This window comes from the organism of the source record quoted next, unplaced genomic scaffold (assembly GCF_019419815.1).
Source record: "Pyrus x bretschneideri cultivar Hongxiangsu unplaced genomic scaffold, Pyrus_bretschneideri_v1 Contig8, whole genome shotgun sequence".
NCBI classification, from domain to species: domain Eukaryota; kingdom Viridiplantae; phylum Streptophyta; class Magnoliopsida; order Rosales; family Rosaceae; genus Pyrus; species Pyrus x bretschneideri.
Window position 1 is genome coordinate 662,296 of NW_025999820.1, and position 72,089 is coordinate 734,384.

Below are 72,089 nucleotides of genomic sequence, written 5' to 3' on the forward strand. Positions count from 1 at the left end.
TTGCAAACGAACACATTAATAGATATCTAAAACAACATTTATATCAAATTAGCATAATTTGCACATGAAAATCCACAAAAAATAAATCTATGAAGGATGAATCAGCTAAAACCAAATTGAAAGGTCGAAAATTGGATAAACAGATTGAAACAAAATAATAATAATAAAATAAAATAAATAATAATAATAATAATAATAATAATAATAATAATAATAATAATAATAATAATAATAATAATAATAATAATAATAATAATAATAATAATAATAATAATAATAATAATAAAAATAATAATAATAATAATAATAATATAATAATAATAATAAAATAATAATATAATAATATAATAATAATAAAATAATAATAATAATAATAATAATAAAATAATAATAATAATAATAATAATAATAATATAGATAATAATAATATAATAATAATAAAATATAATAATATAATAATAATATAATAATAATAATAATATAATAATAATAATAATAATATAATAATAATAATAAAATAATATAATAATAAAATAATAATAATAAATAATAATAATAATATAATAATAATAATGCAAGCCATAAAAAAAAAATTGATATTATGCAAATGTAATACTAAATACGAAGCCTTCAGCTTAAACAGTTGTTCAATCTATTATCTTAAAACTGACTACAGATATTAACAAAAAAACAAATTTAATTATAGTATATAAATTAAAAATAAATAAATAAATAAATTGATGCCACAATGAAAGCATTGTTTCTCAAAATGTTCCATTTCAGTAAGTACCTAAACTACACAGACAAAGCTGGATTGCAAGAAACTGAGGCAAAAATCTTTTAATAATAACCATGAACAATATGAACCAATGGAGAGAACTAGCAACGGAAAAATTGTAGAAATTACCTGAGATTTGGATTTGGATTTAGATTCGGATTGGAATTTGAGAGTTTGACCGGAGGAGAGTTGGCGCCATAGGAAAGATACAGCCTTTTTCTTTAAGAGATAGAGCAGCAGAGAAAATACGAGCGGGAATGAGGACAATAAACGTGTAGTTGAAAGATGAGTAACAATCGAAGAGTGTTGCTATATCACTCAATTGTTGTTTTAGTAAGATTTAGAGTTTTTGACAATGAGTTTTTGGAAAAATGAAGAAAATGTAGACTAACAATGGAGGAGAGTCCGTCGTTCTCGATATCATTCTATTCATCCACACTTCGATTCGAATAGAATGGAAACCATCACACATATAAAGTGATGCTGGCAAAGGACAAAACAATATCGTTGGGATTTCACACAGTTCACTCATGTGAGAGTGATCACGTGCACCGCACGGTTAAAACACAATTCACTTATACATGCATCTTTGTTTACACCGTTTAGATGTTCTAATATAGGTTGTCCATTGCGTTTGACTATAACCTTCAATCTTCAAACACTTTTCTTCTATTTCGAGCTGCACTAGGATGCAGTTCATTCCTTTGATCTTCATGAGTAACATCCTTATGCTGCAACATTCCCTTCTAAGGTTGTTGCTGATTTGACTCCAAGCATTCCCATGAGGTAATTAAACCTTTCCTTAGGCAAAGCTTTAGTGAAAATTCTGTAATTTGTTCTTCAGATTTGCAGTACACTAAATCAATCACATTCTTTTGCAAAGCCTCCCTAATGAAATGATATATTTTGTTGATATGCTTGGATCTCTAATGAAACACATGATTCCTTGTCACGGCAATAGCAGAGGTATTGTCACATATAATGGTGTTGCCTCAATTTGCAACTCACCAAAATCTTTAAGAACAAACCTAAGCCATATTGCTTGAGTTGTGGCTTCTGATGCACTCACATGCTCAACTTCAGCAATGGAGAGGGCAACACTATGTTGCTTCACTGATGTCCAAGATAAAATGCCACTCCCAAAAGAGAAAGCATATATAGATGTGTTTTTCAAGTCATTCTCATCACCTCTCCAATCAATGTCACAGTAGCTAACTAGCATTCCTCTTTGCCCTTGACATGTTCAACTCCATAATCCAAGGTTCCCTGAATATACTTTAGTACTTTCTTAGTTGTAACAAAGTGTTTCTTTGTAAGATTGTGCATAAACCTTGAAATGAGACTTGCTGCAAACATTATATCAGGTCTAGTAGCTATTAAATACAGAAGACTATTAACTAGTTGCCTATAGAGAGCTTCATTTGCAAGCTCACTTTTATCTTTATTCTTTAGTTTCTTATTCACAGCAAGTAGGATACTAACTGGTTTGTAGTCTTTCAACCTAAACTTATTCAAAAGAGTAAGTGCATACTTCTTTTGGTTTATAAAGATTTCTTTTGGTTTATAAAGATACTGTGTTCACCTTGAACAATTCCTATTCCAAGAAAATGATAAAACAATCCTATATCAGTCATTTCATATTTCTTCATCATATCTTGCTTGAATTCCAATTAGCATAGCACAGCTTCCAATGTACACAATATCATCCACATAGATGGATACAATTAGTGGTTCTTCATTTCTCAACTTGATGTATAATGTGGCTTCACTAGGATTTCTTTGAAAACTACAGCTTAGTAGATTAAGTGTTTATCTCATCATACCAAGCTTTAGGTGCTTGTTTTAGCCTATAGAGAGCTTTCTTCAATCTATACACCTTGTCTTCATTCCCTGATTTCTTAAAACCACCAGGTTGATCAACATACACATCTATTTCTAGTACACCATTCAGAAATGCAGATTTCACATGTAGTTGATATAGCTTTTACTTTCTTTATGTTGCAAGGGCAATTAAAGTCCTTATAATGTCAGGCCTTGCAATTGGTGCAAACGTTTCATTAAAGTTAATACCAGGTTTCTATGAGTAACCTTTGGCAACTAATTTAGCTTTACGCTTCTAAATTGTACCATCAAGGTTTAATTTGGTTTGAAAACCCATTTTACACCAATCGCTAATTTCTTAACTCTGTCAACCAGCTCCCATGTTTGATTCTTTTCAGTCATTTCCAATTCAGCCTCTATGGCTTTGGACTAAGCTTTATCCCTATTTGCTTCTTTAAAAAATTATGGTTTAGCAATGCACATGTTGCATCTAGTGTAGACTTCATTCAGGCTTCTCATCTTCACTAGTGTTGAGCTATCAGAACTGGATTCACCAATTTCAGTGGCTGAATCCTGAAATTTTGGTGAATTAACAACTCTCCCTTCTAACTGCATATCACAGTGTGTCACTGAGTTCTGAAATGAAACTTCAATCTGTAGATTCACTGGGATAATGCTTGAACTCATTTCTTCACACTTCCAATCCCATTTTGAATTTTCATCAAAGATTACACTTCTAGACAATATAATCTTCTTGATTTACAGGTTGTAAATCCTACAACCTTTCTCAGCTTTACCATATCACACAAATATATACCTTTCACAAATGACTCTTGTAACTTGTGTCTCAAGTCACTAGGAATATGACTATAGCATACACAACCAAACACCTTCAAGTGCTTAATTCTTGGTTTTCTTCCACTGAATGCTTCAATTGGAGTTTTCTCTACAAGTGCTCTTATAGGACACCTATTCAGTATATAAACTATAGTGTTGATAGCTTCACCGCACAGAAAATAGGTAAGTTCTTTTCTTGCAACATGCATTTTGCCATTTCCACAATTGTCTTATTCTTCATCTTTGCAACTCTATTTTATTTTGAGGGGAATAGGCAACTGTTACCTATTTTTCAAGTCCATGATCTTCACAAAACTTCATAAATTCACCTAAGGTGCATTCTCCACTTCTGTCACTTCTCAACTTCTTAAGCTGATATCTAGATTACAGTTCAACCATTACTTTGAACTTCTTGAAAACATTGAATACTTCAAACTTGAGCTTGAGAAAGTAAATCCAACACATTATTTCAATCATCAATGAATGTGAGAAAATACTTGTTTCCTTCCATTGAAGTGACCTGCATAGGACCACATACATCACTGTGCACTAACTCAATAGGATATTAAGCCCTCAAATTCACTTCTTTACTGAAAGCTTCATTGTGTTGTTTTCTACTAGCACAACTTGCACATACACCATTGTGTTCTTTCAACTCAAGTAGTCCAACCACCATTTCCTCCTATTTTAATATTTCCAAAGTTTTGAAGTTTAAATGCCCCATTCTCCTGTGCTAGCACCATGCATCCTCCAACATTATGACTTTTCTTGCAGCAGGGGTAACATTCTCCATCATTAGAGGGAAGCATCTGCTGCCACTGATTTGAACAATTGCCACTAGACATTCTAGCTTTCTCTAGGGTTTCATCCGTACGAACTGCTATTACTCAGCAAACTATCTTGTTTAATTAGGTCAACACCCTTTCACCCACGTAAGGTGTCAAGGCAGATTGACTGGCATAGCTGATATGCCAACCCATGCTGCATAAAGAGCAGACGTCCCTACATCGGGAACCACCTCCTATAGTGTTCGGCATAACAGGCTTTGCTTGGCTTTGGTCTGTGCAGGTCAGGTTCCCTGCAGCTGTCCAAAAAACACTCTAACAGAAATGTTCATACAATGATATAAAAGCTAAAACATTAAATTATTCTTAGTGGTGAATTGTCTCTAAGTCCATGTTGAACTGCTTTAGTCTAGAAGTTGTCCGTCAACACAAATTATAACTCTAAAAATGACCACATAGCTAATGCCAATCATCTATCCTTTCCACATAATCTGGAGGTGGATGGATCAGAGGTTCATTATGAGATGCAAAAGTCTGATAGTAGTTGTGCATCTGGTGCATCCACTCCTTGAACCAAAAAAATCCACAACAGGGTTATGTAATCAGACATACCTATCGATCTCAAATTGGTCCTAAAATAGACAACAAACAAATTGTTAGTTTAAAAATACACTAAATAAGTAAAATTAATAAAATATTAAATTAAAAAACGCACTAACCAAGAGCATGCCATTATTGCCTCATTTACCTCGGAGGCGTGCTTTTGCCATCTCGAGGTTTTCATAGGGCACTTGGTGCGGGTGTTGTCTCTTATACGTGCACTCAACCGCATGTCGACATAGATGTCTGAATGCATACGTCGTGGATCATAAACAACCCTGATCCTGCCGTGCTTTATGTAGGAAATTCTAATAATTGTAATATGTCTCCAAAATTACAAATGTTTCAAACAAATTTCTAATATTTCCTACAAATTTTTAATATATCTAACATTTCTAAAAATTTCTAATATTTTGGAAAAAAAAAAATCTAATATTTCAATTTTTTTTATAATATTACTAAAATTCCTTAATTATTGTAAAATTTCTAATAACTCTAAAATTTTTAATATTTCCTCCCCATTCTCCTAGGTACAATCAACAGAATAAATCAGACAAGATGAGATTGATACTCAGAGAAAGTTTCTTTAACACAACCGAAGTAAATCTTGTACACTAAGAAAGAATGATTCTTTTCGTAATGATCAAGAAAGGCTGACACTTTCTTGAAATATTCTTATTCGACAAATTGATGAGCAAATTTTCCTACTATCTCATGAAATTCTTCTGTAAACAAAAAAATCCCCAAATTTCAAGAAACCTAACATCTTGAATCAAAGATTGTATAAAGATTGTAGTCCACACCGCAGACCAAGCTTGTAAGAAATATCGCAATCCCAAAATACTAGAATATAATCCAGGACACCAAGAACCCATGAAATAATCGCAAAATGAAGAAGTTGAGGGAGAGAATAATCATACAGATGGAAGCCAAAATTGCGAAAGAAACTCGACAGTGGAAGACTCAGGATTGGAATTGGCTTTCAGCCATGACCTGCGACGATACCATATTAACAGAGAAGGAAGAAGAAGATCAAATGATGAGCGGGAAAAAGAAGCTTTTGAGAGAAGCTTTGATTTGGATTATTACATCCTCTTCTAAATGATATGTACACTTTGTTTACATATAAACGTCTTAACTCACAATTACAACATTACCCCTTAACTAACTCAATCCTTATAACTACCTTAGGCCTAGCAATTCCAGACACGATCCGATAATCGGACACGACACGATACAAAATTAACAGGTGTTCGGGTCGACACGATAACGAATCAGATCATTATCGGGTAATCCGATAAGCACCTGTTAAGATAATGAGTTGGTTTAGGTATACACGTGGGTAAAACAATACACAATAAGCAAAATATTAATTTTATAATTTTAAAATCCTAAAAATATTATAATAATTATATATATTAATTTAACAATTTTATACCCCTAAAAACTATAATAATTATATATATATATATTAAATATTAAAAATTGGTGACCACTGGATCGGCTTAAATATATATACCATTCAATTTCTTAAGTGTTATACGTACAAAATAAATAAATTTAAATTTGCTTAATACACACACACACACACCCCATTGAACTTGATGGGATACAAATTCTATGAAACTAATTTTAACGATCCAACCGTCAAACTTATTTGCATATGCATCGAGATCGCATCAGTAAAAAATAAAAAAAAACAAACATTCAGAGATCAAGTAACGGGACAAAACTTTTCGACGGTTATCAAAGAAAAATCACAATTTAACGGTTATTATAACTCCGATTTTGATGATTTTTTATAGCTACACTCCTTGACTATATACAAATATAATGAATGAACTCGTTCTTCAATTTAAAATATTTACACTAGTGGATACCACAAAATCTTATGTTATACTGAATGAAAGTATGAATAAACTCTTAAGTGTTAGTGAATCTATTATTTTGATAGGATATGCATTCTACAAAACTAGTTTCAACGATCCAATCGTCAAACTTGTTTGTATATATTTCGAGATTGCATATGCCAAAAATTGCAAAAAACAAACATTTAGATATCAAGTAATGGGACAAAATTTTTCAACGGTTATCAACGAAAAATCACGATTTAATGGTTATTGTAACTCTGATTTTGATGATTTTGTACAGCTACACTCCTTGACCCTATGTGAATACAATGAATGAACTTGATCTTCAATTTAAAATATTTACACTAGTGGGTACTACAAAATCTTATGTTATACTTAATAAAAGTATGAATAAACTCTTAAGTGTTAGTGAATCTATCGTTTTGATGGGATATGCATTCTACGAAATTAATTTCAATGATCCAACCGTTAAACTTGTTTGTATATGCTTCGAGATCGCATAAGCTAAAAAGCGCAAAAAAACAAACATTCAGAGATCAAGTAAAGGGACAAAACTTTTAGACGATTATCAATGAAAAATCACGATTTAACGGTTATTTTAACTCTGATTTTGATGATTTTTTACAGCTACACTCCTTGATCCTATATGAATACAATGAATGAACTCGATCTTCAATTTAAAATATTTACACTAATGGATATCACAAAATCTTATGTTATACTTAATGAAAATATGAATAAACTCTGAAGTGTTAGTGAATCTATTGTTTTGATGGGATACGCATTCTATGAAACTAGTTTCAACGATCCAACCGTCAAACATGTTTGTATATACTTTGAGATCGCATACACCAAAAATTGAAAACAAAAACATTTAGAGATCAAGTAATGAGACAAAACATTTCGACAGTTATCAACGAAAAATCAATGATTTAACGGTTATTTTAACTTCGATTTTGATGATTTTTTTACAATTACACTCATTGAACCAATATGAATACAATGAATGAATTCTATCTTCAATTTAAAATATTTACCCAACCACAAAATCTTATGTCATACTTAATGAAAGTATAAATAAATTCTAAGTGTTAGTGAATCTATCGTTTTGATGGGATATGCATTTTACGAAAATAATTTCAATGATCCAACCGTCAAACTTGTTTGTATTTGCTTCAAGATCATATACGTCAAAAATCGCAAAAAACAAACATTCAGAGATCAAGTAACAGAACAAAACTTTTCAACGATTATCAACGAAAAATCACGATTGCACGGTTATTTTAACTATGATTTTGGTGATTTTTAACAGCTACACTCCTTGACCCTATATGAATACAATGAATGAATTTGATCTTCAATTTAAAATATTTACAGTAGTGGATACCATAAAATCTTATGTATGATGATCGATGAAAATTGAGGATTTTGTTAAATGAATAGCATGCAAGCTTTGAGTTCCATTGGCAATGTTTAAACTTTTGAGAAAGGCTTCACAACCTTGGAAAGAAAAACTCTTTCGTTTTGCATATCCTTGCACATTTAATATTTTGTAATAGACTAGTAGTGTATGGATATTTGTTTATTAGGCTCTTATTTTTAAGTGTAGATGTAATACTTAAACGACAAATGTGTTTTAATATTTTGAAGTAATATTTATGTGGCAATGTGTGGTATGTGCAAATTTAAGAAATTTTGTTTTTTTCTTAATAGGTCATAGCAGGTCATAACAGGTCGGGTCACTTTACCTGTTGGGTAAAGTGACTAGACCTGTTAAGGACCCGTTAAGATAACGGTTGTGACACGACACGACCCGTTAAGATAACAAGTATTACATAAAAACGACACGAACACGACAGACACGACCCGTTTGTCAGGCCTAAACTACCTCAACTAATACCAACATCACAAGTGTCACTATGGTTATTAAAATGCAGCTACACTTTGACAATTCATGTTGTATTCTAGAATATAGGCCTACATTACTGGTCGCGCTAAGTGACGTTTTTATAAACTTATCTCATATTGTCTTGTGTTTCAGTGTTCATGACCACACTTGATAGGCTTTTATGTCCAGTAATAAAATAAAAGAACCAGTGTGCATGCTCATCTATTGTAGGTCAAAGTATAATTTTAAGCATCTCACAAAAAAAGACGTAGAATTTTTTGCAGCTGCTTTAACCAAGAACACATACAGGTAGGCCCTTAAAGAGAAAATATGTACCCTTTCTTTATAAAGTGTCCACATAAGAAATGAAGAAGGACCACAAAGCAACAAATCCCTCACTCACTCTCTCAAGCTTAAACCATCACCACCAAACCACAAAAGAAAAACAATAGAAAAGGAAAGTGATACCAAATTGAAAAGAAAAAACCCAAGAAAATAATGGTCATGAACAACCTTCACTTACACTACTCTTCTCAAAAAACCATCTTAGCCCTGAGAATAATAATCTCCTCTATTTTCTTTATCTTTTCTTCACTAATCACTATCCATGGAAATTCAATTAAATCCCACGTCTTCATCTATGCAGGCTGCTCCCAAGACAAATACCAACCTAACTCACCCTTTGAAGCCAACCTCAACTCTTTCCTTTCATCGGTTGTCAGCTCATCCTCTCAAGTCTCTTACAACAATTTTGCTGTCGGAAATGGAAGCACAACACCAGAAGGCTCCATCTACGGCTTGTACCAGTGCCGGGGTGACTAAAAGATTTTCGACTGCTCAAAATGCATCGAAAGTGCAGTGAATCAAATCACTTTGGTATGCCCCTACTCTTATGGGGCTTCCCTGCAGTTAGAAGGATGCCTTGTAAGATATGAGCATGTCGACTTCTTGGGCAAGCTTGATACAAGCCTTAGGTATAGAAAATGCAGTAAAAGTGGTGTGAACGATGATGTCGAATTCTTTAGGCGAAGAGATGATGTGCTTGCTGACTTGCAAAGAGCAAATGGTTTTAGGGTTAGCAGCTCTGGTTTGGTTGAAGGGTTTGCTCAGTGTTTGGGGGATTTGATCCAAAATGACTGCTCTTCTTGTATTGCTGATGCTGTGGGAAAGTTGAAGAGTTTATGCGGATCGGCTGCAGCTGTTGATGTGTTCTTGGGTCAGTGTTATGCCCGCTATTGGGCTTCTGGCTACTATGAAGTCTCAGGTGCAATTCACGCTCATCTTCTCTGCACATAGTAGCAACATTGAATGCAAAACCATAACAAATTCAGATTAAATTCGTCCCTTGGACCATAAATTAAAAAATGATGTCATAGAGAAAAGAAATGATCTAATATGTCATTCAATATAGAATTTTTCCAAATTATACAACTTTTATATAACTGAATTAGTTAGATAAATTTTTGAAATTAAAATAGTTGTAATGTTAGGTCCACAATTTTATTTAATTCAAATAACATGTTGACCACTTTAGTTATTGAAAGCAAAACAGGAAAAACTCAACAAACCTCCATTAATTCCTTGAGAATTTGTACACTATCATTTTCTGATTTGCTTAACAATTTGCTAGCCACATAGTTGATTATATGCTTTGATGTACTGATCAAGATGTGTTGCTCTATTCTTTTAAGTAGTCAAGTAGGACATATTCCACACTCAATTACTTGAAGGTGAATAAATATATACTATTAGCTTCATGTTTTCTTCGAATCGAATATATAACTTAGAGAAGGGTTTCAAATTCTATTTAGACTCTCTCAAAAATAAGATGATGTGTAACTTGTTGACACTTGTAATATTTATTTTTAGTGTTACAATGCACTCAAGTTGGAACATAGTTATAAGGTAAATATTAGGTGTTACATGTCCTACTCGGATTTGCTTCTATGAGAGGTTGAGTAGCAATCCTTGAGTTAGAAATTGCATATTTATTTTGAAAAAAAAAAAAAAGATAAGAATATGGAAAAGTTGTAAGCACTCTTATATATGTGGTGGTGGCAGCTAATTTGCTTAGTCTCCAATAAAATGTTTATGTATTATGAACTAATAGTATTAATTCCTCTCACTTTTTCTTTTTGTGTTTGTATAGATTCCTCTAACGAAGACAATGCAGGAAAGACAGTGGCCATTATTGTTGGGGCAGTAGCAGGTTTAGCTGTTCTAATTGTTCTTCTCTCAGTTTGCAGGAAAACGATGGGTAAACAAAATACAAATATTCTCCCCTAACATAATATTGTGTGCGTTTACAATATATATATACATATATATATATATATATATATATATATATATATATATATCTGTATATATATTATTATATATCATCACCCAATTATTGCTTATTGGTAGTTAATCATGTTTACAGGTTAATTAAGGGGATGGAGAGATCTCTGGGACTTTCTTTTGAAGATATGGAAGATACATAATCATTAAAATGGAAGGCCACAAATTGGCGTTGGCTTTAATATTCTTGTGAAAGCTCTATGCCTTCAACCTTTTGTCTCTTTTAATACCAAATGGTATTCTCCAAAAGAAGGTGGTGTTATCCTATAGCATAAAGTAGCACTCTAATTTCCATCAACTTCAAAAGGGCTGCTGATCCTCTTTAGCTTCAACAAAAATCCCTCTCTTTTTTTCCAATTTATTTTAGGTATTTAAGCGACTTTCTTTTTGTAAACGGCAAACCCATCAGCGTTTTGCTTTTTCTTTTGGTGGCCAATTTCTTTAAAATGTGTCCCCCTTCGTGCTTCCTTTTCGTTTTCCTTTTAATTTTTGACTAACCTCACCGTCGGACTCATCATAGGAATTCAAGATTGAACTCGAAATTTAACTCCATGAAGGAAAATACTTGGCAGTTCAATGATAAAGCAGCATTTAGTGGAGGAAGGATGAAGGGAATGCGTATAGATTATAAACTATAAAAACATTACCTTTTCAAAGATGCTTTTCTTTTCAAAACTAATATTAAGGAGTGAGATGAAGGTTCGAAACTGTTACGTTAATTTAGGAGATGGGACTTTTGAACCCGGAAGTTTCAAAGTTGTGTTCACCTTCATGTTTTTGTTTTCATATAATCTCCATCTCTATCTCCTCCCTTCATCCTTCTCCACTCCTATTTTTCTTATTTACTTTGTCTCTAGCACAAAAAGTAAAAACTAGAACCTAAAATAGAAATAGTTATCAAACAAGTTCTTTTTTTTTAATTTTTTTTTAAGATCTAATTTAATTTTCTACAGAGAGAGTATATAATGAAATGATAAAGAAACTACAGACAACAGTTATGGTAGGTGGGAGGGATAAAGAAACAATTTCAAATTGTTTCCTATTTTTTTGTGTACACTACTAGCAAATATTATTGCCTTACAAAATGTGGCCCAATGAACTATATTTTGTAGGGTCAAGTTATTTTACTTGACGAAAATTTTAGTTAGTCAGGCAAGGCTGGTCAACATTTAGAGTTTTACCAAAGACTTAGCACGACGAAACGCTTTTGGAGGGAAAGATAAATGTGTTGGGCAAACATTTGGCTCCAAGAGAAAAAATGGCGCGTATTGTGCAAAATCTTGCCTAGTGAAGAATAAAGGTTCCGTCGCGCAAAGGCTATATTAGGGTTTAGGTTTTAGGGTTTTGTTTTGTCGTGTCAAGTGGATATATTCGTAAGACGAAGGGAGAGACATGGTTGGCATATTAAATTCCTTCGTTGATTTTTGCAATCTGTGGAACTAGCTTCATGCAATCCAATCTTTAAACTTGTTTATATATACTCTGGGATTTCATACGCTAAAAATCACCAAAAACAAACATTTGGAGATTAGGTACCGGGACAAAAATCCTTCGACGGTTACAAACGAAAAATCACGATTTAACAATCATTTTAGCTCCACTTTTGATAATTGTTTACAACTGCAATCATCGACCCTATAAGAATACAAGGAAAGAACTAGATCATCAATTTAAAATACACTAGTGGATATCACAAAAGCTTAAGTTTATTGTATGGCTAATTTACTGAATAATATAAAGGGCAAAGATGGGGTGCGGCGGCACAGAGTGAAAAGAAAGAGATGTGTAATTGTGAGACGTGTGTTATCTCACCCCATTATGTCTTTATTTATAGTAGTAAGGAAGGCAAATTCCTAACCCCAATAAGATTACAACTCTAGTAGAATAATATCTAATCTAAGAGATATGGTAGAACCCTATAAGGATATCCTATATATGATAGGATGGCAAGGGAAAAAATAAAGTAGACAAATCCCATTGTCAAAAGGCATTCCTAATCTAACAGGACTGCAACACTCCCCCTTGAGTATGTAAATACTCAAACAAAATATCGCATCAGGTCTTCAGCGTGTGAAGTAGATCAGTTGATGAAGCCGTTAGCATAACAGGTGAATGTGAGTCTCAAATTAACGAAAGTATAGATTGTAGTAAAACTTATAAAATCTTGTTATGGTAAAACCTAAAGTAGGTGAAAACTGTATAGACTAAGGAGAAACGTGAGAAGTATGCATTATGTCAAAAAACAAATGTCATATGGGATGAAAATAATAAGCCTCATAAGGGTATGATCAACTTATGATGGATGCCTCATCAAAACCTCGTTATGATAGCAAAAATCCAATGGAAAAATGCTCCTAATCATAGGAAAAAAGAGTACATTAAAATCAAATGGGTATACTTCTGGATACTCCCCTTGAGTTTGACAAAACTTCCAAATAAGAGAACTACAAGTTATTCAGGTCATAAATTTTATGTATACCGATTCCTTGGACAAGCTTCTAAAAAGTAGACTTGGGTAATAACTTCATGAAGAGATCGGCTAGGTTGTCTTGGGAACGGATTAGCTTGACTTCAATATCTTGATGATGTTGCTTATCAGAACAAAAGAACTTCGATGCTATGTATTTGGTGTTGTCTCCCTTGATGTATCTCTTCTTCAGTTGATTGATACATGCAGCGTTGTCTTCAAAGATTGTTGTAGGAAGGTTAACGATAGTAGAAAGACTGCTAGTACTTTGAATATGTTCCATGACAGCTTTCAGCCAAAAGCATTCACGCGAGGCTTCATGTAAGGTTAGAATCTTAGCACGGTTCGAAGAAATCCCAACTAACGATTGCTTGGTAGGCCTCTAAGAAATTATGGTATCTCTAATGGTAAAGACGTAACCCATTTGAGAACGTGTCTAGTGCGGGTCAGATAAATAACCTGCATCAGCATAACCAACAAGGCGAGAATCAACTTGAAGACCGAGGGGGGCAGTGGCTCATTTCGAGGAATCATGCGTATAGTACAAACCCAAATCCATCGTATCCTTGAGGTAGCGAAAAATGTCTTTAACCCATTTCCAATGTCTGCGTGTAGGCACATTGCTGTATCTTGCGAAAAGATTTACAACGAAGGAGATGTTAGGTCTAATGCATTGAGCCAAGTACAATAAAGCACCAGTTGCACTTAAGTAAAAAACCTGGGGCTCCAAAATCTCTTCCTCATCCTCCTTAGGATAAAAAGGATCTTGTTTTGCATCTAAAGTATGAACTACCATAGGAGTACTACGATTCCATCCAAACAGTGCTCGATCTCTAGGCCGAGGCAATATTGAGTTTTCCTAAGAACTTTCACCTCGAATTCCTATTTCAAGTGAGCAGTAGTTTTCTCAAGCTCTTTGAGAGTCCCAATGAGATTTATGTCGTCAACATAAATTGCAACAATCGCAAATTTGTCGACATAAACTGCAACAGTCCCAATGAGATTCATTGTTCACATAACCTTGACTTATCAAATATTCACTTAGACTACCACATCTATCCAGATTGTTTCAATCTGTAGAGTGATCTTCTCATTCGAATCAAGAGGGTGTTCTGTGGTTTAAAACGAATTGGCCTAATTAATGTATGTCTCTCAAGAACTTTCATGAGATTTCTGTATCAAGATCTCCATAGAGATACACGGTTATCACATCTATAAGCTGCATATTTAGTTTTTTGGAAACTATCAAACTGATAAGGTAACAGAACGTAATGACGTCCAGTCCGGGAAAACACGTCTCCTCGTAATCAATCCAATGACGTTAAGAGAAGTCTTGCACTACGAGGCATGCTTTGTACTGCACTATTTCATTCTTCTCATCATGCTTGCTCACGAAAATCCACTTGTAGCACACATGCATGGAAGCTATGGGTCCAAACACCTTGCGTTTCGCAAGGGAATCGGGTTTGACAATGATTGCTTGTTTCCAGTTTGACCAATCAGTTCTACATCAACACTCATCAATGGAATGTGGCTTAATGTCATCGCCAAGCATAATATTAGTAGTTATTGTGTGCACAAAGGCATCGTCGACTATCATCTCACTTTGATTCCAAACCTTATCCAAAATTACATAATGGACTAAAATCCCACAATTCTCAGGAAGCCAACTCATCTTATCTAAGACGTCACCATAATCTAGAATAACCTTATGTGTTGGAACGATTGAGTAAGCGATGTTCAGATTCATACTAAGTTTACTAATTTGTGTGGTTTTTCTTTTCTGGGTTGTGAATTCTTTGAACCAAGGGGTCTGCCACGCTTTAGGGTAGGAGCAGATGATTGGCTAGCTACTAGTGTATCAGGCCACGTGGGAGATGCCGTTGACGCTTCTTAGGGGATGGCTCGTCCTTCTTGTGCGATGTTATGGCATACGCTAGTCACATTTGCTAGATCAGTAAAAGCATGTGGCATGCTTTGAGCAATGCTCTGTAGATGAAGAATACAACACACTGCAGTTTCAAACTGGGTAGTATGGGGATCTAAATGAGACATAGTGGGACGTTAGCGTTCTTCAGGAACATTAAAGTTCTTATCTCCCCCTAACAATGGGAAAACTCTCATTGAAGTGACAATCTGCAAAACATGCAGTAAAGATATCTCTTGTCAAGGGTTCTAAGTAGTGAATAATTGATGATGAATCATAACCGACATAGATTCTCATTCTTCTCTGCTGAACCATTTTGGTACGTAGTGGCAGTGCTATTAGCACATAGATTATGCACCCAAACACACGTAAGTGTAAGACGTCAATTTGGGTAACAGTGGGCCTCAGGCAAACCATCATAGCTGCATGCAATAGTGCATAGCCCTAGGCAGATACTGGCAATTTGGTTTGCATAACCAAAGTTCGAGCTATCAATTGAAGAAGCTTTATAAAAGCTTATGCCAGACCATATTGGGTATGTACATAGGGTACTGGATGTTCAACTTTAATCCCAACAGATATGCAATAATCATCAAAAGTCTATGATGTAAACTCTCCAGCATTATCCAATTGATTCGATTTAATCAGATAATCAGGGTGGTGAGCCTTAAGCTTAATGATTTGAGCTAGGAGTTTCGCAAATGCAGCATTGCATGTGGAAAGTAAGCAAACATGTGACTAATGTGTTGGGGCATCAACCACCACCATAAAGTATCTGAATAGTCCGCATGTTGGTTGGATAGGTCAACCATTATCCACTTAAATCCTCTAAAGAAACTTAGGTGGGTTTTGAATGATTTTGGTAGCCAAAGGTTGAGTAATCAAGTTCCCCAAGGAGCATGCTTTGCAAGACGAGTGTCCAAGATAAAAGGTTAAATGATGCCCGTGTGATACTTTGAGGATACAACACATCATATCTCGTTCTGGGTGTCCCAAAAGGTCATGCCCAAGCAACAGAGTGCTCTGGAAACTAGGCTTAGGCCGACCATGTGGTGGGTCTCAATTACTTAAATGGTTGTGATGTACAACCCAACTAGCTTTTCGTGACTACACTTCTAGCCATATTCGTAAAAAATGATATAAAGAATTTCAGAACCATTCTCTTTAGTGGTTTCAATATGATATTTATTATCTTGAATGTCTTTAAAACTCAACAACGTTCTTCCAAAACGGGAAGAATAAAGGGTGTTTTAATGGTGAATTTGATACCATTGGAAAACATTATACGGCTCTTTTTGTATCCATCAATCAGGTTAGATGAACCTAAAAGCATTGCCAGAGGTGCATTTTTAGGTAGCAAAATAGTGTAGCTCATGCAAGATGGTGTGGTAGCTGCACTATCAACCAGACAACTAAGTCTCTACTAGACATACCTAGAAATAAATTAATTGAATCGTTCACATGCATAAATATAATTCCATTCATTTAATTAATCAATCGAGAAATAATATCCATAAAATAATTATCCACAATTCAAAACAAACCAACAAATTATTCCAAATACTTAGAAAATTGTCTGAAAAATCAAACCACAAACTAACGATAAAAGGTGGGGTGGGGGGAGGGGGGGAGAGATGCGGCCACTATGGGTAAAAACATCCCAAACAAGTCATAAAAAATAAATTTATTCTTCCATCTGAAATTTCCATAGTGGTGGTAGTATCTTCGGAACTTTCCATATATACAAAGTTTGGCTCACGATGAGAATGATACTTGGCAAGGGCCTCAGGATTAGCTCGGCATATGAGTGACTAATGTTCCCTTGATCCACATCAATTGGACATCTCCAATACAGTGGAATCCGATTAAATGGCAATTTTTCTTTTAGTCTTGAAGTTAGGGGCCTTAAGGACGAAGGAATTGTGCTTTTGGGTCAAATTTCCTCCCTTGGCAGAGCCTTTGCTCTATTGACCTTGAACTCGTGGTTGGGATTGCTTCCCATTTCCACGGCCATGACTTTTTTTTCGTCGTTTATGGCTGCTAGAATTAGTCGCATTCACTTCAGGCATAGCGTTTAAGCTAGTGGGTTGAGTTTGATGATTTTTCCTCCATTTGATCCCACACCGTCGCTTTCCTTGTTTTGTTTTCACCGGAAACAAAACAAAGCTTTCAAATCCCAAGTAAGTGATACATATCTAAAATTCTATTTCCAAAAAATATAAATATTAGATTGACATCAATTGAATTTTTACCTTCCCTAAATCCTTCCGCAATGTTAGAAATCAAATTTCATTATTTAATTAACCATAAAATAAATAAGGGTTAATTACAAAAAACTACCTCAAGTATGGGTCAAATGACACTTTCATACCTCATCTTTTAAAATTGACAATGTCATACCTCATCTTACGAATTTGTGTCAATGTTATACCTTCCGTTAGTTTGGCCGTTTATTCTCAGTTAAATGCTGACGTGGCTTGATCTGGGACCCATTTTTATTAAAAAATTAATAAAAAAAATCATTTAATATTATTTAAATATTAAAATAATAAAGAAAAATTATTTAAAAAAAAAAAAAAAAAAAACCAACGTCAGTTCTCCCTTCCCCCCCCTCTCTCCCTTCTCCCCATCTTCATCTTCTTCCCCTTTCTGCAACTACAACCCAGAAAAACAGAAGAGAAAAAAAAAAAAAAAAAAAAACTAATTTGTTTTCCTTGCTCCTCACCCCCTCTTTTCCCCACATCCACGCACCCAACCTCCCCACCTTCGCACCCCAACCTCGCACCCACCATCTACAACCCCTAAAAAAAAAAAAAAAAAAAAAAAAAAACCCAGAAAAAAAAAAACCCATTCTCCTGGGCGAGGAGAAAATGGGCAACGGGGGTCCGCGCGGGGGGGGGGGGGGGGGAGGGGGGGAGAGTGGGGGTGGGGGAATGGGTGTGGAGAGGAGAGGGTGGGTGTGAGGGGGGCGAACTGGGTTGCTGCTGTTTGTTTTTTTTTTTTTTTTTTTTTTTTCTTCTTCTTCTTCTTCCCCTTCTGCAGAGGACGAACTGGGGTTTTTTTTTTTTTTTTTTTTTTTTTTTTTTTTTTTTTTTTCTCTTCTTCTTCTTCTTTCTCCTTCTTCTTTTCTGGGTTGCTGGGTTGCAGGAAGATGATGGGGAAGAGAGAGGGGAAGATGCACGAAATAACCATGGACCTACAGAAAAAAACCCAGAAAAAAAAAAAAAAAAAAAGCCCAGTTCGGCCCCCTGCAGAAGAAGAAGAAGAAGAAGAAGAGGGAAGAAGAGGGAAGAAGAACAAAAAAAAAAAAAAAAAAAAAGCCCAGTTCGGCCCCCAGAAGAAGAAGAAGAAGAAGAAGAAGAAGAAGAGGGAAGAAGAGGGAAGAAGAGGGAAGAAGAAGAAGAGAGAAGAAAACAAAAAAAAAAAAAAAAAAAAAAAAAAAAAGAAGCCCAGTTCGGCCCCCTGCAGAAGAAGAAGAAGAAGAGGAAGAAGAAGAAGAAGAAGAGGAAGAGAGAAGAAAAAAAAAAGGGTATTTATTATTTTAATAATTAAATAATATTAAATGATTTTTTTTGTTTTTAATAATTTTTTTATTAATTTTTTAATAAAAATGGGTCCCACATCAAGCCACGTCAGCATTTAACTGAGAAATAAACGGCCAAGCTAACGGAAGGTATAACATTGACACAAATTCGTAAGATGAGGTATGACATTGTCAATTTTAAAAGATGAGGTATGAAAGTGTCATTTGACCCAAACTTGAGGTAGTTTTTTGTAATTAACCCAATAAATAAATAAACAATTCTACTCCGCCATTGGTGGTTCAAGTATTAGTTGCAGTTTTGGTTCACATTCACCATCAAACTTTCATTCCTAGAAAAAGAACTTGAATATGTTGTCGATGCACTTCATTAGATTTGGGTCAGTTTTATCAATGTCCTAATCAGGCTATTATGCAAAAATTAATAAAATATAAATCAATCTAATATATTATTTAAGGAACATAATTATTTTTTAACTAATTAACAAATACTTCTAACTCATTGATCAAGTGCTCTTCATCTCCTCGAGGACGGCTCTCCAAGACTCCCACTCCATAAAACATTTGGTACGTTAATGCTCCAATGTCGTGCCTAAACCTGGAGCGCATGTCCGACTCCCCAAATCTCTTTAATTCTTCATACATGATTCAATAAGGCTCCCACCAAAAGTGTCTTGGACCTGGAGTGCAGCTCTCTTCTTTTTCTTGTCTAACAACAAAATATGAATTTAAAATAGAAAAGCTAAATATATAATTATTGACACACCCCAATCAAAAATTGGGGCGTGTTAGCTGTCACGTGAGGGTGATGTAGCCAAGTGCACAATGCGGAAGCAAAAGAGTGAAAAATACGAGGAAAATAAAGTCAACAAGATAATTTACAATAAAAAGATCAGTAAGTACTAGTGACAAACACGGAAGGAAAATGCAAAGTAGGAGTTCAAGTATCCTAGGTGCAGTCCAGAATAAACAAACACTACACAAGTGATAACTAGAAAATCCTACATGGAGGGTGCTTTGTCAGAACTGCCTCGATGCCTTTTTCATCACCCACGTCCTCGCTACCTAAAACCTGGAGGGGCGCAAAACAAAAAACGTGAGTAGGGAAAAACAAAGTTTTCCAAACCATTTCAATATCAAGTACTAACCCTTCTCTGTAAAACCCGTAAACTTTCCAGAAAATATTATACGTACTCGTATATCAAATCATGCTAGAACAATAAAGCTCAAATATGCCATACTAGAATATGCCGTGTTAGAGTATCCAAACAATTAGTATAAGTATCAAGTAGGTGAGATAAAACAAATCACAATATGTAATAATATCAGTACGTCAGCCGGAGTCACCTAAAGTGACCTATATGGCTGAAACTATAGCTCCTCAACCACTATCCTGCACACGAGTCGGAACCACCTAAAGTGGTCTGTACGACAGGCTGGTGTATATAAATACACTCAGTGCTACGATCACGTGAAGGCTGTGCGATGTATTGCAAGTCACCTACGAGTCGGAACCACTTACAGTGGTCAGTACGACAGGCTGGCACCTGCCTTGGATCCAAGGTGAGCGTGCAATGCGGGAGGTGAACGATCACGTGAAGGCTAGGCCCTACTCTGGTGGAGCACAATCACCGAGGTGCAGGAATATAAGTTATAACTCAATCTCAATCATCACCACATCTATCACTAACAACATACTCACCTGACTTACATGTGCATCCGCAGCACCAAGGCATAACCAACACAATCATAATAATAATATCGACGATATTCGACATGGCATTTCAATTATAAAACCATTTAAAACGTAATTTCTAGAAAGATACCAATCAATATATATACACTGAAAACAAAAGCCCACTCACTGATACGTAGAAGGGTCGAAAGCCCCGAGCCTCGCTTGGTTGCGCTCGTCCTCCGGATAGTCCTCACCTATATGCGAAACAACTATATAAACGTCAATTTAACACACATAACCAACCTTAGGTAATAACTTCTCATACATTGCTCAAATGGGGTGTTTGAATATAACAACATGAACTACTCAACCTCATGAACATTCCCATATTTTTAAAATAATTTTCTGACCTCCCACGCATTGCCACGCACCGGCCAAGGCACGGCCAGACGCGTCAGCCACGGACGGGTACGTGCATGGCACACGTGTGAAACCCTAACGACATTAAGGAATATTCCGTTAAAACCCTAACAGACGTTAACGGCCATTACCTAACACCGTTAGAATATTCCGTTAACTCTGACAGAATATTCGCCTCCTTCTTCGGTCGTCGCCATCCACCGCCGTCTGCAACTCGAATTTTCGCCGGTTTCTGGAAAAACTTCAAACTTCAATATCTTCTTCAATTCTTAACCAAAATCCATGAAATTTGTACCAAAATAAAGCTTACAATGAGTAGAACAAAACCTTACCACTTTGGGGACCTAAAACCAACGGAATCTTGTTGGAGAAACCTCGATATTCCGGCCAAACCTGCAACTTGATGAACTCGGGCTTCCTGACGTCCAAAACACTTCAAAATTGTTCCTCGAGCTTTGTGAGAAGGTTCTAAAGCTCCCTATAACCTTAGAAACTTCTAAAAACCCCACGATCACGTGTGCATGAATAGTGCACCAAATCGAGGTTCTCGGGTTCTTGGGTTTTCAAAGGTCTCACGTCCTAAAAATGGTATGAATGAGTTCCTAGACTTGCAAGGAGTCCAAAACTAACCTTCAAACCTTCGATCCGTGCGTGGAAAGTTAGTTTGAAGTTTGTCCGTACACTTGCAAAGGAAATGGAAGGGAAAATGGAAGAAAGTCCGAAAGAGAAGAGAGAGAAGGAAGTCACGGGTGTGTGTGTGTGTGTGTGTGTGTGTGTGGTCTAGATGACAGCCCACCAACTAAAAACAAAACAAACCAAACACCCTACAACACTAAATAATGTCCAGGGGTAAAATCATCATTTCACACATACGATACAAATAATTCGGGACGGGCTGTCACAATTCGGCCATCGTACGGAAATTCAAACAACAATTGGAATAATAATATGGAAAAGTAAGGAGTTTTCGGAACGAATTGTGAATATGGAGAGCAAAACTATAAATTTAAAGGAAACTTGGGGTTTTAGTGTGACAAATCCTTTGTCGCACAAAACCCTGCAGTAACTATGACATTCATTACTCTAACTAAAAAAACTGACCATCTAGTAGATGTTGACTCCATGCATGATGAAGACTTGTCGTGCAAGGTTTTCGACATCGTACATGTTTTTGGAGCCAAATTACGGGCTTACGCGCATTTCTTTACAAAACTTTGCACGGTGAAAATCCTTTGCGCTATGAAACATTGCACCACATAAATTGTTAGGTACTTTACTTTTTGTGCGATGAACTTGCGCAACGGAGACTTAAATTCATTGTGCGAAACACCCTTGCGCGACATCAGCTCCTTCGTCACATAAAGTTCTTTCTCACAAATGGTTTTTTTCTATTAGTGAATTCTATAAAGAAACACTATTTTTCCAATGATACAAACGTCCTTAATCAATTCCACAATTTTTTTGGGCAACAACATATTTATTTATGTTACAAAAGAAATCTGATGATAATTATAAAGCACAGGAGAAAGGCACTGGTGGCTGACTGGCTGGCAACCAAGAATCACCAGCAATGGTGTTCCCAGCACTGGAATTTGAAGCCTCCAAGTCACTAGAAATGACATGGTAACCTAACCATTTGTGCAAAACCTAGCTGAATAACCGAGAAAATTTTGGACTTTACTGTATTCACAGGCATTTTTTATTTTCCCAACGTTAATCAAATCAATAATAAACAAAAATGTAATTCTTTAGTAAATATTTCTCAATTAGATTTTTCAGTTTAACTTCATATGATAAGATTGAAGATTTTTTTTTTCTTGTCGAAGATTAAGAAAGGATTCGGTTACTACTTTTATTTTAGAAGAAGATAATTCCCCACCTTTGAACAATTTATCATTGACCAAGATATACAATATCTCGATGAAACAAGTGGGATTTTTTGCTTTGGCAATTAATCAAACAAATGAATAAGTATACAATCATACTGGATCGACGATGTTGATAACTAAGTACAAAAAATATGTGGTCAATTTTGTATTTTTTTATCTTTTATAATATGATAGACATATTTATATAGTTTCATAAATTACTATCATTAAATAACCCCCCAAACCAAATGATCAACAAGAGTATCTAAATCAGACAAACACAATAAGAACCTTATCCATTATTAGTCATATAAACAAATTCACAAAGAATGACAATTCATGAGCCACTGACAATTCCATATAAAGAAACACTACTTTCTTGGGCAACAGCCAATTTATTTATTATGTTACAAACAAATCTATTAATAATCATAGACCAGAGGTGAAAGGCACATTGGTGGCTGGCAACCAAGAACCACCAGCAATGAAGTTCCCAACACTGAATTCGGAAGCCTCCGACGCACTAGTAATCACATGGTAACCTGCCCAACTAACCCTATTTTTAGTGGATGCACCAGGGCCGGTGTTCATGTATTCACCATAATACAAAGTCTTCAAGGCAAAATCGCCACTCCATTCCATCCAACCAGCTGGGTTAATTAAGCTATCAAGGTATGTCTTCATAAACACCGTCCGAGAATATTGCTTCCACGGCCTCCCTAGGTACGTTTTAACTGAACTTTGAACCGGTTTTAAGTCCGAAGCAGCTGTAACCTTACAATTGTGAATGGAAATTCCTGTGTTCTGATTTGGGTCGGTTCGGCCTTGGGCTGTAACTGTGTTGGTTTTGTGGTTATGAACATAAATATTACTATTTTGAATAACCACGGCAGCGTTGCCAAAAATAAAGTCAACAGTTCCATAGATGTCACATTCTCTATAGAATTGCCTTTCAGAGTGCACATAGAGGGTGTCTTGGTTCCCCTCAAAGCTACACTTGTAAAACACAGATAGATCTGAACCGGACCGGAGTGCCACAGCTTGCCCACTTGTTGGACCGGCAGTGTTTTCGAATGTTATGCCTTGGGCAATAAACCCATCTCCGACCACAGCTACAATGAAGAAAATAAAAAATCAAAACTGTTATGTATTGTAATTAGCTTAGTTGCGTGTGTGTAATTGCTGACTTTGCAAATATTCTTTGGCCAATATAAGAAGACAACGGAAAAGATCAGGTTAGTACCATAATCTAACATGTTCAAACTAGTTGATCGTCATCGTGGTCCATAGTTAAGACAAGTGGAGGAAAAATGTTAATCTTGTAAGTATCTAGATGACATGATCATTGTCTATCACGTGTGAAATAAAACTCGACAGATTACCTTGCCCATCCCAGTCAATGAACTTAATGACTATCAAACTTTACGCTTTGCCTAGCTAGTACTTCTACTACCATCTAATCATTCTTATATTAATTTACTACGTACTTCTCTCTAATAGTGATTTTGACTTTCTCGCATCTATTTTCAAACGAACTAGTAAATTACTTATATTACAAGTGACTTGTTCACTTTTTTTATTATGAGATACAAATTTTCTTATTATTTGTGATCGGTGACCCCTTGAATTTATCATCAAGCCAAAAAAATGTTTCGTAGAACATAATAAAGAATTAAAGCTAATTTTACTTACCAACTGTAGCTGAATTGAAGGTTGTAGTACCCCCGCCAACACTTTTGCTTCCTGTGATGATAGTCTTTCCTATACCATCTCCCAACAACATGATATTATTCAACTTTATCTGAACATTTTCCTTGTAGCTCCCTGCCTTCACATATATCACATACCTCCCGCTCCCTTTTCTCTTTGAAGCTGCAGATATTGCCTCATTTATGGTCTTGTAATTCCCTGAACCGTCTTTTGCCACCACAATATCTGCCTTAGGAGAAGACGACTGCAAGAGCTTCCGATCCCCGGGCTTCACCCAAGTTGGAAAGCCTTGTTTATATTCTGGCTGAGGGGTGTATGGTACTTTGTTAACGGACAAAGTGTTGCTAATCAAATTAGAAACATTATTAGATGGTATGAGCTGATTATTTGAGACAGCGAGGTCTACAAACCCTGCTCGACATGTCTCAAGGTTCGTGAGAGCTGTGCTGAGCCAAGACTGAGCGTCGTTTTGAGTAGCGCCATTGGTGGGATCTATGGATTTGTTGAGCTTTTGGATTGTGTAGTCATAAAGCTCAAGGCAGTCAGCCCATGCAGCTTTTTCATGTGCATTTTGGCACTTTGAGCCAAGTGAATGCAAGTTGGTGTGAGCAAGTATGGCACGGTCTAGGGCTAGTTGCGTTGATATCTTGAAGAATTGGGACTTGCCTTTGATGGGGATATTGTTTGGGTTATGGCTTAGAAAACTCTCACATGGTTGTGGGTGAGGGGTTTGGCTACACCATGTCCTCACATCATTGGGAGCGTAACCAAAAATGACTAATGGAGAGAGAAAAAGCACCAAAAAAAGGGTCGAGTAAAATCGAACTGCCATTTTGTATGGCCTTTTGATCAAGAAATGTAATGATGAAATGGGTGATTGGGAGACTAGAGAGCTAGCTGAGCTTGTGCGTTCGAAATATGGTGTGCATGGCTTACGTTACTGGGTTCTTTATATAGAAGGGAAGCAGTCGTGAGGTACGTGGTTTTGGCCAATATCACTTTGGGTTATAAAGCACGTAAAGTGATTGGGTGCACAACTTTCCTTTGTTACTTTTCTCCCAATAGATTGACTAGTATACAACATATTTTTTGATCATTTGGAATTTGATGACTGATAGTATAATATATAAGTCTAGTAATTTGGTGGGCGAGGAACTTGATAATATTGTAGGGCGATGCAACTATAGGATTGTTGGTAGCAAATGTAGTTGCAATTAATAATGTTAGGAGCAACTTTATATATCTATGAGTGTGTGTGTATATATATATATATCTATCATTTGAATTTGATCGATGACATATGACATGGTGGGTTGAGGAATGAAGAGAAGGACGTTGCAAGTGGCGAATGACATTTCGGCATGTCATATGCAACATTTGGTAACAATAAATTGGGACATTATTTGGTGCTGCGAACATAATTAGACAACAATTTGTAATACTACAAAAATATAGGAGTCGCTTAATAATTATTTTATTTTCAGTTTTTATTTTATTTTTATTTTTTTATCACATTTATTTCATTTAATTTGGTGTTCAAAAATTAAAAATAGTACGTGAAAAGTAAAGAAAAAAAAAAATGTAGATGGTACCACCCTCGATCAAACATCGATCACCATAGCATGTCGTTTTAGATTAGACTTGTAAATAGGTCAACGTGTTTTGCTCACGATTTCACAATCTGTGTCATTCAGTCATTGGAATACTTTTCACCAAAAAAAAAAAAGTCATTTGAATCACTTTTCCATGGGCTCTACGTCGCAATAATATTAGATAATATTTGACTAATTGTTCATATTATTTTCCAATCGGCCGCCAAAACTACGTAAAAGCCCTTGCACGCATTATGCATAAGAAATCAACGCAGCTATTTATGGCGGCGACGACCCAACTCTAAAATAGAAAGGTAAAAAAAGGTTGAGTCAAGTAACGGTATTTTGCTAATATTGAAGATTTGTACAGTGCTATAATAAGTACTCTCAGAATCTTGGTGATCTCATCTTCAATAACTCGGTTTCTCTGTAAGCAAGAGTTTTTCTCTTTGAGTAAGAGCTTTTCTTTCTAAATGAGTCTTTCTCACCGGTGTGTGGCTGTTACTGTCATAATTTGTAGCCGTCAACCCTAGCTTTTAGGGTCGGCTTTGAGAATTTGGGATCCTAGGGGAGCTTTTGAAGTGAGGGCCTAGAGTTTTCTGGACTTTGACTTTTGTACATTGATATGTATAAAAAAATAAAAAATAAAAAATAAAAAAAGTTTCGCTAAATACATGAAGAAATTTATTTATACATCAAAGATCATTTACAATTAATATCAAAAGAAAATATATACAAACATTATTTATATAGTACATGTCTCGCGTGTTTATACGCAAATATGCCAAATAAGTTTACATAATCTAATTTTTCAGCTAATTCCTTTCCAATTGACAAAAATATCTAACTCATTCAATTTGTGGATGGATGATGACACTGATAATCATGGGGCCTTCTTCCTTTTTTTTTTTTTTTTTTTTTTTTTATGGTTTCAATTTAAAAAAAAAAAATTCAAAAACAGAATAAACAACAAAACAAGGCATATTTTTACGAAACTTGATATCCAAAACGGTAAAACCCTAAAACTGAATCCATAAACCCCGAAAAAAATCGAATCTCTAATCCCTAAAATCTTTTAAATCCTAAATCCCTAGAGTAATCCATATACCCCTTAAAGATTGAATCTCTCAATCCCTTTCTCTCTCAAACTATTTTCCTCTACACCAATGATAAGATTATCTGATTGTCTATAAAGGTTAATTGTAATTACAGAACATGTTTAACTGATTGAGAAAATCTTAACCATTTGATTAATCTAACAGAATTGCTATTCCACATCAGTATAATCATACTAAATTGAAAATTCACCTTTTGTACCGTATCACTTGCCTCTTCCCACAATTCACAAACCCTAATGATTCAATTTTTCCTTTCCCATCCCCACGACCCGTCACACTTTACAAAAGTTCATCCCAAATTTTTCACAGCTGCCATATATCTCCAACAGTCCAACGATTCCAACTCCAACCCCAACCCCAACCCCTCCTCCCTCATCCCTCGTCAGTTTCACCCACACCGGCCTCTTCTGATCCTTTTTAAATGAAATCCCGACATCTAATTTGTCTTTTTAAATTCAACATACAGAGGCTTTGAAACTACACAGTTTTTATTATACTTTTACTGTTTTGTTACTTTTATTGTAAAACCAGTTTTCACCCTTATAGAAACATGACGTTTTATTCCTCTTAATTTATGTGATATGAAAGGATTCAAATAGGCGGAGAAGGACAGAGAGCAAACTTTAGATAAGATGTACATGATGCACTAAACCGACTGATGAGTGAGGAGGGATGAGGGTTTGAGGTTTAGCAGCTGAGAGATAGCAGCAATGACTGGGAATTTTGGAAGATGGTTTGTAATAGAAGACGTCGGAAGGATTGAAGGATGAGTAATCAAAACGAAAATGCTAACGTGGAATTGCTGAATCCATTAGATCAATCAAACGGAGATATACATACATACATACGTACATAGATTTATATTTATATTTTGAATATTTGACTGCCAACTTGAAGTTGAGACTTGAAAGAATGGCAACGATAACGATTTGGAATTCGAAACTTACTAATTGTCATTCGTCACCCCTTTCTTGGTTATAAATAGTGTTTTCTCTTCGTCATTATCCCAAAAGACTGAACAATACTAAATTCATAGTGTTCATTTTAATACGAGTAACAACATGACTGATATGTTTTTGTTTTGTGGGATACGTACATAATATTTCATTGGACATTTATTTATATTATAACATGTGAACGAGTTATAACTTAAGTTAATTACTTGACATTTATATATTAAAACCTTATAAGGAAGCTTTGAGCGCTCATGTAAGCTAGCCTTTGGTCGTAGGGACCTGCCTACCCAGCTAATTAACTAGTTAAGGCGGACTTTGAATTTTTGTTTAGGTGAGCTTATCCTAAACATGGATAATAGACTCCAAATCAATATGCCACCCAAAGTTGAAAGTTGGATCTCCCATCCCTTTACATGAAGATGTAACGTTTTCTGTGTTTACTAATCAAGTGTTTTTCGTGTACAGGAAATGTGCTTGACCATTTCTAATTAAACTGGAATATATAGAATGTAGGTGCCTGTGAATGATCACAACTTAAACTTAGTGGTGTTATCTACACACCTCTTTTTACTTCTCACACACCATTTTCAATTTTCGACATTCGAATCGAATGAATTGAAGGAGATCAAATAATAGAAATTAACATGGGTGTTTAAGAGGTAAAAAGGGTGTGTGGATAGCAAGGGCGGAGCCACCGACAAGGCTAAGGTGGGTTGTAGCCCAGGGAGGTTTTTTGTAAGTGTAGTGTTATCTACGCACTTATTTTATTTCTCACACATCCCTTTCAGTTTTCGACCTTTGGATTGAATGAATTGATGATAATCAATGACAAAAAATTAATAAGGATGTGCAAATAGCATTATCATTTTTCAAACTCATGCTTCTCACACACCATTTTCAATTTTCAGCATTCGAATCGAATGAATTAAAAGAGATCAAATAACAGAAATTAACGTGGGTTGTTTAAGAGGTAAAAATGATGTGTGGATAGCATCACCCTAAACTTATATTGGATTCTACCTCTGCCCTTGTTATTATATATGGTTCAACTCTCAATTAATAATGCAGACTATATGCTTCCACACGCAACTCCAAAGCCTAGATTGTAAAGCACACAAATAGAGTTTTGGAGCATGGTCCAACTTAAGGCTCATCGTTGACATATTCATAAAGTGGTAGTCATGCATTACATTGCATGAGGTTTTTGCCAATTCTGAGTGTCCAATAAAAATTGTGTTTAAAGTCAACCGCGCCACATGTTTCCTGTTTAACGGCCTAGGCACAATCTGTCTGGATTGCTACCTAAGCCCGTTGGCTCCACCCATTTAACCTAAGTTGTGGACGGCAACTAGAGCTAAAGCTGTCCAATTGCCTCGACAACTCCACACCAGTGGAGTTGCTCTTAGGATTGATACACTTAATTTTATCGGAAAAAAGAGAATGTTTGAACTCAAAACGTAATGATTGAAGAAAAAGATTGTAACCACCAGATTAATAGTTCCCATAAGGGCCAGTACCATAATGTAAATTTTCAATTTGGTTCATTCAAACAAGAACCCATTTAATTAGCGAACTAATTTTAGTTATTACGCTACATACCATGTCCTACAAAATAAACTGCCTGTAGTAATTACCTACTTTATATACATGAAAAAGAGCATTAAGAACGAAGAATTAGATGAAGATCTCAACCATAGAATACAAGTTGGATGGATAAAGTAGATGAGTACAGTAAAGGTCAAGGAAAAACTTAATGGGACGACAATAAGGCTAGTAATGTTTTTATGGCATGAAATGTTGAGTGGGTCAACCATCAATACATGCAAAAAATGAGTGTAGTGGAGATAAAAATGCTTTGTTGGAGGTGTTGACACACAAGAATGGATATCCAAGGTAAAGTAGGAGTGATTGCAATTGAAGATAAGAAACGAGAGAATCAGTTAAGGTGATTTGAACATGTGAAATGAAGACATATAGATGATCTGAATAGAAAATGCAATTATGAGACAGAGACTAAGGGGAAAAGGGTAAAGGAAAACCTAAAGAGTTGGACAGAGACTTTAAGAAAGGGCATAAACTACTTGGAGCTAATGGAAGAATTGGCGCAAAATCGAGCGCATTGGCGTTCTAATATTCATATAGCTAACCTCATTTAGTGGAATAAGACTTTTTGTTGTTATATATACATGCAATGCAATGTAATTGTCACTTCATATTTGAATTAGTAATCACGCCTCTCTTCTTAGAAACAGTCTTCCTCTTTATAATATCTAACAAAAGTTATGGTTATCACACTTGAAGCACAGATACAAATATAGGTATAGTTATATGATACGGTAAAACGAAATTTTTTTGAAAATTAAGATATAATATGTCATGGATACAACAATAAAAATATATATTTAAAAGAAATGTGAGAGTTATATTCCTATTTTTTCAATTAGAGGCAAGCTCTTCGTATTCATCAACTTTCAACTAAAGCTCTGTTTTCTATTCGTTTTCTCCTCTTAATTTATCATATGAAAGTGTAAAAGTATCCTAAAAGCTAGATACACATCCATCAAATTAAAACCGTATTTGTTGACCATGACACATATCCAACAAGTATTCAAGAGTATTTGACGAGTATTGTGTATGATAAAGTATTGAATATGAAATACTCTACTAAACTGCACGCAGAAGTATCTGTGATTCATAGATTATCACCAAGGGCAATAAACGAAGAAAAAAAAAAAAGCTATGGTGAAAACTTAGCTCCAAATGGCATATTGATCACAAATAGGAAGTGTGATTAATTCGTTAAGTAGACCAACTGTAACGACCCAAAAATTCATAGTTGGAAGCTAAATCCGGTGATAGGCCAAAATAAATATCAAAATTGATCTCGACGCTATCAAAATTGATAGGCCAACCTTAACAAATTTCTTTTCTTAAAGAAATAAAGTACAATATTAAGTCTAAATTATTTTATGGCTACATCTAATCGTTTAGTTAGACTATCTATGTACCCAATGAAAGGATCAAGCCATTCGTAGTTCACAAATTCAATTCCAAACTCATTTCCAAAATCATTCAAGTGACTAACAATCACTAACTAAGTTCAAACAAGTGAATCATACCAAATGCATATCAAATATGGTTTCAGAATATCAACATTTACTTTAAAAGACAGCATCGGCTCACTGACCACATGCCACCGCATGAGCCGTGCGTGATGGTTTCTTGAGAATGGAAACTCCAAATTCCGACGAACTCTAAAAATTATCAAATTTTACAGAGTTGTAGAACACAACAAGGGGAAGAACTTTTATATCTAGGCCAAAGCCTAGTTCGGCCGGAAAGTGGCCAAAATCCCACGAAAGGCCCGGGTGGCCGAAATCTTTAGAGCCTCGCCGCTCCTCCGCCGAAGGTCCGATGGCCGTGATTTTTATCAGGTTTTACTCCTGCTAGGAAGGGCTACCAACCCCAAATGGTGCGCCACCATGTTTTTGCCGGATTTAGAGATAAGGGTTCTAGGGTTTAGGCGAACCTGCGGGGTTCTCAAGTCTCGTTTGTTAAACATGGCAACCCATAGGTGGAATTGAGGGGACGGCTCGACTAGGTTCGAGGAGAGGAGTCGTTTGACACCGGCCCTGTCGTCAAAGGTAGCCGGAATAGAGAGATGGAGTCAGGTCGGGTCGGCGGGTCGAAGAGAGAATCCGGGATTTTGCTGGGTCTCTCCTTCCCTCCTTTTCCTCCTCGTTCTTCTTTCTAATTCGTCCCTCTCTTCTCTCCTCCCTCCCATTAGCTGCAACCCTCCTTTCTTTCCTCTTCCTTCCCTTATAGCCTCACACGTGGCATCATCTCCTTGCTTCAGATTTTCTGGAGCCTTTTAAGTTATGGTCAAATGACCATTTACCCCAAACTTTGCTCGTTTATAACTTATTTGTTACAACTCCGTTTCACGAACAGTTTGCGCCATTCGTGGAATTGGGCTATATCCAAATATGCCAAGAAATCTGATAAAATATATGAGGATATAAATAGGTCCTCATATAATTTTGTTACCTAACTAGGGCATTTTCGTCATTTCCTACTTAACAAAAAATTATACGACAAAAATAATAACAAAATCCGAAAGCGAGATTTCACATTTTCCCCATTCGAATTTCATAACCATAAATCGATCTATTTGAATTTTCTTCCACATAAACAAAGAAATGAAATTCCACAAAACTTGTAAAATATTCAGGGTATTGCACTAACAAACTAGTTTATTCTCTCTTTAAGTAGATTCTTTTGACTGCATGGCACAACATTGACAAAAGCAATTGACAAATATGATACACTAATTTAAAGACATTCAAATTCGTTGCCAATGCTATAATTCTAAAAATAATATTTGAATTATTCGTGTCTATCCGGTTAATATTGGTCCTTTTGGGCGATCATGACTGCTCTGCATGCCGATTACGTCCTAATCCTGTTTAGAATTTGAAATAAGCTTATCCTTTTTTTAAAACAAAATTTTCAGTCAAGTTGAAATAAAAAATAATAATCAAGGTTATTTTTCAAGGAAAATAAAGGATGCATGATTTGTATCGTTCATTTTCTTCTAGAATATGACGTGATGATTTTCTATGAGAACAAAGAAGGGAAATTATATATATAGTTATGTATCAGAGATTATATATATATAGAAAGCCTTTACGATAAGAGATTTTTTTTATAGAAACCCTTAACGTTAAGGGATTTTTTTTTTTTAATTTTTTTATTTTATAAAATTGGAATTAGTTGTGCGGTCCACATCACATCGAATATTAATTATCCGAACCATTTATTTTTTAAATTGCACTTCATAAATCATCTTTACAAAATATTAGCCAAATCGGAAATATTTGAGGCATCTAATTGAGTTCAAGGAAATTGATCAACATTTTGTTCTCAAATAAACGTTAAAATTTTATCGTGATAATTAAATAGGTAAATGATTTCAAATTGAATTGAATTTTTGTAAGGATGATCTATGAATCAGAACTTACAAAATAAACGGTTCAAATCGTTGAACTTCGATGTGAAGTGAACCCTACAACTAATCTTCTTTTTATAAAAAAAAAATAGAAACTCCTTCTCTTGAAGAGCCTGTATGACGTTCCTTATTTGGACGTAAAAAAGGAAGAAACTCTGGCCACAAACGGTTCCCAAGCAGTTGGCCCACTTGGACGCACCCGATCCCGAATATTAATGTTGTGAATATTATGCCTTAGTACGGTAATTGGCTATGCAAATCAACGACAATCTTGGAGTCCCCTACCAATGCAATGTTTTTGAAATTTCTTTGTTCTGGAAAAAGAAGAGCATCTCTGACTCTGTGGGTAAGAGCTTATTTGAAGCTATACGGTATAAGGATGGTCAATAGGATGACCATTCACCGTGCCAATTTCTTATAACAAAACCTTTAGATTGCTTAACTAATTTTTTTGAACAAACGATATTATTTACACTAATGAAGTGGAGAAGTGGGCTAAATCTCACGATAGACTAGCAATAATATGGTAAGGATGGTTAATAGGATGATCATTCACCATGCCAATTTCTTATAACAAAACCCTCTAGATTGCTTAACTAATTTTTTTTTTTTAACAAACAATATTATCCACACTAATGAAGTGGGGAAGTGAGTTAAGTCTCACAATGGGCTAGCAATAATATAGTTCAAATTCGCCTTTGATGATAATCGAAGCTAAGATCTCTCACTTACCAGTGAAGAGAAATATCACTAGACTGTAGTACTGAATGATAGATTGCTTAACCAATTTATGATACTAGAAACATTATTATCACTTGTTTTGCAAAAGTACATTGAATGAATGGATGAATAATTTTCAAAACTATTATCATCTCACACTATTCGCTTTCCAACAAGCTAATTTCTTTTGAATCTGAAGAATTAATTCCTTAGAATTAACAAGGTCTTTGCAAAAAAATAATATTACGAATACAAAATACTTTCCAATAGTAGTTTTATTTAAGCTAAATAGGACATCTTGAAGAAATTTGCCCAGTTCTTTTTTTCATTTCCTGTCAGGAAATTTATTCTTTTAAATATAAGAGGTACTACACCACAAATTGATAGCAACTAATTCTCCTTCCCATACAAGTGCAATACTAGATGAGGAGGTAACATACTTTTGACCTTTGGGTCAAAGAGTATACCAAAAGAGAGCGAGAAGCCCAAAGAATGCATCCATGGGAGTTCGAAATCAAATTGGAGTTCCAAACCTCTACTCGATTTCCACTAGACTAACCCCTTGGGGTTGTTCTGAAAGTTATCCAAGTTAATCTTTTTTTTTTCTTTGCGAGCTGCCACTAACATTACAAACTACAGTATAACGGTATTATTTTCTACTTGCAAGTAGTAAGCCTCACATTTTAATCTCAAATATAACGAGTTCGATACTATTATAAATAAATAGTCATTTTAGAACTTAGCCTAAATATCTATCCTCCAATGTAAAAACGATGTTCTATTGTGAATTCTATCTTTATTTTCTACTTATGTGATGGAACGTGACGACTCATCCCAATAAACAACTAAATTAGAAGCATATCGTCTGGCAAAGACCAAGACCATCGGCTTTGTTTGTGATCCTTTTGGAAACAAAAATGAGAGACAACTATCGCCATCACTGTCGCAATAAGGCTTGTTTGAATGAGAAATTTGCCACTACCAAAGGATTTAGATTGAGTATAGTTTTTTTTTTTTTTAGTACAACAATATATTTACACTAAGGAGGTAGGAGTTCAGTTAAATCACACAATGAGCAACCTAATTTGGTATCGAATTCGTCATTCACGAGATTTGAAATCAAGACCTCTCACTTACATGTGAGGAGTAATACCACTAAACCGTAGTATTAAGTGGCATGTCATGTATAGTTAAAAATAAACTACAAGAGTTAGAGAGATTTGAAATTAGTAGATAGAGTGCAAAAAGAAGAATTTGCAAATAACTACTTGAAATGAATCATTTGTAAATCTATTTCATACATCTTTGCAATTATCAAGTGCATTTCTAATCCCTCCCCTCTAAATTTTTTGTCTATTATGATTATATTTATAATTAATTGCTTAGTACATGCAAATCCTTTGTCCAAACATAACACTACGTTTGGATGAGGGAAGTAAATTTGAAATTTTGACGAAAGTTAGAAATTATAACTGATATGCATCAATTCCCTTGTTTGGATTAATAAACATAGAAATTTAAAATTTCCGCAAGGGAAAAAACCTGAAATTTGAAACATTCAGTTCCCAAATTTAAATTCCATATAAATATTTGTAATTTCCAAATGTACAAGGGTGAACTTAAAAATAACATATTCCGTATTCAAATTTCATTGTTCTTAGGTTAACCAAATGAAAAAATTCACAAATTCTAACCAATAAAATTCCATCATTTGAATTTCCGTCATTTTAAAATTTCCTCATCCAAACAGAATGCAATATTCTTTTTTGTTCCCATAAAAAAAAAAAAACTTAATTATCAAAATGCTCCTAAATTATCACAAAAGTACCATTTTAACCCCTGCTTTTGCATCCTATCACTTTCTAACCCCTAGATTTTAACAAGTCTCTCACATTGGCATAGTTCGTCACATTCATCCATTGACTGTTTACTTTTTCTTCACAATATCAACATAATATCAACAATATGAATAACAAATTAATGACATATCGAGTGCCCCATTATCGAATAACAAGTTAATCGACAACATTGACAAATTCAAATATCTATTCATCCCATGCGAATTCTGGGTACGAATTCTACGTGAAACCGGAAAATGCCAAGAACGAAAATGGAGATCCAAGAGTCAAGAACAATCCTTTAAACCTATTTTTCTTTCCCCTATTATCAACAAATACAAAGAATATGTAAAGGTTAATGTACAGAAGATCAACTTACAACTGACCATACATCCCCAAACATAAAACTTGACAACATATACACCCTTTTTTTCTAAAAGAATTGGTTTACTAATATTAGAACTGGCCATTTTCTACATGTCAAACCCCACCACTATCTTCTACAAACCACCAGTAAGGCAAACGTCGGTATCGTTCCTCGTCAAGCACTGCGATAATGATACTGCCACCGCAAACAAAGTCTACTGCAGCTTCCGGTTACACCAGCCCAAGACCTTCAAACTTAGCTCCTTTTTTTTTTTCCCAGTGGAGTTTCCATTTTTTTTTTTTTCAGCTACAAGTATGCGGCAAACTATTCTTTTAAAATCTTCCAGACGTACAATTCATAGTTACTTCAACCGGAAATCACGCCTGAATACCGTCAAGTTTTGGGCAAACTTGTCCCTGTTCTTTGTATCCAAGCTTCTAGTTACATCCACCATAAGCTTGTCAAAACACTGGGAAAGCCGTTGATGTTGATCCGCTTGCTGCAGGCCAATATCAAAAAGTGTCATGTACATGTACTCGTGGCAATAACAATTTAAAACAGCTAAACAGTAAATTCAGCGTTGCTCAAACTCAGAAGTTGAGGTTTCACCCATCATATTAGCTTAGTCTTTCATTATTCCATTATATAACTCAAACAATCAAGAGTGGAAGGCACAACTAACCTGTGAAGCCAGGATATGAGCTTTCAAATCGGAGAATATCTGCAAGTCAGACACCATCTTTCAGTCAAATACAGCCATCAGAAGTGAAAAAGGATAAGACAAATACAGAACCACTTCCAGCAAATGCAAATTTGAAATTTGTAGCAAAGAAATCCAACAGTTCGGTAAGGCTTTCATTTTATATCTATCTACTCTCTCTCCACCTCACTTATTTTTCTCTCTCATTAAAAATAAAAAGCCGCATAAAATACAACCTAAATAATATGCATTGTCAGCCAAACCGTGCTAAAACAAGTTGGCCCACCACAAGGAGTTGAACAAAAGATGCAAAGATGCGACTTCTCTACTGAGACACAAAGAAGAGTAGAGGACAGTACAAGTACTGTTAAGAAAGGATGCAAACTTACAATATTCTAATGTCCTACATTATAAAAGACAAACACCATAAGATATGGAACCAAGATTTACAGTTAGAGAGAAAAAGAGAGACGGAGCTGCATTGTTTCCAAATATTTTCTAAAAGCTAAAAATGGCTTCAGGAAGCAGTAACACGAACACATGCACGTACACATTGAACAGAAAATTTATTGGTGCAATCATGTGAAGGTGGAACTGATTAAAAAGAGGCATTTAAAAAACGATGTTGCAGACAAAGACTTGAACAATCTGACCAAAAGATAAAAACAAAAGACTTGAACAAGTTACAATATATATGCACTCAAATAAAAATACTACCTGCTCATTAATAAGTATCAAGCTCAGCATTGGTCTGCTAAAATTCCACTGGTTGTTACTTTCCTCGAATAAAACAATCTCAAACAGCGTCTTCAGTACCTTTACATATAAAATGACTCAGATCAGTCACATAACCAAAAGAATGTAGTAATTTAGTAACTAGGGAGAATAACCACAAAAAGCGTAAGCAAATTTAATTCACATTGCATGCATGGAGTCCGAAAGCAAATTTAATTCACATTGCATGCATGGAGTCCGATTTCATGCATAAATTTGACATATAAACATTTTTTTCCCAATAGCTTTACATATCTTCAAGCAAAACCCAAACTGAAGTCCCCTAGAGCATATATTAATCTCGACCTAATCCTCCCAAGGGTTAGGCACACAAACACTTTTTTATACAACAACATATTTACACTACGCGGTGGGGAAAAATTGGTATCGAACTCGCCATCCACTGATTTGAACCTAAGACCTCTCACTTCCAACTTACAAGTCCAGGCATGGGACTAGTTGAACTAAAACAATGCAAACACATCTTTACAATCCGGTTGGGCTTATGGATTTCTGCAAATTATTATGTGACTATAAGAGTTCAATGCCATTAAAAAAATGAATATATCAAACTTGCCATCGTTTCAGTTTAATTGATTACTTGATAAGCACTGACAAGGTTCTGGAGTGTCACCTTATAACTGAAAAAAAAATACTACAGAGTTGCATCATTATTTTTGGGTCAACAAAAATCCATGCATTTTCAATATGTAATCGTCCAAGCAGATAGATCTTGACAGAGTTTAGAACTGAGTCTGACTTACGATGGAAAAACAGTAAAAAAAAACATTACAAAGATAACCATAAGGCACAGTAACAGAATTGAATGGATAAAGATGGTACATGTTAATATTTAACAAAATTACAATTACTGAACCACAAGAAATGGACATCTTAACAAAGATTCTAAGACAGATAACAAAAGAGTAATACAGCATAAGTATCCTTACTTCTGGAAACAAGTTGGGGCAGTCTGAAATGTGACGAGCAAGATTGACTGCAGTAGGTGATGTGGGTGCCTCACCCATGGTTATGTTGTTGAAGTAGAAAGCAGCCAAAGTTTCAACAGCTGATGCACACTGGAGAAAAAGGTAAAGTTTGAAATTGAATAATGAAAAAAAATGTAAAATTAATGCGGCAGATGCAGACAAAAACTGGTCAGTTGGTAACACAGGATCATGTCACCAAAAAGTTCTCCAGTGCAATAACTTTTTCCAAAATTTTTAACATTAGATTTCTAAAAAACTTCTACAGTGTTCGATGTTTGGAAGTTTAACACTTCGCACTTAGCAGTGGCCAACTGTTCATCATTTTGGGTTTTTCCACTGCCTGACTGGTAACCTCCTGAAAGTTTCCAAAGACTGATGAGGGTAGGGTGGGAATTGGACTTGAGGGAGTACAAATCCTGGCAAGGGAAGGTTTAAGCTTATTCCAAAGCACGACTTGTTCCCAAAACATGACTTGTGCCCTTGATAGCACAAGATGATTTCTACATTTCAGGTTAGTTTTATTTTTGCTTGTACACATTATTCTATCTGACCTTCTAGTTGAGCTAAACAGAGGAAAACAAATGCAAAAAAAAGGTTCAGTAATAAGTTATTCTTTGAAAGTGCAGCCTTAAATTTGAGACATGCAATTGACGATGAAGAGTTATTTCGTCCATAGAATAGAGGCATAACACATACCTGCGATGCAATGCCTGTATCGAAACCTTTAATCCCAGACTCAAGGGACCCAACTATATGCATAAAAGTACTGGTATCCAGATTCAGTATATACACAATATGGCTGTTGAATAAAACCTCCAAGAATGCAAAATAGGCCTTTGTCAGCTGCAAATAGTAAGAAATTCCAATAAAGACCACCTTCCAAATTTTAGGCAAGAGGAATAACTTAAAGAAAGATAAAATTAAAGAGCCTTATATCTGCAATTTATCTGAATCGAGTAAGCAGAGTAAGAGCTTAAAGCGTCAAAATGCATCAGCATGATAGAATTTTAGCAAGGACAAACTAAAGAATAGGATAGCATAAATTTCAGACTTCATAAATTGCATATTTAGTGTTCAGAGCCATACTGTTTTCTCATTTCCCATTGTTTCTTAGAAATTGAGAAGAAAAACAGTTTTTAGCCTCTGAAAGCATTGATAGGAATAGTGCACAAAAATGAAAACTACCAGGAAAAAAAAAGAAAAAAAACCCATTTTAAGTTGTTTTCAATTTCAAGTTTTTGTTTCATACATTCACCTTCATTTCGCAGTCGAAATCATATCAAACAACTCCTACCAGGTACTCAAAACTAATAGATGCAAGGAAGACTAACAAACATAAGCTAATGTACCTTGCGGAATGCCAATACATCAGCCAAAGGAATTGATAATGTCATCTTCAGTGCAATATCAAGTGCATCAGCAAGCGCTCTATCACCATATAGCTCAAACACCCCAAAGTTGACATAGTTTCCAGCAAGAGCTATCATTTGAAAAAATCCTAAAATCAGCTCATAACATAACATTTGTACAAGGAGCTATTTCCCTTTTTTAATTCAACATGGAAAGCAGGGGAAGAGCCACTACGGGATTTCAGGTTAAAAACTACTACCAACAATGTTGTGGTAGAGTCAAGAAATGAATTGAAAGTACAACTTTGCAAAAGAACTTTATTCCTTTGTTTGCTGTTTTCAATTTGGAAAGAACAAGAAGGAAAAGAAAAAACAACTTGAGGTGCTTTCCTAAAACACAGACAAAAAATGGCAATTGGAAAACACAATATAATCATCAGCTTCTTTATAGGAATTCCAATCCATTCACTTTGAGCTTGGTTGTTGAACTAAGCAAATAGATGGGTTTCCTCTAATTATTTTAAACAAAGATACATGTTTCAGCATCTTTAAAGGGTTGTTTGGTATCCTTCTTGTATCTAATTTTTGGTTTGCAAGATGAAGCTAAATTACTTAGTACTCACTACATTATTTTAAAAAACAAAAAATTGGATCCAAGAAGGATACCAAACAGCCGCTAAACTTTGCACTAAATTCAATCCAATTGCTAAAACCTTACATGATTCCATTAACACTTTCTAGAGTCAAAAGATTAATCTTTTTTTTTTAAGCATAAGCATCATATTATTTAGTCACAATGACCACCGTTCTAAACCGACGAACCATAAACAACCTTCATTGCGTACCCACATTAGTCACAAGACTCTCAACTTGAGATTGACAAGTTTGCAACACCAAATTTGTAAACAATTTAAGGATTACCAAAAAAATAACAGTCCACTAGCCAACTAATAAATTACGATTTATTCATGCTCTTGCCAGACCTTCCTTCATCAGATCTAGGCTGTTTTTACTGCTTATCCTGCACCCAGAAATATGATTCTAACTATCTGCAGACTACAACTTACACCATTTGAGAGCAGCTCAGATGAATTTTGTTTTCCAACCAAAGTGAAATAATGAAAAAACCCACAGCAATATGTCAGATGTTCAAGAATATACATGCAAGAAGTGCAAAATAAACAGAGTGATAATTGTCATACAAAGCTGATAAAACATTCTCAAAAAGTACTTTACCATTCAGAACTGAATAAAGATACAACTATACCTAGTGAATAATCATGCAATTAATGATTCAACAAAGTGATTACTGTTACAAGAAACAAGAGGTTAGTGGACTCACCTCTTGTAAGAATAGTTAAAGAAATCCAAATTCCCTTGTATTTGAAGCCATATATATCCGCAACATTTGGAAGAGACAAAATCCTTGACCCATACGCAACAATCAATTTACTGACTTCTCGAAAAAGAAGTATTCCATTAGGAGAAGATGAATCAAAAGTCAAGCGTTGGGCTTTGTTGAATGCAAACTCAGCCATGAATTTCAACAAAGGGGTGGTCACCTGCAGCATTTATTGGGAAAATATTGAGAGAAGATAACACAAATTAACTTTGCAAGAAATAAGAAGGAATAAAATGTAGCTGAGAGAGATCTGCTTCCTGTTTCCATTGTATTTTAATATGCTTCAAAATAATAAAATATTATCTAACCTTACCTGATCTCCTAGCTAAAAACTATAATGCAAACAAGAAGCAGAGACTTATGATTCAAAAGACATTCATTTATTTTAAAAGCTTTCTGAAAATGTAGAAATCTTCAACTAGTACTAAAAGTTCAATTTCAAAGTATGAAATTTTAGATAATTGCTTAACCACCTAATGCAGAACTCCGTTGAATTTTTCAACAAAGGAAGCAGTTAACATTGTCCTTTACCTCTGGTGTATCGGACCAGTGCAAGATTCCTTTCAAAAGAAGTGGCATGTGTGCAGGATACAACCAATCAAACAGAAAGCCATAAGTTCTGCGACTGAAGATATTAAAGAAGAGCATAAGAAAAAGAAATTGGTAAGCCTTATAAATTCGATACAGAAAATGAAAAAGTACTTACCTATTTGTGGCCATGGCAATTCCTCTAAGGTCTCTCATCAACCCAATTAGTCCATACTTTACAGCATCAGTACGAAACATTGAATCAGGAGTTGATTCCAGATTGATGAAAACCTGAAGTACCACATATAGTACAGGAGTAACTAAAATGAATCCATACAATACCAAACATGACAGTATGTAGTGTGTGTAGTTAAGCATTTTAAAGAACACACAGGAACATCTATGCAGATTCTGCAGCATGCACATATGAAACATTTTTTTTATTGTTTGTGTTTGTATGTGTGCAGAGAGAGAGAGAGAGAGACAGAGACAGAGAGATAGAGACAGAGAGAGCGTACTTGCAAAAGTGGATCCATGGAAGATTTAAATTTGACAGAGCTGTCTTCCATGAATATTAACCAGCCAATTATATAATAGAAAGTTGTTCTGCTGCGAGAACACCTATACTCTTCCAGAAAAGGGAAATGCTCCCTCTGAAAAGAGAAATTCAAAATGAGAGCTTTTCACACAAAATACAGGATTCTGTTCAAGATATTCAAATCAAAAGTGTAAATGCAAAAGAAAGATATTTCAGATTTGGATTTACAGTATGATTGGCAAGTATAAATTTGACAGTATCCAACTTCAAGAGTAGCTTGCCACTCATGTATCTGCAAAATAATTAGCCTTACAATAAGCAAAATATGATAAAGGAAAATAGGCTCTCTTAAACCAACAAGCACTCCAATGTTCCAAACCATATACAGAAGGAAAAGAACTAACCCAGACGCCAGCTCCAAGAACAAACTCAGGGTGTGACCAATGACCTCCTCATTCTGAAAATAGGCAAGAATTAAAATGCAAAATAATATCCAAATGTACTTAACGTGAGTAAAGCATGAAAAAGATTTCACCTCCGTATAACATTTCAGGTTTGTAGCAATCTTGCCAACAATGACATTTAACATCAAAAGATGATCATGAAGTCCAAGAAGCTCAGAAAGGCGAGCATATAACTGCTGCAACAAATGGAGAAGCCTCAAGAAGAATGCTAGCAATACTTTAAAGAATGCTAGGAAAAACTTACCCTCGAAGAATGCATGGCCTGGTCACCCACATAAGACTTCCGAAAATGTTGAAAAAAGGTAAGAATTGCACGGTCAAGTCTTTGCTTGCTTGTTTCACCATACCTCTGCCAATGCCGGGGTTGAACAATTTTTGTTAAGTTTGATAGCACCACCCAATGAAGAAAAAAATAAATAAATAGGCAATCTTTAAAGTTGAATATCACTCTTAACACCAAGTAATTTGGCTGAATATATTAACCAAAGTGCTTGAAGCCCAAAGCAGCATAGTTTTAAAGTGCGCCCTTTCATTTACATCAAACCATGATAAAAACAGTACCATCTTAGGCAGAGAAAGATAGAAAAATCTAGATTTAGAAGGTAAATATTTGATTACTATATCTAATATTCAGAAAGATGTAATTGCTGCTGCTGTACCTGGCTGTGTAGCCCACTGTCAGTGACATTTATTAACTGCAAGATGCGAGCTGAAAGTTCTGCATCAAGTACTTCTTGTGACTCGGCACTGCCAAGGAAAAATAAAAAACATAAAAAATCTTCCATGGTAGCAATGAAGGGAAAAGCAAGATGAATGAAGAGGAGTAAAAGCAGGATTTTTTGGTCAATAAAGTTGTTTAGTTTTCTTTACCTGCACCCAGTACTTTGCTTTATCTTGAGAACTGCAGCAACTATATGAACAATCCAAGCAAGTTTCGCTTCAATAACAGAGAGGTCACTGTTATCACTGGTCTGAACTCGAGCTCTTTCCTATTCAAGTCAGAAGAATTGATTAAAGACATGAAGTCCAGAAATTTTTCTTTTCAATTTGCAAGAGGCATCCTTCACTATAAATGCCCATACCGTGTAGACTTGCAAAAGAGGCTCCACTATGTTTATTATATACAAACTACTGCTTTCATACTGCAACCAAAGAGAGAAGGTCATGGAGGCAACTTTGATAAATTCAGATCAGTTCCACATGTCTTAAGTCAAGATATGTATTTTAAATGCTTTTTTATCAAATAGAAAATTGTTTATTTGACGAATTGCAAAACCATAACTTCTTCAGACTGAAAACGAGAAGCACATAACATTTGTAGAGGTAAACCTGGAATCTACAGACTTGTGTAAAACAATCCAACTGATCTTGAAGAAGTTCAACGTTGTCTAAAGGGTTCTCAGAAAGATCATCAAGCAATCCGTCCTGTAAAATAGTGAGAAGATATAGAGAACTTTAATAAATTTGAACATAAAATTGCAGTACTGGCCCAGAAAAAGTTTTGGTTTTTACCTGCACGGAGTTAAATCTTGATGTGATGAAACCTTCAGTAATCTTAGGAACAAATTCATCGAGCATGCTGGGTGCATCACCTTTCAAGTATGGTACAGATGTCACCAATCTAGACCATAGTCCTAAAAGGTAGTATACGCTGCTGCTGGCCCACTGAAAAGAAGACAAAGTTTCAGTAATGCAAGTTGCAATTTCTCAACCCGGATAATTAGTTCCAGCTACCAGGCACCATAAGGTACCATAGATAGTGATATTCATGTATAATGGCAGTAAATGTCATTAGGACAACTAGAGAGAGAGAGAGAGAGAGAGTGAGAGAGAGTGAGAGAGAGAGAGTGTGAGAGAGAGTGTGTGTGTGAGAGAGAGAGAGAGAGTCTGTGTCAGAGAAACAGCGGGAGAGACAACTGGAAACTATAAGATAAGAGTAACTACAACTGAAAATAAACGACTAGATGCAGATAAGCAACTGAAGATTAATGTAAACAGAAGGTAAGGGATTGCAAGCCCGATCAAGACTCACATGGGATGAAGCAAAACCCAAAAATCTACAAAAATTAGATTTAGGAAATTGCATGATATAAAATATGATGGAAGATCAGTGGCCCACCCAAAGGAAAGGGTGAGACTGACTTATCGTGGAAGTGTTTTCATTCAACGGCTTAGTATGCAATATTCTTTTCCTAATGCTTGGATAAAAGTGGTGAAAGACATTCAACCTTCCAGGAATGCAAAGACTTTAAAGTGAATTCTGCTACTAAACGTATCCAGTCACTATAGCCTTCCACAGTCACAAGCTCTGACAACTGCGACAAATTTAGAAGTTCAATAAGCATAAGCAGTAAACTAGATCAACTCAAGGAAAGATTACATACCAGAAAATAAATTTCATAATCACCACAAAGAAATTACAAACCATCTACATAAAATCTCATGTCAAAATCAAAACTACAAGCATAAAGCGTAAGTTTCACCTTTTCAAGGTACAAATCAATTTCATATAAATATAAATCCAAAACAAAAAATGTAGGTATATTTAGAGAGTAATTTACAAGCATGCAACATTCATTAAGCTCGCTTCATTTGAATGAGTTACCCAAGACACCAAAAATGACTCTAGGGTATTTCATACTAGAGAAAAAGATTGATTTCAAAATTACCACAAGGAAGAAAGATTACCTGATAATTCATTCGGAATCGTCCAAGAAGACGACAATATTCATGGTAATTATCATGATCAGCAAGACCTGATTTCCAGTCCAAACAAATCATTATGAAAACCCAACAGATTAAAGAAAACACGCACTAATAAATCATAAATTCAGGGTTGGTGATTAAGTATTAGCACAGTCACTGACAAGTGTCTAAAATTCAGATAATATCCACCTTAAGTATATTATATATACGAATCCTAGGACCAACCAATAAATGACAACTACAAAGTATCTTTGTTGCACTGATACTTGAAATTTGGGCCAGGGTGAGTTTCTACCGATGCCCCCACGATACAGTATGACACATAGCGGATATGCAAAATATAGTATTGTCCACTTTTCCTACTTTGTAGACTATGAGAAATGACAACGATACTCATAGGACACAGTAAAGATACGGCAAGGGCTTATTCAGTTTTTGTAACTTTTGGGGATGTTTTTGAAAATTTAGAACAAGGCAAGGCCAAAGTGTAATTTTCAAAAGTTCATTTTAAAGTCATTCCTCTCCTCTTCTATATGGTTTATGATGAACATGAATCTTTCTCTTTTGTGACTTATTTTATGTTATGAAGTATGAACTTATGATGAACTTTTTTTTTTCGAGTGGTAATATGACATATTATATATTATTTTATTATATAGATTATTTAATTGATGTATCGTATTGGGCACCCATACCCGTGTCTGTGCAGCATAGACGGGTACAAATCTGTCCATAGTTGTTCATGCAAGAGTCAGTAAAAAAAGCACAAAGGGAAAACAATCATATTTAAAAAGTTCTTTAAAAAATATCTAGGAAGTTAATAACTACCAAAAATACACAAATGCAGGAAAGCACGCATTCCAGCACACAAACAAATTATTTCACATTCAGCACAATTTGAGTAAGATACATGACAATCAACAGAAATAAAAAAAAAAAAGGCCAAGCCAACAACACCTTGCCCAGTTTGTAGGATTTCTTTGGTTCCTGTGATTAAATGGGACAGATAGTTTGAACGGGCAGGATCACTAGTAAACAAAGAACGTCTAACAGAAGCCAGTCGCACCAAGCATTCCAGTGCCTATAAAGAACAATAGTAAAAACTTGATTAAGATGTTAAACAGTGAAAATACATGAACAATAACAACATAAAATTTCAAATGGTAGGAAAAGAAACTTTTTACTCCAACAAACAAAGACAGATACATTTTAGATATCAAAGGACAGAACTTCCACCGCTGTACACTTGCACATGCATGACAGTATGTGATTGCAGTGATCAAGAACTAATAAAAAAATATCTTGCACCAGCAATAAATTAGCCATTATGACAAGGATCTGATTCACAATAGATGTAACATCAGCAATAAATTATCCCACAAGCGACAGTTTTCTTTGCTTCTTCTATTTTCTAATTAGAGAAGGTTCTAGAAATCATCAGCAATTAATTAAGAAGAAAAATCACATATACTAACCTCCTTTGAAAGAGGGGGCTTTGTATTGGCATAGTAATCAAAGAAGACTTGAAGTGTAGCAGGATCCTCCAATGTCGACTTCCAACCCGACGGAATCTGTAAGATTACCAGTTAAATACTTAGTTATGATTCACTGCATACGAGACTAATCAACAGACCTTCGAATGGTTAACAATCCAAAAGAAACGAGGATAATACCTGAACAGTACCAAATTCTTCAGAACTTTCATCAATTGAGGTCCCAACAAAATCAAAAGATAGGCATTTAAGTGAAAGCGAAAGAGCCAACTCTTGCAATCGACTTGCAACTGTGCACCACAAAATCAAACAGCATTAATACCAATAAACCAAGAATTACAATAATTAAATAGTGGTGGTAAGGGGTTAATCAAAATAGGTTTAGAACAACTGCCAGTGCCAACGTATTACCATTACTTTCCAATTGATGCAATGAAGTCAAAGATATTTGGAATATTTGAAAGAGAGACTGGTCCCTGAAGGAGCACGCAACCCTCCGATGATGTGTTGAGGGCAACCCAGGATTAGGCTGATCATTTATCAATTAATGAAAAACAAGCAAATGTTAATCAAATAAAAAATAAACAAGCACATTGATGTTAATAGCCAAGTTAAAACTTCAATAATGCAATGTAGTCTACAAGGTAATTGTCTAAGTCTCTCTATGTTACAGTTTTATTGTATTAGGCGTCATAAATTAGTCTTTAGAATTCCTAAGCATATTAATGTGGACCTTTCCAGATCCACGTACCAATTAAACCTATAAAGGGGCTACTTTGTGAGCTTTGAAATCAGATTGTTAGTCAAAAAGAAAATTTCTCAGCTTGTGTGTGAGGAGGCACAACAACCTTGGAGTGATTCCAAGGCACCTTCAGTGTGATGCTGAAGGCTGGTGTGATGCCAGAATTTTTCTAATTCTCTATTGGAGTGACTCCAATACACCTTTGGTGCAATGCCAAAGGCCGGAGTGAGTCCGGATCTCTTCTATTTCTCTATCCCTTCCTATTGTTTTACATCACACATTTTAGAAGGAAAGGCCATTTCAAGGAAACAAACAAAATTAAGTTTAATTCTTATAAAAATTTGAAAGTTAAATATAACCCCAAAATAATAGTGAAATTAACTAAAAAACAACATGCCTATAGATGTTCGACCAAGGACAAACTTTGAGTGCTTCAACTAGCTTCTATCAGTGTTCTTGAACAAGAAAATAAATTAGAAATATTCACACCATACACTATCATCTATCCATGTAATGATGCCCTAAAGACACTTCAGGATGATATGTGGTTCAACTCACTCAAAAACAAGTTGCAGGAAGACAAGAAATAATGGGAATGGAGAGGAAACCTTCTGTAACCAAAAAGTAATCTCTCATATTAATGATGATATAAAGGGGCACAAATTACAATCTAACCTGACTCATCTCAGACACGAGCTGGTTCAATATCTTCAAACCAATGGCATAGTGATCAGATGTTGCCTGGTAAACAAACTGTTTATGAGTTACACTTGTCTAAAAGATATAATGACAGAGAACATATAAAAAAATTATTTTAAAAAAAAACAAAAAAAAAGCAACACTACCACTTGAATCACTCAGTAGTAGCAGTTAAATTTACTCAGTTATCTATACTCCGTTCCCTCTACAGTTTTAAGAGAGCAATATTACAATGCAAATGGAGCACTAGAACTTCAAGATGGTAAGATAGATATCGCGTAACATCAGAAAACTGAAAATGTAACTTAATAAATGAGCTGGCACTCTACATAGCAATACAGTTGATGCGATACTTCAAAAAATAGTTCGACAGACTGAAGACAAAAGTTGGCTATGTGCAATATAGGGCTTATGAAAAATACTAGTCTGACTCTTGTTGTACATAATTAAAAAAAAAAAAAGTGCATGCAGCGTCCCAAAAATTGAGTTTGGTAAAAATAAGCAATGGACAATAAAAATTTTAGATACTTACAGACAAACAAGGCCTTGAATAGAGCTAAATAGTAAGAGATATACATGTACAAAAAGATAACCAATTAATATTTAATTCCTAAGTTCCAGAATGATAGACCAGGGATCATGTGGCCACAATGTGTTAAAAACAATGCAATCATGGATACAAATAAGGTGATGTTGTAGATTGATGCAGCTTTCTATAAACCAGTTATATTCTCAATCAACGATATGACTGGAAACAAATACAGTATAGTAATCTAAATTTCCTATACATACAGAGTTTTGATTTTTACAGAAAATAAAATTTTATTAAGCCCAAGCAATTCTGAGCAAGCTGTCCACTACAAACAAAATAGCCAATGTAATAGCTTTAACAATCCAACAACTACCGCAGAATTTAGATAAGAACTGCTTCTAATCAGAAAAAAAAAAAAAATGAAAGAACGGGGGAAGTAAGGAATTTCCTGAAATCCCAAAGAAGCTGAAGCTGAAGTAATGCAAGTTGCGGAGATTACCCAGCAAAGTTAGTTTTTGTCTCTACACTTACACCTGATTTACAGCCTCTAGACAGAAGGAATGAGCTGGAATTTTGAGCCAGAGGGCGTATTCCCGTGTCAGTGCTATTTAGGAAAGCTGGTATGTGCTAGGCAATTTCCACATCATGCATTTTATGGTGGTGAGATTCTGGGGATTTTGTGAGATAAAGTTTCATTTTAGACCTCTTTCATGATCATCTGTTTCTTCTGAGTTTTAGGATGTACCGTTGTTCCTTATCTATGAGAATTGGAAGGATGTTGGTGATTGAGATTCTGCTTAACTTAGTTTCAACGTAATATGATTTTGTTGTCTGGTTTCTCGTTGATGGCGTTTTGCTTACAGTACTTTTATTCAGTGGCCAGTTGTTCACAGTCATCGTTACTTACTCATAGCCTTTCTTGGGAATACTGCTCATAACGCAACAGAAATGCCGCGGTATCATAAAATTTAGTTCAAGATCAAAGACATCCCACATATTAACAGAAAGTCATATAACCTGATTCAAGAAGTTCATTGACTCTTTCACCACATCCCGGAATCGATCATCATCAAACCACCCAAACTTGGTGAGTCGACATAAGAGTTGGATTAAAGAGGCAGTCACAAACGGCTGCAACTCTCGTCCTCGGGTAGCCAAATAGTTAATAAGGTAATTCCCTACAACAAATTTCCCACATTGTTCATTTCCAACAAGATGCAAACAACAAATCAAACCAACTAAACATATATAAGTAAGGGGAGATTCTTACAGATGTCGAGACGAAGCTGCAGAGCAAGTTTTTGCTCAGTGACTTGCTTCAACAAGCTAGAACTAGCCAGCATCAACGCGTAGGGGGTCATGGCATTGTCGAGAATGTACTGGCACTGCGAAATGTATTCGATGTTCACCGAAAAGCATTTGAGAGTGTTTTCGGCGTGAGCCCTTTCGACTGAGTCCTGTGAATTGTACAGCCTCTCACACAACGCCTCCAGTTGCCTCAAACCCTCCATCGCTTCGAAAACTCCTATGATTCATCAATCACCAATAAACCATAACCTCAGATTCTTAAACCCAACAAAAAAAAAAATGTAATCTTTACTAAAACCCAGGTAAAAGGTTCAAATGTCAGACACAGAATCAAAATCATAGGTTTTTCCGAGTTGCATGGTTCGTCGATTTACCTTCCGACCCCGAACCGCGGCGGTTCGCGACCCAGCTTGCCGTAAGCCGCTGCCGCCGATTCGATCTCCGATTGCAGTCCAACGATGCTTCACGGTCCCAATTCGTTTAGTGGCTTTGGAAATGGAATTTCTGGGTGCCTTGTGAAGGAGTCTACAATGGCGAGCAAGAGAGAGAGAGAGAGAGCAGAGAGCACAAATGCGAGATTTTTTTCTTTCCTTTCGTATAAAAGACGGACCCGTTTAGTTTCGACACGGCAGGCAACAATTTTACATCTGTCTAAAATTTAGAAAGGATCCAAATCCATATCTACCTTTTTTCCTTTTTTAGGTCGGACTCAAAAATCCTTTACAACTCAATTAAGAAATCAAATAGGGAGGAAGAAGATGCAAGCGATTGGATTATGGATTTAATATCTGGTTTGAGGTTGTGGTTCTTTGAAAAAAGAAAAGAAACACCTTATCAAAAAATCTGCAAATGTGCTTGGTAAAACAAAAATAAAAAAGAATTTAAAAAAAACAGTTGTTAGTAACAATTGAAAAATATATAAAAAAAAAAATAGAAGCAGAGTCTATCATGTTTCTAAAACATGTCTTTTTTTAAAAAGTATAGTAATCAGTGCTTATTTAATGAAATTTTCAAATGGCAAGTATATTCTCACATATTTTACAAAATTACAATATTTGCCCCTATAATTATCTTCGATAATTATTAAATCACATTAAATATCATATCATCTTTAATTGTTTAACATATTCATAGAAATTTATATAAATTTTACCAAACACTCATACAATTTTTTTTTGTTAAAAGCACTTTTACCAAAAAATAAAAAATAAAATTACCGAATACTCAACAACTTTATTTTACAACTTTTTATTTTCAGCACAATAGAAGCATTTTTTTTATTCATGAAAGAAATTGAGTCAAATTCTGTGACATCCTACATCGCCCAGGGGAGTGATCTTTATATGTATATTCACATCCCTACCTAGCACGAGGCCTTTTGGGAGCTCACTTGACACACCCCGACCCAGAAAGTCCACTTGGACCCTGAATCGAGCTGTGCTGGCCGACACCTAGAAGGTGACGAAGCCATAAAATGTGATAGTGCATAAAAAGTGAATAAATTTGAATCTAAAAGTGTCTAAGTACCAGAGTGCGCTATGAGTGGGAGCGAACCCATATCACACGCGATGTCAGAGCATAGGTAAGGTACAGTAGTGCGGGTAAGAATCATACCCTCAGAATTATCCATCAATACTAAGATTCGCCACAGATTCTTGTCGATATAAACTCAGCAGCTAAAACCTAAAGGGCACCAAACAGAAGGTGTGAGTAAGCAATAAAACCCAGCTTCCCAAGTTACTACCTTTCTAAAAGTAATGCCCCTAAATGTAAAACCCGTATCGTTTTCCATAAGATAGTACAACATATATACATATATCCAAACCATACTCGGAAATGACCAAAACCATGGTTTGCCATCAACTCCACCATACATTAATAAGTAGGCCAAATGAACTAAATCAATACAAAGTGATATATCAGTCAGAGTCATCTAAAATGACGTGTACAACTTATCCATATCTCATCAATCATGGCTAGCATATAAGTCGGAGTCACCTATAGTGACATGTACGACTTATCCATATCTCATCAATCATGGCTAGCATATAAGTCGGAGTCACCTATAGTGACCTGTACGACTTATCCATATCTCATCAATCATGGCTAGCATATAAGTCGGAGTCACCTATAGTGACCTGTACGACTTATTCATATCTCGTCAATCCTGGCTAGCCCATAGCTCAATAAGTATACCTGCACACGAGTCGGAACCACCTAAAGTGGTATGTACGACAGGACTGTGCACCTACCTTGAATCCAAGGTGAGCATAAGGTGCGGGAGGTGAACATCACGTGAAGGACTGTGCCCTGGCCACGGGCGGGAGCACTAACACCGGGGTGCAGGTTTATGAGCTCTCAATGCATCTCAATATAACATGTGCAACTCATGGCAACCAGTACGACAGTATCGAAGTTGCCTAACTCATAACTGTAGTCGTGCTATAACTCAATCGATTCAATTAATACCATAAACTCACCTGAACTTACCTGGGTGTCCTGAGTTCACCTTTGCACTTGAAAGCATTCCCAATAATTATATGCAAGTAATATACATATGGATATATCATGATGCAATCTACTACTCAACCATGTCGTAGCATTTTCAATTATAAACAATATGGTGTGAAGTGTACAATCAATAACGCCATACTCCCAAACTACTTATTTTCAGGGATAATTATCCATAACAATCCAATTAACTCTAATTTAACTAACTAATTCACAAAACTAAAACTTGTCTTTACCAATTTCCTTCGCATTACTCAATTTCCCAAGCAAGGCTTTTGTCTCAAATATTTTATGGCTGCATCTAACGTCTCGTTAGACTGCCTACGTACCCTAAACAGGGATCAAGCCATTCGTAGTTCACATTGTACTTCAAGCATTCACAATAATTATATATGAAAGTAATATGCCTAATCAATTTAAAGGTGTCGATAGAACTCTCAATAATATGTACGATAAAAAGGAAAAGGTCCACTCACCTGGAGTCCACGCTATGATTCTCTAGCGCACGCGTCGAGGCGTCCTGAATGATTGGTCCCTGTGACCAATTATCAAATCACATCTCAGAACTCTTATCCGTAGAATATGTAATTCACATAAAACACAACCTCAACGACATTCTAAAATAGTTTGAGACCCATTGACCACAAGTCAACCGTCGATCTTTGATCGACGGTAGGGTTTACAACCCTGTATAACCTGACCCGGAAGATCCGCATATCAGATTTCCAATCTGCAATTTCCAACGATCCACAATATGTTTCTAGAATAACATATTAAAATTTCATTACGATCCAACGGTCAGATCTTCGCCAATTGCCTAAAATAAGTGGCCGTGAACATTTATTTTACTAACTTACAAATCCAATTCAGGAAGATCCGTAAGTCGGATTCCCGATCCGTAAATTCCTATGATCTTTAAATATTACGTATTATAATGTATCCAATTTTGGTGACGATCCAACGGTCGGATCATCGATTCACATTTTTATCAAGTAGCGTATTATAACGAATTTAGGTTCCAACGATCAACCTACGTCATTCAAATGACAAAACTGAATTCAAAACATTCGACATAGCCTAAAAATAGCATTGGCGGCTCACTGGCCACGCGCCGCCGCGGGTGGCGGTCGGCCGCCCCGACTCGCCGGAAAATTCAACTATTTCCAAAAATTCTCAAACTTCACAGAAATGAAGATCTCAGTGAGTGGAGCAACTTTCATACCTGCCACGAAGTCCAAAAGTGGACGGAAGATGGTCAATTTTGCCCACGAAGCCAGCGGGTGCCTAAAACTTCCCGACGTCGATTCGTCGTCTACGGTGGTCCAACGGGGTCAAGGTTGGTTGGGTTTTGCTCCTGGGATGATGGGCTACAAAGCCCAAGTGGTGGCATCGGCCATCGCTTTGCCGATTTGCCGGAAAATGGAGAAGGGTGGCCGGAGCACCATTGGTTTTCGTCAACTTTCGTGGCCTCAAACCGCCTCATACCATGGTTAATCAAGGTGGTTCTTGGGTGGGTTTTGTAGAGGGGAATGAGAGCTTCAAGATGGTGGTGGTGGCATCGAAAAACTCCACCGGAGTTGGCCGGAATCGGCCTTGGAAAATGGATGGTCGTGCATGTCGGGTCACGGTTTTGGGGGAGCTTTCCCCCTTTTTTTTTTTTTTTTTTTTTTTTTTTTTTTCTTTTCTTTTCTTCCTTCTTTTTTTTTTTGATTGGCTGCCAACTTTACTTCTTCTTTCCTCCCTCCATTTTCTGATTGGGTTTCCCCCACAAAGTGGGGATTTAATTTAAATAAACATTAAACCTTGAATAACCAATTTCGAACGTTCGTAACTATACCGTTATAATCCGGACTCGCAAACGGCTTTCGCCTCTGCGTTCACATCCATGAGTATTATGAGAATATGTTAAAAGAATAAGTCATACGTCTCTCTAGACGATGCTCAACATAAGTCAAAGCCCTTGCCTCTAGGGCAATTTAGTAAATTCACGCTTTTAAAATAAAATAAAAACGTAAAATTTGGAACGGGTTGTCACATCACTGGCTTCGGGTTCCATGGGAACTCCGAAGTTAAGCGAGAAGGGGGCTAGAGCAATCCCATGATGGGTGGGAAGTTGCTCGTGAGTTTCCAAAAACAAAACCGTGAGGGAATGGTAAGCCCAAAGCGGACAATATCGTGCTAAGGTGGTGGAGCGAGCCCGGAAAGTGATTCCCCCCGGGCCGGGATGTGACAAATTCGCTCTTCTTTTCTCTGCTAGATTAGCCTTATTGGATGCCGCAACCCATGTTTCAATCTGGTCAAGGCATTAGCATTGTTAACCAAAGATTGAACCTAACAATACCAAACTAGCGCTTAAATATCTTTTCCCATTTTGTTGAAGTTGAATATGTTTTCTAAAATAGTTTAAGTTGCCTAAATTTTAGTCTCGTTATATTGTGCTATGCTCAGGTGGCTAGGAAAAATTACGTTATTTAAAAGATTAGAAAGCGTTAGATTTTCTACTTTAACTAATAATAACCATCTTTTTCACTTTGAACACCGTTTTCATTTACAAAAAATACAAACGGACTGTTTTGCCAAAGCTTGTGTTTGGTACAACTTCTATACCTTTTTTTTTTTTTTTATTACTAACAGATGTAGTAAGTTATAGGAGCCTTACCTATAGAGACAAAATAACTTACATTTTATAGAACTCTACTAGTTGTGAATCATTTCATAAAGAGATAAAAGCCCAACCCCAACAAAACCTAACCCAAAAATAAGCAAACTAAAATTTTAAAATTTCAATCCATGCTACTGAGGCACCTATTAAGAGCAACTTCACCCCTAAAGACTTTGCGCCAGCACCTAGCCCATTTATCCACTCCAGTGAACAGTAATAAACCCTAATGAACAGTAATAGGCTAAAGCATCTCCACCCCAAAAAAAATATGCTGGCACCCAGTCTAAAAATGCACTGGCACAAACGATCTCCACCCCTACAAAATACGCTGGCACCCAATCCATTTAAAATATTAAATAATTTTTTTATAAAATAATAAATTAAAAAAAAAGTTTTAATTTCGGATAGGATTTTTAACCAATCTCGTCACGCCACGCGTCATTATCCGAACGTACTATTTTTTAATAGATTTCCGCTAAGATTTTCAACCAATCCCGACAACCCACCTATCACTTCCTGTTTACAATAATTTAGGCAAGATTTTGATAAAATTTTCAACCAATCTTGTCACGCCACGTGTCATTATCCGAACGTACTATTTTGTAAACAGATTTCTGATAAGATTTCAACCAATCCCGACATGCCACGTGTCACTTCCTGTGTACAATAATTTAGCCAAGATTTCGATAAGATTTTCAACCAATCACGTAGTGCCATGTGGCATTGTCCAGAACCTCATCTTCTCTTTTTTTGTTCATATAAACCCTACATCCCTACATCCATCCTCACACTAAACTCAATCCTTTTTTTTAGCTCAAAATTCTTCTTTATCGTTTTCAAATCTTGAGTTCTTACAATGTCTTCTTCAAGGAGAGTGTATAAACAGTTGCAAAAGAAACAGAAAAGGTTGTTGGCACAACAGGAAGAATTAGTCAATCTTGACGAAGGTGGAGGTGGAGATAAGGCCTTCACAATGGAGGAGGATGAGGATGATCACCATAGAAGGTAGAGGGCCTCACATTCCCGCTGTGTCATGGAAGCTGGGGGTCAAATAGCCAAACCCATACGTGCGGCAAACATCGATAGAAGAAGGGAAAGACAAGGTAAAGATCTCTTGGAAGATTATATTATTCCCAACAGCGTTTTCCCTGATCATGTTTTTAGATGTCGTTTTAGAATGCAACGAAGTTTGTTCGATAAAATCATAAGTACTGTTTGCAACCATGATCCATATTTTGTGCAAAAAAAGGATGCTTTTCATGTTCTAGGTCTTCTTCCTGAGCAAAAATTTACGGCTGCCTTGCAAATGCTTGCATATGGAGCATTTGCAGATCAAGTGGCTGAGATCGCAAGGATGGGAAAAACAACAGTTCTAGAGTCCCTAATGCGGTTTTGCTCTACATTTGAAGCCCTCTACACCAATGAGTACCTTCGGAAACCCACGCCAAGGGACATGCGAAGGCTTCTGAGGAAGGGTGAGATGCGAGGATTCCCTAGCATGATTGGAAGCATCGACTGCATGCACTGGACATGGAAAAACTGTCCAAGTGCGTGGCAAGGAGCTTATGGCGATAGAAAAAAAGCCAAAAGCATCATTTTGGAAGCGGTAGCTTCTTTTGATACATGGATTTGGCATGCTTTTTTTGGTGTTCCAGGAGCTCAGAATGACCTAAATGTCCTTGCCCAATCTCTAGTGTTTGACGAACTGCTACAAGGAAATGGGCCGAGATGCACATATTAGGTTAATGGTAATAAATACGAGGGACCATACTACCTTGCAGATGGTATTTACCTAAGGTGGTCAACATTTGTCAAAACAGTGCCACATCCACAGAGTGAAAAAGAAAAACACTTCGCAAAGTGTCAAGAAGGGTGTAGGAAGGATGTCGAGCGTTGTTTTGGTATCCTGCAAGCTCATTGGGCGATTGTCAGGGCTGCAGCTAGAATGTTTGATGTCGAGGCTCTTCGATCCATCATGATGACGTGTATTATTCTCCACAACATGATTGTTGAAGACGAGTATGATTATGATGCCATCAATGAATACGAGCTAGATCCGATGAACAACTCAAGAACACAAATCTACTATGCTCATGACCGAACCGAAGATCCCGTGCAACACGAGCTATTAGAACGGGATGGACGTTACAATGAATTGATTGTTCAGCGGTACACTTCATTGCAAGAGTCATACTGGCACATAACCCACTAGAATGGCTTGATTGACCACTAGTGGGGATTGCACGAAGGCGAAGATAATTAAAATAAGGCTTGTGGTTGAAGAATAAAGTGTATTGTTTTTTAAGTAATCTTATTAGTGTGTTTTTTTTTTCTTTTTTTTTTTAAGTTTATATGGTGAGGTTATGTAATTTTATTTGGTGTTTTTTTTAAATGTTTATTTGGTGAGTTTATGTAATCTTATTCAAATATTTAAATAAAGTACAAAAATTACATAAGAAATTAAATAAAGTTCTAAAAATGTTAAGAAATTACATAACAAATTAAATAAAGTAGTACAAATAAATACGAAATTATACAAAGTTTGTGGAGTTAGGATATGTGGTGCTAGGATCTTGGTTGCTAGGATTTCTGTAGCTGGAACCCCCTTGACTTGTTTCGACATCTCTTGCACGCCTCATTCACACGACATCTCTTTTTTCTGATGTCCAAAAATATTTTGAATTTGGAGACAGTCCTACTAGAGACTTGTTCTTAGTATCACGATCTGCTTGAGCCATCCTTTCTTTTCTAAGCATCTCATTCTCTCGATGAAGTTCTTCTCTAATCATCTCGTTCTCTCGATTAACTATTTCTCTTTGTCTCTCAGCCACCGCATCACGAGCCTCAGTAACTGCTATTATTGCTGCCATAGCAGTAGCTTTTTCCTCATCTCTAACCTTTTCCCATGCCATGTTCAGTTCACCTTGGCAAACAAGTTCCTCCATATATTTAGTGTAGTCATTTTTGGAAGAACTACCTTTTTTCTTTGATGCCTTTTTACCTTGAGGCCTGAGGGACTGACGAGTCGGTTGCGTCTCCGGCACTTCTTCAGGTGTTCTTTCCGTGTCTTCAAATGTGTTGGCTTCTTGTTTGGCCGTGTCTGCTTCTGGCGAACTGTGTAGACCCATATCGTGCATGACAACTTCTGGACCAGTTGCCACAATTTTGTATCTAAGGCAATCTTTGACAATTTGCCAACATTCCCATTTGTTGAATGATTTATTACGGTTCTTTGCATTGTAGAATGCTTGTGCTTGTAATGTCTATAAAAATGTGGGATAAGATAGTATTAAAAAATACGGGTGTAACACAAATAAATTAATTAAAATATTGATGGGCATGGAATGCATATAAATTACATAAGAAATTACATAAAAATTACATAAGAAATTAAATAAATTAAAATATTGATGTGGGTGGAATGCATATAAATAAATAAAAATATTGTTACCTGATCCACTAAACTTGTCTCACTACGCAAATTACCAGGAGCATGAGAGATGGCATTTTTCAAACAAGTGAAGGATGCGTTGAGTTTTTCCAACGACCTTGAAGACCTTAACTAGATCTGGCATCTTTTCCATGTACATCGCAAAGCAATTTTGTAATTTTACTCCACATTTCTCGCTTATCCATCTCATTACCCGTAATCGGGTCATGAGTAGTGTGAACACAACATTCACACAACGTAATATCTTCAATGAGCTTCCATGAAGTCATTTTTTTCTCTCAAAGTGTACAAAATATTCAAATGTAGAAAGTGTAGAAAATATTGAAATGTGGTGTAAGGTGGAAGATGAGGGTTAGGTATTTATAGAAAAAAATTAATTAATTTTTTAAAATTTTTCTGTATTTTTTAAAAAAATTTCACAATTTTTAATAAATTTTAATGCTGTAATTAATCTGACCGTTGGATTTGAAAAATAATCAAATCCAACAACAAACCAGCTGCTACGTGGCCAACGGTCAAAATTCTGACCGTTGGGCCTTTTTTTTTTGTTTTATTTTTATTTTGGTGAAAAAAACGTGGATCATTGATCTGCAATCAGACAGTCCATTTTAAAAGTCAAATTTAAATTTTTTTTACCGTTGGAAATCCAACGGCCTACTAAAACTAGCCGTTGGAAATCCAACAACTCTGAGGAGGGCCACGTAGCCCTCATCCGGGTAAACGCAAGTGGCCTGAGAAGTGGGCCCCGCTGCCTGCAACCTTGTCTCCTACTGGCGCCCAGTCGCGAGTGTTGTGCACGCGCCAGCCAAATAGGCCGGCTTCTGGGTTTGTCCAAAATGGGCTGGTTTGTTGCCTGGCTTGGGTTGGGTGCCAGGTTGTTTTGCGAGCTGGAGTACTTGGACAGGGTGTTGGCATGTGTTTTGGACAGGGTGCTGAGCAAGTCCACCTCTGGTGGAACTGCTCTAATTAACGAGGCCTAGCCAGCAGAAATTTTAACAGATTTACACCTCTACCATCAACTCAACCCTTATTCGATCATTTATGCATGAGCACCTTCAAAAATATATTTAGAATCAATTTTATACTCTATTAGTTGAATCAGTTTGTATATTTTATTATTAAAATTAATTTAACTATTTGTAGAATCTGTTTTGTATTTTATTAGTAGAATCAATTTATGTACTTTCAAAATCGGTTTTGTACTTTGTTAATAGCATCAGTTTATATAACAACTTAAATATCTGTAAAATAAGTTTAACTATTTGTAGAATTAGTTTTGTATACTTTATTTGTAAAATCAGTTTGTATACTTTCAAAAAAATATCTTGTGAAAAAAACCCTTCACCGTTGATTTTACTCTGTAGTTAGGACACATGATATATGTCAGCTTGTGCTCCATGTACATGAAAAAGCTCTCACCAACATGGATAGTCCTCCATAGTTCATCCAATGAAAATGCTTGAAACTTATGTGACCAACCTAGTGGAAATTCTTCTAGCTGAGGAAAAAAAGAAAAAGAAAGGATAGTTGGATTCGTTAATTTTGTATTGTCACTTGGAAAACAATCCCAACAAAAACCTAGCCGTCTCTCCTGCATTTTTGCCCCCTAGAGTCCAGATCTAACGGACACGATTTTGGGGGGTTATCATTTTGCCCCCGGGTGTTGATGTCAATGGCGTTAAGGACATTGTACGTTGATGTGAAGGGCTGGGTTGCTGATAGAGCGTTGATGCGTAAGGTAACAGCTGCACCCAATTCTCATTCGACAAACCCTGAAGATTGTGCAGCCAGCACCCCCTTTTCATTATGTGTAAAGTTGGTTAGGCGAATACTTCAACACCCAATTCTCATCTCCATCTTCCGACAAGCATGCACCTTTGATGACTAAATACTCTCTAGTGCTTTTAGCAAAAAGCCTTGATGATTCACAAATGTGTGTGCTCAAATTAGATCAAATTAGAAAATAAATCTCACAAATTATGGCATTCAAGTTAAGGATTCTAAACTAAGACCTAATCCATTACCTATAAATATTAGGCTCATCCTCAAGAAAGATATAGAGAATCAAGGCGAGTCCAAGCCTTTGGAGAGACCAAAAAGCTCTCTAGCTAAAGTAAACACCAAATACACAAACACTGTTGTGCTTTTCATCATGCTCGTGGAGAATCAACAAGCACAACAAACAAGTGATGTTTCATCCACTACCAAAACCGAAAGGTCACCCACCACGTGAAGTTCCTCGTGGTCTCGTTTCATTCAAGATCACAACCCCTTGAAAAAAATCACAAACTCGATTCAAGATCAAGTGTTCAGCACCTATGAATCGATTTCTACTTTGGTGATTGAATTTGAGGAATATTTTTATAAGGAATAAACCACAAAGATTGTAACCATAATTTTCTATTAATACAAATTCGATATTTTGTACACGTGTTCTTGTTTCATTTATTGTAAAAAATTTGGTGTTTACACATATGATTAGGCCTTTGCTCGTGTAGAAAGCTACGATTATAGAGCAAGTTGGGCTGATACATTCATTCTTATTATTATCACCACTAACTATTTTTCCAATTTTTGATATGCTCCAGGAGTAATAGTAATACCAAGGGAAGAAAAATCTAATCCCATGCAAAACAGAGGGCTTGTAGCATCATGGAATCCAAGAACATCCAGGGCTAATTTTGCGGTGGCAAAAGATGGCTCACGAACACAGAGAACAATTAATGAGGCAGTTGCTGCACTTGCTAGAATGTGTCACCGGCAATCCCAAAGAATCATAATCTATGTGACATCCAGCGTGTATGAAGGAGAGGTCGATGAATAAGGAATGTAATGCTTGTTGGTGATGGCATTGACAGAACTATAATCATGAGTAGTTGCACAGTGTCGTCCGAGGTGACTCCACTCGGAGCTCAACTACAATTGGTAAGTCGAAAATTAAGGTCAAATCACTTGGTCAAGATTTATCATGATCAAAATTCATGGTCATCAATAATTGGACTTTAAACTTATTTGTTAACATTAGGATTTTGATCCAACTGTTAGTGACCATGAATTACAAATTTACAAGTTAGGAGTTTTAATAACTTGGTTAGAGCCTTAATCGTAAATATTCATGGTCACTAATTGTTAGATCAAATTCGTAGGCGATCAGACAATTTACATTTGGCTATGAATTATATCATTTAGAAAATTTTATTGCCATATCCAGGTGTATAAGGGGATGCTTTTTCTTTTTTTTTTAGACAAGGGAAATAGCATTTGAGAACGCAGCAAGTCCTCAAAATCACCAAGCAGTGGCACTAAGGGTGAGCCAGACTCACAGGGTTGTACCGGTGCAGCTTCAAAGCATTGATAGGACTATATTCATGCGACTTTGTTATCTTATTTCTTTGTATTTACTTAGTTAATTTTTATTTTTGTAGTAATTTAAGTTATTTTCATTTTATTGTAGGTTTAGTTGGTAAAGTTGACAATTAGAGATCAAATGGAGCAATTTAGAGCAGTTTTGGACTTCGATTGGATAGCATCCGTAGATAGCATACAGGTTGGACGTTTTGGTGTTTAAAAGGTGTTAAACATGTGCTAAAATCTAGAGAAATTAAAGTTGAGGCTTGGAAGACAAGGAATTGCACAAGAAAGAGGAATCCTAATTGGAGTGAAACGTTACCTTATCCTATCTTATCACCAGCTGCAAGGAAGAATCCTAATCACATTACAACACTCTCCAACTGTTTCTTAGAGTCCTAAATAATTCAAAATGCGTTATCCTTTTCCTCCTTGGATTCAGCTGTGCCCGATATATATGAAGTATCCTGCAATGTTTTAGTGTGTGCTGCGCCTGCTTTTCATTCATTGAAGTTGCTGGAATTTTTAGAGTTCTTTCTTTTGCTGTTTTAAGTTTCAATGTTTCTTTTAGATTGTTTTTCAACTATGATGAACATGTGTAACTAAGTTTCTTTTTAGTTAGAGATGAATTTGAAACCATGATCATATGATTTATATAAATTGATTACATCCAGTTATTGTTCCATAATACGTGAATGCGATTTACTTAGTTAGAGATGTATTATTGTTTCATAATACATGAATGCGATTCAATCCAAATGGAGGTTTTGAAACTGCTAAAACTATCACTTTGAGAATTGGTAAGAAGGTTGGAACTGAACCATAAAGTCCAAACAAAGCCAAAAAGAAGACGAACAACTGCTGCTCAAAGAAGAAGAAGAAGACAAGGCCATGATAAAGAAGGAACAAACCTTGTCGCAGCCTTCTAAAGCCCCTATACCACCTAGTTCAGGTAAGGTTGGTCCAAATTCAATTCTTTTTAACCCTATTCCACCAAATGTACCTTTTCCTCGCAGGTTTATGCAATCCAAGAAAGAACAGAGTGAAAAAGACATCTTAGAAACCTTCCGAAAGGTACAAGGTAATATCCTGCTTCTTGATGCAATAAAGCAAGTTGCAAAGTATGCTAGCTTTTTTAAAGAATTTTGTACAACAAGAAGACGGATCTCAGAAAAGGAATTGGTACAGGTAAGTGAGAATGTCTCTACAGTTTTGCAAAGAAAGCTCCCACCAAAATGCAAAGATCCAAGTAGTTTCACTATCCCTTGTGTTATTGGTAATACCAAGTTTGAACGTGCTATGTTAGATTTAGGTGCTTCCATTAATGTCATGCCTTATTCCATTTATGCATCTATGAATTTAGGAGAGCTTAAAAATGATGTTGTTATTATTCAATTAACTGATCAATCTAATGCAGACCTTAAAGAAGTTTTGGAAGTTTTGGTGCAGGTTAACCACTTGATCTTTTCAGCAGATTTTTATGTGCTTGAGATGGAGGATACAGCCTACTCTACACCATTGCTAATATTACTTGAGAGACCTTTCATGAAAACAACCCGAACCGAGACTTATGTGTTCAAGGGAACATTAACGATGGAATTTGATGGTGATGTCCTTGACTTTAACATTTTTGAAGCTATGAGGAATCCTAGTGATGATCATTCTTGTTTTTCTATCAATGTATTTGATTCTTTGGTGCAGGAATATCTTGAATTCTTAAATAGGGATGCACTTATGACAACCATTGCAAAAAGAATTGGACTCAAAACTAATATGGCCGAGATTAATCATGTAGAAATTTTCGATATTGTGGCTACCCTTGAGTCTTTGCCACAACATATTGGTAAGCCCCCTCTTCCATTTCCAATTTCCTTTTCTACTAACAAGTTGTTACCTTTAGTAATTCAGGCACCTACTCTTGAGCTTAAACCATTCCCGAACCATTTGAAGTATGTTTACTTAGGAGACAAAGAAACTTTTTTAGTCATAGTCTTTTCATCACTCATGACATCAGAGGAGGAGAAACTGGTTAACGTGTTGAAAGAGTACAAAATAGCCATTGGATGAACTTTGGCCGACATTAGAGGAATAAGTCCTACAACCTGCATGCATCGCATACTTCTAGAGGAGGGGACTAAACCAACTTGAAAGGCTCAACGCCCACTCAACCCTCCAATGATGGAAGTTGTGAAAAAGGAGATCATCAAGCTTCTTGATTATGGAGTCATTTATCCAATTTCGGATAGTTGTTGGGTTTCATCGATTAAAGTAGTACCAAAGAAATCTGGAGTCACTGTGGTTAAGATTGCAGAGAATGAACTTGTGCCCACTTGTATCCAAACAGGTTGGAAAGTTTACAATAACTATAGGAAGCTCAATGCCATCACAAGGAAATACCATTTTCCTCTTCCATTCATTGATCAAATCCTCAAAAGGTTAGCCAGTCACTCTTTTTATTGTTTTCTTGATGGTTATTCAGGATATAATCAGATTGTTATAGCTCTAGGTAGTTAAGCAAAGAGTACTTTTACTTATCCATTTGGTACTTTTGCTTATCGTCGAATGCCATTTGGTTTATGTAATGCACCAGCCACCTTTCAAAGATGCAGAGTAAGTATCTTTTCAAATTTTGTTGAGAAGATTATTGAAGTTTTCATGGATGCTTTTAGTGTGTTTGGTGATTCTTTGGATGATTGTCTAACTAATCTCAATTTGATATTGAAAAGTTGCATCGAAACTAACCTTGTTTTAAATTGGGAAAAGTGTTATTTTATGGTAAACAAGGCATAGTTTTAGGTTATATAGTTTTGGAAAAGGGAATCGAAGTTGATAAATATAAAGTAGATATTGTACGCTACTTACCCTTTCCCACTTCGATGAGAGAGGTTCATCATTTTCTTGGACATGCATGATTCTATAGACAATTTATCAAAGACTTCTCAAAGATTTCAACACCCTTGTGTCGACTTCTACAAAAGGATGTGCCGTTTGTGTTTAATGAGGAATGTGAGAAGGCATTCAATCACCTTAAAGAGATGTTAACTTCAGCCTTTATCATTGTTCCACGAGATTGGAGTTTTCCATTCGAGCTTATGTGCGATGTTTCGTATTATGCTTTAGGGGCTGTTTTGGGACAAAAAAAGGACAAGGAGCCACATGTCATCTTCTACGCTTCTCGGACCTTGAATTATGCTCAATTGAATTATTCCACTACTGAAAAAGAACTTCTTGTTGTTACGTTTGCTTTAGATAAGTTTCGTTCTTATTTACTTGGAACTAAAGTTATAATTTACCCTGACTATGCAGCTTTGAAGTACTTACTTATGAAGAAAGAAGCCAAGCCAAGGCTTATTCGTTGGATGCTTCTTCTCTAAGAGTTTAACGTGGAAATTTGAGACAAAAAGGAAGGAAGAATGTAATAGCTGACCATTTGAGTTGTTTAGTACATAAAGAAGACCCTTCATCTGTCCCAGAGGCATTCCCAGATGAACAAATGTTGACCACAAAGGTAAGTGAGCCATGGTATGCTGATATTGTGAATTATATAGTGCCTAAAAAAGTTCCAAATAGCATAAATAGGCACCAACTTGGTAAACTAAAAGAAGCATGTTTTTATGTGCGGGATGACCCTTATTTGTGGAAATATTGCCATGACCTAATTATTCATAGGTGCGTGCATGATTCTAAATTCACTTTAATTTTAACTTTTCTGTCACACTTATGCTTGTGGAGGTCACTTTGGTACTCAAAGAACAAAACTTAAAGCTCTAGAATGTGGATTTTATTGGCCTGCTATATTTAAGGATGCTAGAATTTTTTGCATGACCTATGATCGTTGTCAAAGAACAAGAAATTTAGGTTCAAGAGACCAAATGCCACAGACTCCTATATTTTCTGTTCAGATTTTTTTATGTTTGGGGGCATTGACTTCATGGGTCATTTCCCTTCCTCTCATATTTTCATTTATATTTTACTTGTTATAGATTATGTTTCGAAATGGGTGGAAGCAAAAGTCACTCGTACTAATGATTCTAATGTGGTTGCAGTTTTGTCAAAACTAACATATTTGCAAGGTTTGGAATGCCGCAAGTAATTATAAGTGATAGGGGTTCTCAATTTTGTAATCAGACCATAGAGGCGCTGCTCAAAAAATACAATGTCACACATAAGGTTTCGACACCTTATCATCCTCAAGCAAACAGACAAGTTGAAGTTTCTAATTGGGAAATCAAGCAAATCTTGGAGAAAACAGTTGGACCAACTCGAAAGGATTAGAGCTTGCATTTGAATAATGTATTGTAGGCATATCGTACTACTACTACTACAAAACACCAATGGAATGTCTCATTTTCAGCTCATTTATGGGAAACCATGTCATCTTCCAATTGAGTTGGAGCATCGTACACATTAGGTAGTTAAGACTTTCAACATGGACATTGATGCTGCTGGCCTTCATAGGAAGTCATAATTGAATGAGCTTGAGGAAATTCGAAATGAGGCTTATGAGAACACTTAGATTTATAGGGAGAAAACAAAGGCTTTCCATGATAAGATGATCCGTAGTAAGACATTTTTTGTAGGGCAGAAAGTGTTACTCTACAACTCCCGCCTTCGATTATTTCTAGGTAAGTTGCATTCTAAATGGATTGGTCATTTTGTCATTAGTAAAATTTTCCTCATGGTACAGTCCAAATTCAAAGTTTAAAGACTGAAAATGTTCAAAGTGAATAGACACCGATTGAAGCCTTACTATGAGTGTTTTGAGGACCATGTCGTTGAGGATGTACCCCTCAATGCCACATGCCATAGTAAAGCTTAAATGGAAGTATCGTTTGGCTGGAAGACGTTAAAGCAAGCGCTTTTTGGGAGGCAATTGATGTGTTCAAATAAAGAGACAATGGAATTTCTGGCTCCTACAACCAGAGTTGCTTTCTTTTACCCTCCTCTTTATTGTTTTACTTTGCCATGATAGTCTTGTTTGCTAGTTGTCTTTTATTGTGTTATTGTTTACGTTTATTTTTGAAACATTGAGGATAATGTTTGGTTTAAGTGTTGGGGGGGGGTAAGCAGATTGCTTTTCATGACTTCTCTTCGAATTTCACCACCTATCTCTACTAATGTTGTTATTCACTGTTTTAAAGTGTGTTATTTTGTGTTATAAAAACATTAATTTGAAAAAGAAAAAAAAAGTTTAAGAAAATACCAAAAAAGAGTCGTTTTTATTTGTTTGTTTGTTTGTGTCTTAGAATACCTTCCAACACAATGGTGATGCTTTGGTTTTTAATTGCATGACTATTAAGAAAGTTACAAACACGTGTGAAAGTTTGATATACTATTTGGTTAATACTTAGTTTTAATTGTCATTTACAAATCACATGTAATCACAAAGAAAGAGAAAATCAGTTTTTGTAACATGCTTGAAGTAAGAAACTCAAACTAATGCTACAACACAGTGAGACTTGAGTCTATGTTTTGTTTGGAAGGTTATTACTCTGTAATGTTCTTGTTTTCTTAAGTCGTTGCATGATCTCATTATTTCTTTGCTTGGTTGCTACTTAGAATGCTTTTTCATCATTTTAGTTCCAAATACTAGAACTCAAGCCCATTTTGTTTAAAGCATAAAATTGATTGCATAACAAATAACAAGATGAAGGTGTCTAGTTACCATCAAAGCCAAAAAGCCTTATCCCTTGCAAATGTATTGTAGGTTTAACCCCTTTGAGCCTTATTTAGCCTATTTTCTTTGTTAGCCTACATTATCCCTACCTAGCTTAGTATAGGAAAATACATACCCTTGTTCTTAAAGAATAGTGAAACATGATTTATTGAGAATTCCTTTTGTTCTACGATTTGAAGAAAAATAAGTGTGGGGGGAATGATTTGTTCTTTTGAATCCAGTGAAGTAGTGTTTATGTTTTATGTTTAATGTTTCAGAGAAAGAAGATGAAAAACGTTGAAAAAAAAAAGAAAAAAAATATATTGAAAAAGAAGAAAAAGAGGTTGAAAAGAAGTGACAATGAGTTCAAAAGTGTTGGTTGTTGAAGAAGGATCCAAAAATGTGGATCTGACCCAAAGTTTGTACGAATCTCCCCTTTGTGTTTATAGTTGGGTGCTGCAATGAAAAGTTGAATTCTAAGTGTTGATTTCATTACTTTGCTTACTATCACTTTAAGAACCTTTGTTTATCCTTAACCTTTCTTTGTTAGCCAATACCTTAGCCTCGTTAGAACCCTTAGACTTTTATCTTGATTGTTATGTGTTTCAATATGTGGAGTTTGAAATTGGTACAAGCATATGGAATCCCTAGTTCTTGCTTCTAAGTAGTGGCATTCTGGTCATGAGATCATATACATGTTTGTATTAATAATTCCAAAAAGTGCCATCTTTGTTATCACATATGTGAGTGTTAGTCTACATATTTACATCAATCTTCTCTCATATACTTAGTGTAGGGGATGTAGTCAGAAAATCTGTGTGAAAATAGAGAGCATATCCTGTGAGGAATTGAGTGAATTCGCTAAGGCATGTTACTACTTTCAAATGTTGTTTTAATTGATTAAATGTGACATAGTGAGCGATTACTACAGTTAAGTATAAACTCAAGAGTAAGGATGGCTAAAATCTATGTAAGTAGTGATTTTTAACATGTCATGTTTCATTGGAAATCCCTGAGACAATTGTTGGAATGTTTAGGTTTTGTTTTGTTTTCTCTGTTATTCTCAAGGACTAGCAAAAGCTAAGTGTGGGGGAATTTGATAGAAGCATATTTATGCGACTTTGTTATCTTATTTATTTGTATTTACTTAGTTAATTTCCATTTTCATTTTTATAGTAATTTAAGTTATTTTATTCTTATTGTAGGTCCAGTTGGTAAAGTTGACAATTAGAGATCAAATGGTGCAATTTGGAGTAGTTTTGGACTTGGATTGGATAGCATCCGTGGATAGCATATAGGCTGGACGTTTGTGGTGTTTAAAAGGCTAAAATATGGAGAAATTAAAGTTGAGACTTAGAAGACAAGGAATTGCACAAGAAAGAGGAATCCTAGTTGGAGTGAAACATTATCTTATCCTACCTTATCTTACTTATCTCTAGCTGCAAGGAAGAATCCTAATCACATTACAACACTCTCCAACTGTTTCTTAGAGTCCTAAAATAATTCAAAATGCTTAATCCCTTTCCTCCATGGATTCAGTCATGCCCTATATATGTGAAGTGTCCTACAATGTTTTAGTGTGTGTCACGCCTGCATTTTATCCATTGAAATTGCTGGAATTTTTTGAGTTCTTTCTCTCTTCGTTTTGAGTTTCAATGTTTATTTTAGATTGCTTTTCAACTATGATGAACATGTGTAACTAAGTTTCTTTTTAGCGAGAGGTGAATCCGAAGCCATGATTACATATGTTATATAAATTGATTACATCCAGTTATTGTTTCATACAACATGAATGCGATTTACTTATCTACTTTATAAAAAATCTTATTCTTGTATGTTTATTGAGGATGCATACTTAGTTTGCATGCAGGGATTTGATGCTAGAATATAAGGGAAATTGTTCTGAACTTATGTTTGCAAGTAGTAAAAGTCACTTGTCATGATTAAGTAAATCCTTGGCAGGAGTATCATGCTTTTTATAGTTACGAATGCTTCATCAATGCTTATGATTTTCCTAGGTCTTAATGATCTTCGAGATGTATTTCATAGGTCTTAATGATCTTTGAGATGTATCTCTATCATGCTTTTCATAGTTAGGGAACTTGAGAAGAATAATTTGGTTGCCTCTTAATGAACTTAGGAAAATCTGAGAGTTAATTAATGTTGTTCACAGTTAATTTGGGAAATTGTCATTCATGGCTTATAGAAAGAATAACTGGAAATCATTTTGTAAGCATATGTTTCATGCTTGGAGAAGAGTCCTTCAGCTATCCTTTCATCTATATTTCATTCACAACTTAATTTACTTGCTGCCATTTACTTTTGTTTTAATTAAATTTGTCCAAAATCCTCCTAGTCACTGTTTTGTTGTTAGTTTAACTTAGTTTTTAGTTTTATAAGTTTAATTTGTGTTGATTAGCACCCCTTCTAATCCCCATAATACAACAATCCTTACTTACTTGTACTACGATTGCATAATATACAAGGTTTAATTTGTATGTTAGTTTATACAACATTAAGCATACCAAGACACTCTTTAGGTCCACTTCAATAGGCAACTCTATTGGGACTATCATGTATATTGTGGTAGCAAACTTTTGTTGTCTATAAATGATGAAATTGTACCTACAAAGCAAATTAAATACTTTTGGTTAAGGCCAATATTGTACCTACAAAACAAATAAATACCTTTGGTTAAGGCCAAAGCCACGTGTCCATAGGGGTGTTTTGTCAATGAACCTCCAATGACTGAGTCAATTTCTCTGGAAAGAGAGAAATTTTGGTGGGAGTCTCATACCATAGGTCAACATTCAGTTGGTCAAGTTGTGTCATCCGATGGATGAAGTTGTACTTGTGCAATGACAGTATGTCAGATTGTGCAATGACAGTATATCGGATAATACTTGAATATATTATTAAGGTTAACTAATAATATCCTAGGAATTATCTGGGAGAATCCTTGGTTGGATGTCATGAGGAAAGCTTAAAGGTAGGAACTTACTTATTAATTCTACCTTGAATTCCCTTTACTTATTTTCTTGATATGGAGAAATTTTTCGGTATTACATTAAGTGTCATAATACAAGTGGTTGGATACTTGAAAAAAAAAAAAAAAGAAGAATTTTAAACCACTTGTATTGTGACTTGGTGTACTGAAAAGTCCACGGGACAACTATAGAATTTTTTGAATTATTTTTCGCTTCACATATACGGCGTAATTGAGTTTGTATTTGGCGACTCTTAGTGATGTGAAATTGTGATATTTTCGTGAGGAGGCTAACAAAGTCCCAAGTGAACATGATCATCGTGCAAGGTCATGACAATCCGCAAGAGAACTCGGCATTGCAATCCACGGTTGTTGAGTTAGATGTACACCAGAATTCGCAGGCGTTAAGGGATCGTTTAGGAACTATTTGGGCAGGTCACGGAGAAAGTATTAAACGACCGTGTTCTTAAAAATAGACTTGGATGACTTGGTTGATCTAAAGAGGCGGATAGAATGGAGCGTTAGTTATGGAATTTCAACATTGTTTTTTATAGGGAGTATACACGTATATTTGCCGAATAGTCCTCATCAAGTTAATCATTTCAAACTTTGGTAATTTCATTTATGGATAAAATAGGATCCTAACTGTGGATGCAAATTTTTGCCATTTCTTCATTTGACGAAAATGCACTCGCAAAATAATAACACCTTTGATTATGGCCGAAAGCCTCTCGTGCACACGATGAATGGGGCGGCTTTGGCTGAAGAATCTCAATGCCAAAGTTAGAATTATGAAAAGAACGTATTTAAGAGTTTGTGGGTAAATGGCCTAGCATTTTAGTGGGATAAGAGGGGTATTTATACGAGAGTGGACGACCTTTAAGGTGAGGAGTGACCAACCCTTTTTGGTGTATTTGGGTGATAATTGCAAGATATTATGTGAAATAATATCTTGCAATTAACATGGCAATTATTCCTATTTTAAATAGGAAGTTTTAGGAGTTACATTTTGAATAAAATCAATAAGGGATTGATAAGGAGGGATGAAAGGAATATGAAATAAATTTCATATTGATCACATTTGACTCTTCCTTGATTGTGCCATTATTGTCAGCTGC

At 35.7% G+C, this 72,089-nt stretch overlaps 2 protein-coding genes and 1 pseudogene across 3 annotated transcripts; 1 reads left to right on the forward strand and 2 right to left on the reverse strand.

Annotated features, from left to right (window-relative positions):
- Positions 1–8,878: 8,878 nt before the first annotated feature.
- On the forward strand, positions 8,879–11,381 carry LOC103931633 (annotated as a pseudogene).
- Positions 11,382–23,092: 11,711 nt separating this feature from the next.
- LOC103967136 (pectinesterase 2) lies at positions 23,093–25,468 on the reverse strand. The gene is made up of 2 exons (XM_009380392.3): positions 24,517–25,468; positions 23,093–23,936 (listed from the first exon to the last, which is right to left on the reverse strand). The coding sequence occupies exons 1-2, from the start codon at positions 25,364–25,366 to the stop codon at positions 23,254–23,256; spliced, it is 1,533 nt and encodes a 510-aa protein (XP_009378667.2). The 5' UTR covers positions 25,367–25,468; the 3' UTR covers positions 23,093–23,253.
- A 10,585-nt stretch (positions 25,469–36,053) lies between these two features.
- Positions 36,054–50,968, reverse strand: LOC103931631 (exportin-7). 2 transcript variants are annotated; one of them, XM_009341144.3, is made up of 29 exons: positions 50,732–50,968; positions 50,320–50,574; positions 50,067–50,227; positions 48,494–48,559; positions 47,488–47,605; positions 47,257–47,366; positions 47,059–47,154; positions 46,541–46,664; positions 45,566–45,633; positions 45,106–45,192; positions 44,390–44,542; positions 44,207–44,302; positions 43,960–44,019; positions 43,748–43,866; positions 43,537–43,624; positions 43,122–43,226; positions 42,949–43,053; positions 42,818–42,870; positions 42,642–42,705; positions 42,394–42,528; positions 42,054–42,166; positions 41,879–41,972; positions 41,288–41,507; positions 39,946–40,076; positions 39,293–39,439; positions 38,558–38,686; positions 37,551–37,649; positions 36,816–36,854; positions 36,054–36,632 (listed from the first exon to the last, which is right to left on the reverse strand). In XM_009341144.3, the coding sequence occupies exons 2-29, from the start codon at positions 50,558–50,560 to the stop codon at positions 36,495–36,497; spliced, it is 3,159 nt and encodes a 1,052-aa protein (XP_009339419.2). In that variant the 5' UTR covers positions 50,561–50,574; positions 50,732–50,968; the 3' UTR covers positions 36,054–36,494. The 2 variants fall into 2 exon arrangements, with proteins under 2 accessions (XP_009339419.2, XP_009339420.2); XM_009341145.3 differs by having other exon boundaries at positions 42,949–43,050; positions 50,732–50,967.
- Positions 50,969–72,089: the final 21,121 nt, after the last annotated feature.

What these genes read in the sequence shown, in the direction of transcription:
- LOC103967136 (XM_009380392.3), bottom strand. Translation starts at nt 25,366, where the DNA reads ATGGCAGTTCGATTTTACTCGACCCTTTTTTTGGTGCTTTTTCTCTCT. An exon ending in CTTCAATTCAGCTACAGTTG is followed by an intron (nt 23,937 to 24,516) that starts GTAAGTAAAATT and finishes TCTTCATTGTAG; the next exon opens with CTGTGGTCGGAGATGGGTTT.
- LOC103931631 (XM_009341144.3), bottom strand. Translation starts at nt 50,560, where the DNA reads ATGGAGGGTTTGAGGCAACTGGAGGCGTTGTGTGAGAGGCTGTACAAT. An exon ending in AGTCTTTGCATTCCTGGAAG is followed by an intron (nt 44,543 to 45,105) that starts GTTGAATGTCTT and finishes TCTTCTTTTCAG; the next exon opens with TGGGCCAGCAGCAGCGTATA. An exon ending in ACCTGAAATGTTATACGGAG is followed by an intron (nt 42,871 to 42,948) that starts GTGAAATCTTTT and finishes GCCTATTTTCAG; the next exon opens with AATGAGGAGGTCATTGGTCA.